General features: G+C 46.3%; 1 protein-coding gene across 3 annotated transcripts; it reads left to right on the top strand.

The window, feature by feature from the left end:
* The first annotated feature begins 43,261 nt into the window (after window positions 1–43,261).
* HNRNPA3 (heterogeneous nuclear ribonucleoprotein A3) lies at window positions 43,262–63,123 on the top strand. Of its 3 annotated transcripts, XR_010786378.1 has the most exons (14): window positions 43,262–43,395; window positions 47,928–47,954; window positions 49,104–49,226; window positions 50,123–50,269; window positions 50,356–50,566; window positions 51,363–51,452; window positions 51,556–51,657; window positions 51,743–51,811; window positions 52,359–52,502; window positions 52,653–52,772; window positions 52,865–52,967; window positions 58,482–58,548; window positions 61,699–61,765; window positions 63,017–63,123. XR_010786378.1 is itself a non-coding variant. In XM_066575788.1 (12 exons), exons 1-11 carry the CDS (start codon window positions 43,375–43,377, stop codon window positions 52,948–52,950), a joined length of 1,140 nt encoding a protein of 379 aa, XP_066431885.1. In that variant the 5' UTR covers window positions 43,262–43,374; the 3' UTR covers window positions 52,951–52,967; window positions 53,063–54,096. The 3 variants fall into 3 exon arrangements, 2 of the variants coding, with proteins under 2 accessions (XP_066431885.1, XP_066431886.1); XM_066575788.1 differs by lacking the exons at window positions 58,482–58,548; window positions 61,699–61,765; window positions 63,017–63,123 and adding an exon at window positions 53,063–54,096; XM_066575789.1 differs by lacking the exons at window positions 51,556–51,657; window positions 58,482–58,548; window positions 61,699–61,765; window positions 63,017–63,123 and adding an exon at window positions 53,063–54,096.
* The last annotated feature ends 8,966 nt before the right edge of the window (window positions 63,124–72,089 follow it).

The following is a 72,089-nucleotide window of genomic DNA, read 5'->3' as shown; positions in this document are numbered from 1 at the left end:
ACGAAAAATTGGTTCAAGTTAAAGTTTCAACGCTTTTAAGAGCATTGAAACATATAAAAATTGTTTAGAAAAATTATGAGTGAGCCTTGTGGTCCTAAGAAAAATTGCCCGTTCAGCGTGATTACGTGAGGTTTCAGGAGGAGGAGCAGGAGGAGGAGGAGGAATATTAGACACAGATTGATGAAGCAGAAATGTCCCCGTTTTGGATGGTGAGAGAGAACGTAGCTTCCATCCGCGGGTGCAGCCTACGTATTGCTTACGTATCGCTGCTGTCCGCTGGTGGAGAAGAGAAGTCTGGGGAAATCCAGGCTTTGTTCATCTTGATGAGTGTAAGCCTGTCGGCACTGTCGTTTGACAGGTGGGTACGCTTATCCGTGATGATTCCCCCAGCCACACTAAACACACTCTCTGACAAGACGCTAGCCGCAGGACAAGCAAGCACCTCCAGGGCATACAGCGCGAGTTCAGGCCACGTGTCCAGCTTCGACACCCAGTAGTTGTAGGGGGCAGAGGCGTCACGGAGGACGGTCGTGCGATCGGCTACGTACTCCCTCACCATCCTTTTACAGTGCTCCCGCCGACTCAGCCTTGACTGGGGAGCGGTGACACAGTCTTGCTGGGGAGCCAGAAAGCTGGCAAAGGCCTTGGAGAATGTTCCCCTGCCTGCGCTGTACATGCTGCCTGATCTCAGCGCCTCCCCTGCTACCTGGCCCTCGGAACTGCGCCTTCTGCCACTAGCGCTGTCGGATGGGAAGTTTACCATCAGTTTGTCCACCAGCGCCCTGTGGTATAGCAACACTCTCGAACCCCTTTCCTCTTCGGGAATGAGAGTGGGAAGGTTCTCCTTATAGCGTGGGTCGAGCAGTGTGTACACCCAGTAATCCGTAGTGGCCAGAATGCGTGTAACGCGAGGGTCACGAGAAAGGCATCCTAACATGAAGTCAGCCATGTGTGCCAGGGTACCTGTACGCAACACATGGCTGTCTTCACTAGGAAGATCACTTTCAGGATCCTCCTCCTCCTCCTCAGGCCATACACGCTGAAAGGATGACAGCCCAGCAGCATGTGTACCCTCACCAGTGGGCCAAGCTGTCTCTTCCCCCTCCTCCTCATCCTCCTCATGCTCCTCCTCCTCAACGCGCTGAGATATAGACAGGCGGGTGCTCTGACTATCCAGCGACATACTGTCTTCCCCCGGCTCTGTTTCCGAGCGCAAAGCGTCTGCCTTTATGCTTTGCAGGGAACTTCTCAAGATGCATAGCAGAGGAATGGTGACGCTAATGATTGCAGCATCCCCGCTCACCACCTGGGTAGACTCCTCAAATTTTCCAAGGACCTGGCAGATGGCTGCCAACCAGGGCCACTCTTCTGTAAATAATTGAGGAGGCTGACTCCCACTGCGCCGCGCAAGTTGGAGTTGGTATTCCACTATAGCTCTACGCTGCTCATAGAGTCTGGCCAACATGTGGAGCGTAGAGTTCCACTGTGTGGGCACGTCGCACAGCAGTCGGTGCACTGGCAGATTAAACCTATGTTGCAGTGTCCGCAGGGTGGCAGCGTGCGTGTGGGATTTGCGGAAATGTGCGCAGAGCTGGCGCACCTTTCCGAGCAGATATGACAAGTGGGGGTAGCTTTTCAGAAAGCGCTGAACCACCAAATTAAACACATGGGCCAGGCATGGCACGTGCGTGAGGCTGCCGAGCTGCAGAGCCGCCACCAGCTTACGGCCGTTGTCACACACGACCATGCCCGGTTGGAGGCTCAGTGGCGCAAGCCAGTGGTCGGTCTGCTCTGTCAGACCCTGCAGCAGTTCGTGGGCCGTGTGCCTCTTCTCTCCTAAGCTGAGTAGTTTCAGCACGGCCTGCTGACGCTTGCCCACCGCTGTGCTGCCACGCCGCGTGACACCGACTGCTGGCGACGTGCTGCTGACACATCTTGATTGCGAGACAGAGGTTGCGTTGGAGGAGGAGGAGGAGGAGGAAGGTGCTTTAGTGGAGGAAGCATACACCGCCGCAGATACCACCACCGAGCTGTGGCCCGCAATTCTGGGGGTGGGTAGGACGTGAGCGGTCCCAGGCTCTGACTCTGTCCCAGCCTCCACTAAATTCACCCAATGTGCCGTCAGGGAGATATAGTGGCCCTGCCCGCCTGTGCTTGTCCACGTGTCCGTTGTTAAGTGGACCTTGGCAGTAACCGCGTTGGTGAGGGCGCGTACAATGTTGCGGGAGACGTGGTCGTGCAGGGCTGGGACGGCACATCGGGAAAAGTAGTGGCGACTGGGAACCGAGTAGCGCGGGGCAGCCGCCGCCATCATGCTTTTGAAAGCCTCAGTTTCCACAAGCCTATACGGCAGCATCTCTAGGCTGATCAATTTTGCAATGTGCACGTTTAACGCTTGAGCGTGCGGGTGCGTGGCGTCGTAGTTGCGCTTGCGCTCAAACTGTGGCACTAGCGACGTCTGGACGCTGCGCTGAGAGACATTGCTGGATGGGGCCGAGGACAGCGGAGGTGAGGGTGTGGGTGCAGGCCAGGAGACGATAGTGCCTGTGTCCTCAGAGGGGGGTTGGATCTCAGTGGCAGGTTGGGGCACAGGGGGAGAGGCAGTGGTGCAAACCGGAGGCGGTGAACGGGCATCGTCCCACCTTGTGGGGTGCTTGGCCATCATATGCCTGCGCATGCTGTTGGTGGTGCCTCCCCAGCTGATCTTGGCGCGACAAAGGTTGCACACCACTGTTCATCGGTCGTCAGGCGTCTCTGTGAAAAACTGCCACACCGTAGAGCACCTTGACCTCTGCAGGGTGGCATGGCGCGAGGGGGCGCTTTGGGAAACAGTTGGTGGATTATTCGGTCTGGCCCTGCCTCTACCCCTGGCCACCGCACTGGCTCGGCCTGTGCCCACACCCTCACTTGGCCCTCCGCGTCCTCGGCCGCGTCCACATCCTCTAGGCCTACCCCTACCCCTCAGCATGCTGTATTACCAGTGATTTGATTTCCCAGGCAGGAAAGAAATTGGCGCAAGGCTGCACTCAACCGTAGCTGGTTGCGTCTGATTTTTGTACGTTGTCCACGCAGCACACACGTACACGGAGACCTTAGGACTGACACAGGCAGGCCAAATATAATTTTTTGTCATTTTTAGCAAAGGGAAGACCCCACTGCGTATATTCAATGAACAAGAAGTTTAATATCTGTGGTGTGGCCCTGAAAAAGTGACACACAACTTTAGTGTAGCAGAGTTATTAACTCTAGCAGAGCAGGTATTTGCCAGTCAGGAAAGACAAAGGCGCAAGCCTGCAGTAAACCGTAGCTGGTTGCGTCTGATTTTTGTACGTTGTCCACGCAGCACACACGTACACGGAGACCTTAGGACTGACACAGGCTGGCCAAATATAATTTTTTGTCCTTTTTAGCAAAGGGAAGGACCCACTGCGTATATTCAATGAACAATAACTGTGTTGTGGCCCTGCCTACACAATTCTGTCCCTGTAGTATCAATGGAGGGTGCAATGCTCTGCACAGACGATTTTTAGAAAAAAAAAAATATGCAACACTGCTAACAGCAGCCAGCACAGTACTGCACACGGTTAAATTTGGCCCTAGAAAGGACCGTTGAGGTTCTTGAAGGCTACACTCACTCCTAACACTCTCCCTGCCTATACACCACTTCTGTCCCTAATACCGGGTGCAATGCTCTGCACTGCCGATTTTGAGGAAAAAAAAAAACACTGCTAGCAGCAGCCTGCACACAGGTAGATGTGGCCCTGAGAAGGACCGTTGGGGTTCTTGAAGCCTACACTGACTCCTAACGCTCTCCCTACAGCAGCACCAGCACGATAGTACTTTCCCTCAGCTAACTCACAAGGCATGTGTGGCGAGCCGCGGGAGGGGCCGACTTTTATACTCGGGTGACATCAGATCTCCCCAGCCACTCACAGCAGGGGGGTGGTATAGGGCTTGAACGTCACAGGGGGAAGTTGTAATGCCTTCCCTGTCTTTCAATTGGCCAGAAAAGCGCGCTAACGTCTCAGAGAGGAAACTGAAAGTAACCAGAACACCGCGTGGTGCTCGTTAAGAGTAACGAGCATCCCGAACACCCTAATATTCGCACGAATATCAAGCTCGGACGAGTACGTTCGCTCATCTCTAGTAAAGGCCCATTTAGAAACAATAATTATTGCTCAAAATTCGCTCAATAGCCATCTGTTCCCTGAATACAGCTCCCAGCAGCTCACATGCTACTAATCGGTACTAATACAGATTAGTACCAATTAGTAGTTTATGCAAAATAATCGCTCAAAAGACATCTTTTGAGCGATCATCTTTGTGTCTAAATGGGTCTTAAGGCAGATTTGCAAATGACTAGAGCTGTGGCGTGATTAGATGAACGGTCTTGCCACCTGAGAGCCTTAAATTGGTTCTACCCTTGGCCTATAAAAAGGCTCCCAGAGGCTCCTTGTGTGTAGTTGACCTCTTTTTCCACTTGTGTAGAGCTTGTTGACCACTAGACGTCTCTACAACTCAACTGAAGAGATGCCTAAAATGTTATAATGATTACTCTCTTAATACATATCAGTTGTGGATGTGGCTTATCTCTAATCTGTAATGACATATCTGTATAGTACAGCTACTATAACAAAGTAAAAAAACATTCCCCATAACTCATATGAGTGTAGTATCCCTGGTGTCAAAATAGGACCTATTTATTTTGGCAGTTCAGCAAGTGGTTAAAGAAAGTGATACCAGGAAGGTGAAAAGCATCTCTGTAAAATTTATGACAGCTGCAATTTGATATGTTATCTATAACACTGGTTAAATATAGGCATGACTTCATTAATTTTGGCAAAGTATTAAGGTTTGTATACACAGAGTACACTTACTACAGGCTCACTGCATATCAGAGGTAGTAGATGTACAGTTACGGCTAAAAGTTTGGAAATTGGTACAAATTTTAGTTTTCACAAAGTTTCTTGCTTCAATGTTTTTAGATCTTTTAGGCCTTATTCACACGGGAGACACGGCATCGCCGCAAGAAAACCGCAGCGATATTGCATCGCTGGTCCATGCGATATTGCTGTGGTTTAAATCACGGTGATACCGCAATTTTGAAGCGCTACGAAGTCGCGCAGCTTTGTAGCACCACATGCAAGGATGCAAAAAAAATGCACTCCATGGATGTGCAAAATGTGCGTGACCGAAGCTCTGTGCTTTTTTTTTTTTACACATGGCCAAAATAGTGTGTGCAGGCCTTTAATGGGCAAAGTTTCAGATGCCCGTTCACGGGAGCAGCTGTGCTTGTAGAAGCACAGCTGCTCCACGAAGTTCCCCTCATCGCTGAACACTGTGACAGCGCTGTCACAGTGTTCAGTGATGACGGGACTCCCCACGGGGATGAAAGAATCCCCTGTCACAACTGGCAGAGGACTGTGATGCTATCCCATGGCTTTTAATTTTTAAAAGCAATGGAATGAAGGCAACCCCTGCAGTGATGGTTTTCAGGGGGAAGGGGGGGGGGGTTCAAAAATCCCCACATTCAGAAAGCGCTGCCTCTGATGACAGCTGAGCGCTGTCTCTGATTGGTCACAGCGCTCAGCCAATCAGAGGCAGCGCTTTCTGGAGACAGAGATTTTTCAATCCCCGAACACTAGAATACAGATGAAGACTGACAGGGACAGGGAGAAGAGCCGGACAACGCTTCTAGGAGAGTTAATTTTTTTTTTTCAACAGCTAAGGATGATTTTCAGGGTAGGGCTTATATTTCAACATGCAGATATGTAGCATGCCACCACATAAAAACATGTTGAAACTACGATATATCACATTGTACTATACGGGCACAATCTGACTGCACTAAGTGTCCATTATACAGTATATGTCTACTCTATTGATATGTTATATATGGCTGTTTTCCACAATGCTGGTTACACTTTCAGTGGATAATTTAAAATAAGGCTAAAAACTGCTTCCTGTGACGACTTTGGTGTTAGAAATAAGCAGATGAAAGAAGATAGTCAGACAAGATCCTGTCACTCATTTAACGTTTATCACGGATATTAAGAATGAAGATGATTCATTCTAACAAGCAGACATTATATAATTTCTGCTCAAAATGTTTGTAGTGAAAATGTACCTCCTTATACAGTGCATACATATAATATATACCACTTCAAAATGTCTGGAAATATTTTTTTTCTGGCCTTTGTGGTAGAATACAACACTTTTTCCTAGCTTGTTGGGTCATTCACTGCAGGTTAAAGAAAAACTTTTGAGGAGCAAAGGCCCCTATATACAGTACATTAATGTTTTGTAATCTAAACTGGACAATAATGGGAGCCGCTCAATTTTCCCCTAACAGATCATGTTGAAGAAAAGAAGGATTGGGAATGCTAAATGTCAACGCCTGATCCTTTTTGTTTCTTGGGAGATAAGCTGCCACCAGAGCTGTCTCATTGCAGCTTACCTCCTTAAATACACGAATGCTTGGCCAAGCTGAACGTTCAGGTTTATGGGGGGAACTGTTGAAGGTGTATGAGCACCTTTTTGGGCTCATTCACATGGGCGTACGCTGGCAAAGCGCATGCCAACGCTGCTGAAATCGCAGTAAACGCAGTATTAAAAAAGAATTTTTTTGCAAACGCCTGTGTGAGGGAGGCCTTACAGTAACAGAACCCAAACCCTTCCTTCCCACACCAAGTCTTGAGGCACTTGTTTACCTCCCTAATTTCACCCTCTGCCTTTCTGGTGTGGCACGTAGTACAGGTAGCATTTCAGAAAATATTTATTTGGAGGTCCTTGTGGTAAGCTTACATGCTAGTTGTCTAAAATCATTTTTAAGAACTTTCCACCTACCTCTAACTTTGTCATTGGTGCCAATGTGCACTGTGACTGCTGGATCCTTTCCAACCGCTCTCAGTAATCTGTCGACCCGATCTGCGATGCGTCAAACTTAAGCAACACACCATGAAACTTGGCCCGATATCGCGCTCGGGAACATGTAATGTATCCATGGATGCATTGTGTTTTTGTGTCAAAAATGCCTTCCATCACTTCTGTACAGTTGCGATCTTCCGACGCAGATGAAACATTGCACTCGCATGCACATACGCTGTGCAATGTGTTTTCTGGTCCCATTCCGTTTTGTGTTCTTGACTTGAGAGTATAGTAATTGCTTTGGAAGATGGTAATCGGGCTTTCGCACAATGTGGCCAGTCCAGCGAAGTTGATGGCGAAGGATCATCGCTTCAGTGCTGGTGGTCTTTGCTTCTTCCAGAACGCTGACATTTGTCCGCCTGTCTTTTCAAAAGATTTGCAGGATTTTTCGAAGGCAAAACTTATGGAATCGTTCCAGCAGTTGAGATTGAAGTTTGTAGATGGTCAACGTTTCACAGGCATATAACAGGGTTAGTAGAATAATAGCTTTATAAACAAGCATCTTGGTATCCCTACGAATGTCCCGCTCCTCAAACACTCTTTGCTTCATTTGAAAAAATGCTGCACTCCATTGTTTTTAAATGGTGAGAAATAAAGTTGAAATATGTTTTTTATTATGTTGTGATCGTTCACTCCTTTCTTCTGTTTGGCTTTATAAGCAATTTGTACTGTACTGTATATAGCAATATTGCCGTTCAGTACCTTACAGTGGTCAAATAGCGAAACAATATACGTTGGGTGGGCAAATTACACATTTGGTGTTATACACGAGAGGCAGAGAGGATTATTTTGTGTTACAAATTTATTTTTTGCACTAATCAATAAAAATTACATTACATTACAAAATAGAATAAATTTGTATTTTGTCTATGTCTTTAGGATTTACATTAAAGATACACCATCAAATAATATCAAACTATATGATGTCCACCTGGACAGCCCCTCCCTATCCACTGCTAGCCTCACAAAAGACAACATACCTGTAGTAGATCACTCGGGTCTGTTAGAGGATATACTTATACTCCTTTCTGTTAATAGTGCCTTGAAGAATAGAAGCGGGAATGTTTTTCTTGCTCTTAATCTCCTCTATTACAACTAGGACTACACAGCAATTTAAGATTTTATGCTACCCACACGAAAACCACTGCTGCATCCAATTTGTGTTATTCCATACGAGGGGGAAAAATTGCATGCGACTTGCTATCACAGAAAATCCATATATGCTGGAAATTTCTGCAATATTTCCAAGTGTGTCCCGAGGGGTTTTGTAAAGTCTCACTATTATTGGGTGTATTTCAATGGCACAGTCTGATTGTATTAGTAGTTTAAATGATGCACCATCTCTGTTCTTTAAAGTCGTGTGCTAAGAATCCTTTACTTCTTGATCAGAGCACTGTGGATGACAAGAGGGGTTAGAAGACTTCCAATCTTGACATCTTCCTGTGTGCTCCTCTGTACAACTTGGCACCGATCAAATTAGCATCTGTGTAAATGAGAAGATACCTACATACTGCGCAGGTCCTTCTGGTGTAAAATAATTTATCTTTATTTATCCTACTGAGGGTATACCACAAACGGTGGTAATTGCTGCGTAGGGTCCGCAGTGCACATTCCACAGCAGATCTGCAGCGCAAAATCCACACATTTGCTGCAGATTTTAACACAGATTTTGTGCCAAATTCATTTGAAGAGGTGGAATCTGCATGGCAAATCTGCAGCAGGTAATTGGCACGATTTAAATTCTGCACTGTATGTCAATTTCCGCACTGATTTTGTCCAGATTTTCTCCACACCATAAGATTTTGAACATCTCATTTATAGAGATGAGCGAGCGTACTCGGTCGGGTGTTTTTGAACTCGAGCACCACTTTTTCCGAGTAACTCACTACTCGGACGAAAAGATTCAGGGAGCACCCGGGGGCGGCGTGGTGGAGCGGGGGCTAGCAGTGGGGAACAGGGGGGAGCTCTCTCCCCCCCCCCCCCCCCCCCACTCCCCTCTGCAACCCCCCGCTCACCCCCGGCGCCCACCGAATCTTTTCGTCCGAGTAGTGAGTTACTCGGAAAAAACGGTGCTCAAGTTCAAAAACACCCGAACCGAGTAGATTCACTCATCTCTACTTATTTACATTGCCCCTATTGTAAATGCTGTGGATTTTCCGTGTGGACAGTCTGCATGGAAAATATGTGTCAAATCTGCCCCATGTGAACATAGCCGTACAATTTAAAAGCCCCAAATAAGAGTATGAGGCACCGGATCTAAACATTTTTTTCAATCCCTTAAAAAAAGCCGCAAGGACGAAATCAGAGGCATAATTAGAAACTCTTGGGACCTCATGCAAAATCTGTAACAGGCCCCCCATCTACCATGTGCCATTTAGAAAATTGGTTTCTTCTTTTCTGATAGAGAGGCCTTCAGGCCCCCTAAGGCTCCAGGGACAGGTAATGACTGCTACCTCTGCACCCTCTATAGCTACACCCCTGAGTGAAATTGATCGGGAAGCTGCAGACAATTAGATCAATTTACTGTTTAAACCTGATGCCTGTTATACCTCTTCTTACACTAGAAGGTCCTGCGCAGTATGTGTATTTCTTTTCATTTACAAAGGTACTTGTGTGATAGGTGCCAGGCTGTACAGATAAGCTCACAGGAGGAGATCGAGATTGGAATCCTTGTGATCCATTTTTGCATTTGTAGTGGTCTGGTGGAGAAGTAAAGGATTCCGAGCACATCAGTATAACTTTGACTACTAATACTACGAAAATGTGCCATTGAACTACCACCAAAGTTAATGAGGCTTTAATCAAAGTGCTAACAACCATTTGTCGCTGAGTGTGTGTGTGTGAGTGCTTCTCATGCTCTGCCCCTGATCACATGATGATGACATCATCACAGTCCTAAAGCATAAAACATGCAGAGCCTGACAGCAGCCACATGCTCACAGGACCTGTGGTGACTAGAGATGATCGAACGTGTCCGTTACGGACACTTACGCACCCGGACACCGGCTTTCCCGAACACTTCAGTGTTCGGGTGTAAATGTTCGGGGGCCGCCGGGGGGCGGGGGTCGCCGTGGCAGTGCGGGCGGCAGCAGCGGGGAACAGGGGGGAGCCCTCTCTCTCTCCCTCTCCCCCCCACTCCCCGCCGCACCCCCCCGCGCTGCCACGGCGACCGCCGAACATTTTTCGCCCGAACACGGAAGTACTCGCAAAGTTCGGTGTTCGGGCGAAAAGGGGCGGGGCCGAACATGTTCGATCATCTCTAGTGGTGACGTCACCATCATGTGATCAGTCACCTAGGCTCTGACCTTCGCCCTGAAACTGGAGGGTCACTTTAACACACATCCACACTGTGTAATATGTGAAAGCTGCATAATTTTTTTTCTTCATGGGGAATAACAAAAATCATGACTGTCATTTTCACTGAAAAGATTCAGCTTATAAAGGGTAATTGCCCTATATGCTGCATGTTGAAGGTATAAAAATTAAAAACGACCAAGCAAAAAAAAAACGTATCTGTACTTCATCTTTTAAGCAGATTAGCTTTTCCTCTCACGGATTCTGAGAGAACGTGTGGTACTTGCAGGTCCCTAGTGCAATCCCCAGTTGGCCTGACAGCTTCTAAGACCATTGTCACACAGTGTAGATTTAGTCAGTACTTCACAACTCTATTCTTAAAGGGCCACTCTGGCGAAGACACATTTTTCCATTCCTGATCTCCTCACCTAATTGCCTGTCACATTTTTGAGATCTGCTCTGGTATTGCACTCACTTCCATGCAGTGCAGCTTCCTGTTTGATACTTACCAGGCATAATCTTGATGCTGAGATTTGCACAAATTTGGAACAACAGTGACATTACCAAGAACTGGACATCCCTCAAAAATTGATGAAAAGATCAGAAGAAAATTGGTCCGGGAGACTGCCAAGAGGCATACAGCAACATTAAGGGGCTGCAGGAAATTCTGGCAAGTACTGGTTGTGTAGTGCATGTGACAACCATCTCCTGCATTCTCTATATTTCTGGGCATTGGGGTAGGGTGGCAAGATGGAAGCCTTTTGTAACAAAAAAAATCAGCCAAGCTCGGCTATGTTTTGCCACAACCTATATCAAGTATGTCAAAAGTATGTGGGAGAACGTGTTATGGTGTGATATGACCAAGCTTAAAGGGGTTGTCCCGCGCCGAAACGGGGTTTTTTTTTTTTCAACCCCCCCCCCCCGGTCGGCGCGAGACAACCCCGATGCAGGGAGGTAAAGGAAGTTTACCGGAGCGCTTACCTTAATCCCCGCGCTCCGGTGACTTCAATACTTACCGCTGAAGATGGCCGCCGGGATCCTCTGTCTTCGTGGACCGCAGCTCTTCTGTGCGGTCCATTGCCGATTCCAGCCTCCTGATTGGCTGGAATCGGCACGTGACGGGGCGGAGCTACACGGAGCCTGCATTCTGCACGAGCGGCTCCATAGAAGATTGCAGAAGACCCGGACTGCGCAAGCGCGGCTAATTTGGCCATCGGAGGGCGAAAATTAGTCGGCACCATGGAGACGAGGACGCCAGCAACGGAGCAGGTAAGTATAAAACTTTTTATAACTTCTGTATGGCTCATAATTAATGCACAATGTATATTACAAAGTGCATTATTATGGCCATACAGAAGTGTATAGACCCACTTGCTGCCGCGGGACAACCCCTTTAAACTTCTTGGCCATAGTTCCAAAACACTGTGCATCATCAAAAGAACACCATGCCCACAGTGAAGCATAGGGGAGGCAGCATTATGCTTTGGGGCTCTTTTTCTGCTGCTGGGACTGGGGCTTTAATCAAGCTGGAGAGAATTATGAATAGTTCCAAATATCAGTCCCTTTTGGCACAAAACCTTCAGGCCTCTGCTATAAAAATCGTAAGATGAAGAGGAATTTCACCTTCCAGCATGACAACGACGCAAAACACACCTCCAAATCAACAAGAGAATGGCTTCGCACAAGAAGATCAAAGTTTTGGAAGAGCCCTTGTGACATAGAGATATTGATAAAGTGTCCCCCAACTATCCAAAGCAACATGCCGCTCAGGATACTGGGAGAGTTGAATTTAATGTTTTAATCTCTCCTTCTTCCCTCACATCCCTGATATGCATTCTTCCTCAGGAAGTCTTTTGATCAAGATGACAATAAAGTTAAGACAGTGACAGGTAGATGTTAGTTGATCCCCTGCCAGTGAGGCTTAATACCTCAGGTAGTTCCCGCAGACTCCATCTCACCAAAAGCCAGATTAATGGAGAATCTTTTAATAAGGGTTATTATTAGTTGTGCGAAGGTTCTATCCCGATAGGAGTTATATTTTTGGAATTGAGTGGGACAGTTGAATGAAATGCATCTAGACAAATTGAGGTTTGAAGCCCAGAACACCCCGAAATGGCGTATCTGCGTAGCTGGTTATAATTTAGGTGTCATGCTTGATGTCGCTAAATAGATAAAATCATGACCAGAAATATGCCGGGCCTATATTCCCGATCGGAGGGCCTCCTGCAGAGATATATGGTGGAAATGGGGAATTATGATTTTTCCACAAGGGATGCATGGCCCCACCCTAACCTTCCTGAATGACATCATAGGGACGTGGGAGAAGGTGTGTTCTGAGGGATCCTTTTTTAATTCGGGGCTCCACAGACCCCTGTTGCCAGACCACGGATGTATGCTGTGGCATATGGACTGTCCCGTTTTGTTTCCAGGAACTCCGGAAATTGGAACCAAATCTGGTATCTTTTGTTTTTTTTTCTACCATCTGTGACAGGACCAGCCAGAACCCAGACCTGAATCCCATTGAAAATCTGTAGGTTGACCTGAAGAGGGCAGTAAACACAACATACTCTCACAATCTGACAGATTTGGAGCACCTTTGCAAGGAAGAGTGGGCAAAGATCGTCAAGATGTGTCATACTGATAGACACCTACCTAAAAGGACTGAATGTTGTCATAAAGTCAAAGAGTGCATCAACAAAGTATGGCCGCCTGCAGACGAGCGGGTCGGATCCGGCGGCGAGAATTCTCGCCGCGGGACCCGACCCGAGCGCCTGCAGAGGCAAGCGTGTACTCACCCGTGTCCGGCGGCCCCGGCTCTTTCATGTCCCGGCGCATGCGCAGACCGGAGCCGGCAGCCGGTTGAGTGACGTTTCTGTGCGAGGCTCTGCGAGCCCCGTACAAAAATAGGGCATGCCACGGTTTGTTTGCCGCGCGAGATTGCGTGCGGCCAAACCGCGGCCGTCTGCATAGGAGTGCGTATTGTAATGCACTCCTATGCAGGCTTTCAGTGGCGGAAATCCCGCGGGAAATCCCGCCGCGGGATTTCTGCCCGTGTGCAGGCGGCCTATTAGTTTTAAGGTGTGCATATTTATGAAATCACATTATTTTTTTTTACATTTTTCCATGCTAAAAGATTTCAGTTTGTTTTTCAGATAACAGGTCACACTGCCCAACCGAATTGTTCAGCAAAAAAATGTGCATGCGAACGAACCAATTGAAATCAATGGTTTCTATTCTGTTTATATTGTGCATACAAAAACACCTGTGTGATGCCAGCCTTAGGTACACATCTGACACAACTTAACAGTTTATTTAGACGAGCGTATATCGGTCACGTTTTTCCTGCCAGACTGATATACATTTCCATTTAAGCAGTCCCCCCTTTCCACCCCCTCACAGGCTCTCTGCCTCTCTCCTCCAGTCCAGCGTTTGCAATGGGAGGGGGGGGGGAAAGCTCCGCTCTGTCCCTCCCGTTTCCATTGCTGTCTATGGACAAGTGGAGGGGGCGGGAGCTTAGTTTTGCCCCGTCCCGCCCACTCCCATTGCAAATCACTCGGAGGGGAGGAGAGAGGCAGAGAGTCGGTGAGTGGGAGGTAAGAGGGAAACTGCTTAGATGGAAACCTATATCGGCCGTGAAAACGCCATCCAATATACGCTGGTGTAAATTAGCCCTAAGAGCAAGACATGGACCGATAGTTGCATACAAAAACATTAACTCTTGATGAACCAAATATCAGTATTCAATATCGAATTACCACAGAAATATATATAAAAAAGTCTAATAGACAAGCATCAAATTAGTTTTGGAATTCAACCTTAGAGAATAACAGGAATTAAATTTGAAAATCCAGATAGCTTCACGTTCAAATCGGATCGGATCCATGAGGGGAGGTGAAAATACTCACTTCGGGTCCTCTGCGATGTCCCGGGACCCGAAGTGCCCGTCTGCGCATGCGCGCCTGATGATTGACATCGGGCGCGTGCACAGAGGGGCTCGAGCCCTGGGAAATTCAAAATCCCTTTGCTCCTGGCTGCCATGTGTAGCCTGGAGCAAAGGGATGTCAATGGATGACAGTGATCATGTAAAGTTTAAAAAAGTGTAAAAAAGTAAAAAAAAATTTTAAAAAAGTTTAAAAAGCGTACGTTTCATCTTCCCTCACGGATCATATCCATAAGGGAGGATGAAAGTACGTACATAAGGCCCCCAGATTTATTCGCGGACCTTACCCCAGCTTCTGCGCACACGCCCGTCGCCAAAATGGCGGACGCATGCGCAAAAGCTCTGGATTGCCAGGATAATTGAAATTTTCCCTGCTCCTGGCTACAAAACGTAGCCAAAAGCCTGGAGATTTCACAGGGGGCCGCGGTGAGCGGTTACTGATCATGGGTTCGCCGTTATACAATGGATAATGGCGATCACGTAAAAAAGTTTTTTTTTTAAATTGAAGTTTCATCTTCCCTCACCGATGCGATCGGTGAGAGGAGATGAAACTTTTTACCGGAGGCCTCCGTATTTGCACCCCGACGCGATCCTCATCCTTCAACTTACCCGGATTCTGCATATGTGACCGCCGGCAAAATACCGGACACATGCGCAGGAGTCGGGAAGCCCAGGAAACATAAAATCGCCTTGGAGCAGTGACGGGTGGCCTCGTTGAGCGGTCCCCGGTCACGTGATAAAAAGGTAGCGATCTACCTTAGGCCGGTCTCACATGACTGGATAGGAATTACGGATTCCGCATGCGTCTGATCCGCGGTAATACGCAGATGAAGCGCATTGGATTACACAATTCCGCTCACATTAGCGGGTTGGAATTGCGTAATCCACTTGCAGAAAAGAGAACGCAGCAGGTTCTATTTTACCGCGGATATCCGCAGCATAGAGCCCATTGTACTCCATTGTCGTGGATATATCCGCTGCCCATACGCAACTACGTTGTATATGGGCTGCGGGAACCCGCGTCATCGCTAAGCGACGGTGCGGGAAATACAAACAAAAAAAGGTGTACTGCGCATGACCGCCCGTGTAAGTACGCAGTTATGCGCAGTACATTACGCGGCCGTACGCAGGGTCACAGCCTGGAACTGCAGGAAGGCGAACGTTCCCGGGGCTTCTTGTAAAATACGTATTACAGGTAGCGGCGTTATTCAGACCGCTACCTGTAATACGTAATTTACAAGAAGCCCTGGGAACGTTCGCCTTTCTGCAGTTCCAGAAGCAGCTTGTTGAGCGCCTTCTGTGCGAGACCGCCGCACCTCATCAAGCTTACGGAGACTCACGGAACGCCACTTTTTACACAATGTCGCGGCAAAAATATATGGCCGTCTAGGGAAAGCGGAGTGTACCTCGTGAATGACGTCATATGACCCATGCTACGGCGATAGCCTGATGAGGGACAGCAGACTGTACCCTGCGACTGAAGTCTAGGTGACCCGTGCAGTAGGGCTGCCACACCTAGAGTTCAGTACGTCATATGACGGAGGAATTAAATGACAGAGCCCACACAGTTATGGATTCATCAAAGAATTCCCAACAAATCGATGTCGGGCATCTTTATTTATAGTCCCCTTACAATGGGGTGTCGCAACATCATTGGACAATTAACTATGCAGTTTATTGGTTAGTTTCCAATCCAACATTTGTCATAGGTCAACTTAACCCTTCATTTGCATACCTTCCAGAATCTTCCAAGTCAGCAGTGAATAACCTCTTGATGGAGTGCTGAGGGGCCCAAGTAGCTCGAAGTCCTTATCTTATCTCACCATATGTGTTCCTTGTACTTTAGCTAAGCATGTGGTCGGCCATTTTGTGTAGACTCTGTGGCGTAATATTAAATATTACTTATATACCCACATTTACATACATATAGGCACACATACATACATGTGCACCTTCATATATACATACACATACATATGCACATATATATATATATATATATATACATACATGTATATCCATATATATACACATCCACATATTTCTAGTTTATGAACATTATTCTCTAGTCTTAGTGTGAGGCGTCAACCCCTCCCTTAGTATCTTGATATTCCTAGGGCCCCTTCAGCTAACATGTGGAAGCTTCTTGATATTCTTATCTCATCTAGACATATGTCCCTAGTTTGTGAAGTAACTTCTCCTGGTATATTTCAATGGCGTCTCTCATTGCACATTTTAAATTCATATAATTATTATAATACCTTACAATCAAATAATTTCCATTACAACCCCATACCCGCCACTAAGGTCACGAAATACCCCAAAAAAGCATGAGAGGAGGGGGGGATACCGGTTTTATTGCTCCATGGGCCCATTCCAACCAGCCTCCGTAATTACCCCTGTCTTCAGAAATACCACACAGTTCACATTATTACTTTTATCTAAGATTTGCGAACACCAAAAAGGGCGCGGAGTGTGTGTAGGGCAGGGGGGGGGGGGAATTTTTAGGGAGTCAATTTTTATTCCGTACAAATAAGCAATGGGGCCTGGGATTTATTCAGTTGTGCCCTGAAATCCAACGGTTGTTCCCTGCTTTATAGGCCTTGCCATGGGTCCTGTAAGTAAATTAGGGCCACAATGGGTATGTTTCTGAACTCGGGACAAACGGGGGTATCGATTTCGGGGTGAACGTCTTCATTCCTATGTACACTATACAAAAAAACTGTTTTTAAATTTTAAAAAATTGCCCAAAAAATTGAAAATCGTAACTTTTTCCTTCTGCTTTGCTTAGATTCATTCAAATACTGTGGGGTCAAAATACGCAGTACACCCCTAGATGAATTTGTTAAGGGGTCTAGTTTTCAAAATGGGGTCATTTGAGGGGGTTCTTTATAGTTTTGGCCACTCAATGGCTTTATAAGTGGGCAATTGGGCCTGGAATTTATTCAGTTGTACCCTGAAATCCAACCGGTATTCCTTTCATTGTAGGCCTAGCCATATGTCCTGTAAGTCTATTAGGGCCACAATAGTTATGTTTCTGAACACGGGACAAACAGGGGTATCTATTTTGGGGTGAAAGTCTTCATTTATATGTGTGCTGTACAAAAAAAACTGTTTTTAAATTGACGCAATAGCCCAAAAAATGAAAATCGTTATTTTTTCTTACTGCTTCGCTTAGATCTGTTCAAAAATTGTAGGGTTAAAATACACAGTACACCCCTAGATAAATTTGTTAAGGGGTCTAGTTTTCAAAATGGGGTAATTTGTGGGGGTTCTCTATGGTTTTGGGCGCTCAAGAACTCTACAAGTGGGCAATGGGGCCTAAAAGGACTTCAAGCAAAATCCATGTTCTGAAAGCCACCGACTACTCCTTTCATTTTGGGCCCCGTTGTGCATGCGGACATAAGATTAGGGCCATAATGGGTATATTTCTGAAAACAGCACAAATAGGGGTATCCATTTTGGGGTGCAAGTCTTCCTTCATATGTGTGCTGTACAAAAAAAGTTGTTTTTAAAATGACAGAATTGCCAAAAAAACAAAAATCCTAATTTATTCCTTTTGCTTTGCTTGAATTTATTCAAAAACTGTGGGGTCATAATACACAGTACACCCCTAGATAAATTCGTTAAGGAGTCTAGTTTTCAAAATGGGGTCATTTGTGGGGGTTCTATATGGTTTTGGGCGCTCAAGAACTCTACAAGTGGGCAATGGGGCCTAAAAGGACTTCAAGCAAAATCTATGTTCTGAAAGCCACTGACTACTCCTTTCATTTTGGGCCCTATTGTGCATCCAGATATAAGATTAGGGCCACAATGGGTATGTCTCTGAACACGGGACAAACAGGGGTATCCATCTTTGGGTGCAAGTCTTCATTCATATGTGTGCTGTACAAAAAAAGCTGTTTTTAAAATGACAGAATTGCCAAAAAAACGAAAATCACAATTTTTTTCCTTCTGATTGGCTTGAATTCATTCAAAAACTGTGGGGTCAAAATATGCAGTACACCCCTAGATAAATTCCTTAAGGGGTCTAGTTTTCAAAATGGGGTCATTTGTGGGGGTTTTCTATGGTTTTGGGCGCTCAAGAACTCTACATGTGTGCTATGCGGTCTAAAAGGACTTCAAGCAAAATTTCTGTTTTGAAAGACACTGACTACTCCTTTCATTTTGGGCCCCGTTGTGGACTCAGATATAACATTAGGGCCACAACGGGTATATTTCTGAACACGAGAGAAACGGGAGTATCCATTTTGGGGTGTAAATCCCCATTTTCATGTAAACTATAGGAAAAAAATATGTCTTTAAAATGATAGATTTGCAAAAATATGAAATTTTACTTTTTCTCCTCTAAATTGAATTAATTCCTGAAAAAAACTGTGGGGTTAAAATACTCATGACACCCCTCAGTGAATACGTTAGAGGGTGTAGTTTTTAAAATGGGGTCACTTGTGGGGGTATCTATTATTCTGACACTCATGAGCCTTTCCAATCTTGGCTTGGTATAGCAAAACAAAGTGTTCCTCAAAATGTTAAAAACTAATGTTAAATTTGTACGTCTCCTAAATGGTTAAAAAAAACAAAAACGAAAGTTTTTCCAATGAGCGCCCAAAATAAAGTAAACGGGTGGAAATATAAATCTTAGCAAAAATTTCTATATTATGTTTGCACATATTTGAGATATTGCAGTTGAAAATGTAAAAAAATTATGATTTTTTCAAAATTTTCCCAATTTTGGCGCTTTTAATAAATAAACACAAATTCTATCGGTCTAATTTTTCCGCCTAAATGAAGTACAACATGTGGCGAAAAAACAATGTCAGAATCGCTTTGATATGCAAAACCTTTCTGGTGTTTTTCCATGTTAAAGTGACACATGTCAGATTTGCAAAATTTGGCCTGGTCATTAGGGCGCAAACAGCCTTGGTCACTAAGGGGTTAAAACAATAGGTTCCCACCCCGAATGATCGGGATTGGTCCAGGACCATGCAGCACAGCCGTTCATGATAACGGGCAACATCAACACCTGTAAAGTAATAGACATATATATGTATATGTATACAAATGCATGTGAGGCTTATCGCACTACCACGCATATTGGGCATCGTGGCGTCCCACTGATGTCAATGCGCATGTGAGAGGCTTAAGCCAATGGCAGCCATGCCCTTACCCATACTTGGCACTAGGCGATCATTGTGCATGCGCTATTCACCCTTCGTCATGCGTCATTAGCTAGATCTCAATGTAACCAATCACCAGCTAGTCTTTGCCAGTACTAGACACTAGGCGATCACTGCGCATGCACTATCCAGTCTCCATCATGCGTCATTAGATAGATCTCAATTAGAGATGAGCGAGCACCAAAATGCTCGGGTGCTCGTTACTCGGGACGAATTTATCGCGATGCTCGAGGGTTCGTTTCGAGTAACGAACCCCATTGAAGTCAATGGGCGACCCGAGCATTTTTGTATTTCGCCGATGCTCGCTAAGGTTTTAATGTGTGAAAATCGGGGCAATTCAAGAAAGTAATGGGAACGACACAGAAACAGATAGGGCAGGCGAGGGGCTACATGTTGGGCTGTATCTCAAGTTCACAGGTCCCACTATTAAGCCACAAAAGCAGCAAGAGTGGGCCCCCCCCCCCTCCCAACAACTTTTACTTCTGAAAAGCCCTCATTAGCATGGCATACCTTAGCTAAGCACCACACTACCTCCAACAAAGCACAATAACTGCCTGCATGACACTCCGCTGCCAATTCTCCTGGGTTACATGCTGCCCACCCCCCCCCACCCCCCAAGACCCAGTGTCCACAGCGCACACCAAACTGTCCCTGCCCAGCCTTCAGCTGCCCTCATGCCACGCCACACATGTCTATTTATAAGTGCGTCTGCCACAGGAAAAGCAGGCACACACTGCAGAGGGTTGGCACGGCTAGGCAGCGACCCTCTTTAAAAGGGGTGGGGCGATAGCCCACAATGCTGTACAGAAGCAATGAGAAATCCAATCCTGTGCCACCTCCATCTGGAGCTGCAGACGTGGGCATAGCAATGGGGAACCTATGTGCCACACACTATTCATTCTGTCAAGGTGTCTGCACGCCCCAGTCAGACCGCGGTTTTTTATAAATAGTCACAGGCAGGTACAACTCCGCAATGGGAATTCCGTGTGCACCCACAGCATGGGTGGCTCCCTGGAACCCACCCGCTGTACATAAATGTATCCCATTGCATTGCCCATCACAGCTGAGGTAGTAATGTCGTGCTTAATGCAGGTGGGCTTCGGCCCACACTGCATGCCCCAGTCAGACTGGGGTTCTTTACAAGTGGACAGATGTAGGTTAAACTCCGTGTGCACCTACAGCATGGGTGGCTCCCTGGAACCCACCGGCGGTACATAAATATATCCCATTGCAGTGCCCAACACAGCTGAGGTAGTAATGTCGTGCTTAATGCAGGTGGGCTTCGGCCCACACTGCATGCCCCAGTCTGACTGGGGTTCTTTACAAGTGGACAGATGTAGGTTAAACTCCGTGTGCACCTACAGCATGGGTGGGTGCCAGGAAGCCACCGGCGGTACATAAATATATCCCATTGCATTGCCCAACACAGCTGAGGTAGTAATGTCGTGCTTAATGCAGGTGGGCTTCGGCCCACACTGCATGCCCCAGTCAGACTGGGGTTCTTTACAAGTGAACAGATGTAGGTTAAACTCCGTGTGCACCTACAGCATGGGTGGCTCCCTGGAACCCACCGGCGGTACATAAATATATCCCATTGCAGTGCCCAACACAGCTGAGGTAGTAATGTCGTGCTTAATGCAGGTGGGCTTCGGCCCACACTGCATGCCCCAGTCAGACTGGGGTTCTTTAGAAGTGGACAGATGTAGGTTAAACTCCGTGTGCACCTACAGCATGGGTGGGTGCCAGGAAGCCACCGGCGGTACATAAATATATCCCATTGCATTGCCCAACACAGCTGAGGTAGTAATGTCGTGCTTAATGCAGGTGGGCTTCGGCCCACACTGCATGCCCCAGTCAGACTGGGGTTCTTTACAAGTGGACAGATGTAGGTTAAACTCCGTGTGCACCTACAGCATGGGTGGCTCCCTGGAACCCACCGGCGGTACATAAATATATCCCATTGCAGTGCCCTACTCAGCAGAGCTAACGTCAGATACAATACAGGTGGGCTTCGGCCCACACTGCATGCCCCAGTCTGACTGGGGTTCTTTACAAGTGGACAGATGTAGGTTAAACTCCGTGTGCACCTACAGCATGGGTGGGTGCCAGGAAGCCACCGGCGGTACATAAATATATCCCATTGCAGTGCCCTACTCAGCAGAGCTAACGTCAGATACAATACAGGTGGGCTTTGGCCCACACTGCATGCCCCAGGCAGACTGGTAATATGTACCTTAACAGGTACCTCGTTGGTGGTAATGTGGTGGTGACTGCGGACCTAGTAGCGCGGTTTTATGTAGTTGGTTTTCGGAATGTGGCCATGATTAAGTGGTCCGTGGCGGGGGGATGGTGGTGGTGCTCTCTTGTTGTGTCGTTAAAGGTGAAATTCTTGGACTGCCACCAGACGGACCAATGCAAAGGTATTTGCCAAGAATGTTTTCATTGTTGGAGGAGGAGGGGGATGTTTTGGAGGCACTATGTGTCCTCTCCACGTGTCCATGGTTATATGCACCTTAACAGTAACAGCGTTGGTGGGAAATGGCCTCGCCGCCATCATGTCTTCGTGAAGCCTCTGTTTCCACACCCCAGTGACATACCATTAGCTGCGGTATAGGCAGAGCCCAGAATTATTAACCTTTGCAGCGGTAGTATTAGGGACAGGCCCCATTAACATATCACTAGCAGCAGTATAGGGGGAGCGCAGTCTTAGTTCCATTTCAGTAATAGTAGCACTCAAGACAGGCCCCAGTAACAATTCCGAAGCAGCAGTATAGGAGGAGCGCAGTCTTAGTTCCATTTCAGTAATAGTAGCACTCAAGACAAGCCCCAGTAACAATTCCCATTGCAGCAGTTTAGGGAGATAACAGTCTCTTTCACATTTCAGTAGCTGCAGTATAGACAAGGCCCCAGTTACATTTATGTAGCAAAAGTGTAGGCCAACCCCACACACCTTTCTGTACCATGAGTGCAGGCGAAGAACATAGAAATTACAATGATTACACTGTAGGTGAGGGCCCAAAAAAATTGGTGTAGCAACACTACTAATGTACCTCAGAAAAAATTGGCCATGCCCAACCAAGATGGCAGGGGAAACCCATTAATCGCTTTGGTTAATGTGGCTTAAGTGGTAACTAGCCTGGAGGCAGCCCAGTTTAACGAAAAATTGGTTCAAGTTAAAGTTTCATCGCTTGTAAGAGCATTGAAACGTATAAAAATTGTTTGGAAAAATTATATGAGTGAGCCTTGTGGCCCTAAGAAAAATTGCCCGTTCTGCGTAATTACGTGAGGTTTCAGGAGGAGGAGCAGGAGGAGGAGGAGGAATATTATACACAGATTGATGAAGCAGAAATGTCACCGTTTTGGATGGTGATACAGAACGATGCTTCCATCCGCGGGTGCAGCCTACGTATTGCTTAGGTATCGCTGCTGTCCGCTGGTGGAGAAGAGAAGTGTGGGGAAATCCAGGCTTTGTTCATCTTGATGAGTGTAAGCCTGTCGGCACTGTCTGTTGACAGGCGTGTACGCTTATCTGTGATGATTCCCCCAGCCGCACTAAACACCCTCTCTGACAAGACGCTAGCCGCAGGACAAGCAAGCACCTCCAGGGCATACAGCGCGAGTTCAGGCCACGTGTCCAGCTTCGACACCCAGTAGTTGTAGGGGGCAGAGGCGTCACGGAGGACGGTCGTGCGATCGGCTACGTACTCCCTCACCATCCTTTTACAGTGCTCCCGCCGACTCAGCCTTGACTGGGGAGCGGTGACACAGTCTTGGTGGGGAGCCATAAAGCTGTCCAGGGCCTTAAAGAGTGTTGCACTGCCTGTGCTGAACATGCTGCTCGATCTCCGCACCTCCCCTGCTACCTGGCCCTCGGAACTGCGCCTTCTGCCACTAGCGCTGTCGGATGGGAATTTGACCATCAGCTTGTCCGCCAGGGTCCTGTGGTATAGCAACACTCTCGAACCCCTTTCCTCTTCGGGAATGAGAGTGGAAAGGTTCTCCTTATACCGTGGGTCGAGCAGTGTGTACACCCAGTAATCCGTAGTGGCCAGAATGCGTGCAACGCGAGGGTCACGAGAAAGGCATCCTAACATGAAGTCAGCCATGTGTGCCAGGGTACCTGTACGCAACACATGGCTGTCTTCACTAGGAAGATCACTTTCAGGATCCTCCTCCTCCTCCTCCTCCGCCTCCTCCTCCTCAGGCCATACACGCTGAAAGGATGACAGGCAAGCAGCATGGGTACCGTCAGCGGTGGGCCAAGCTGTCTCTTCCCCCTCCTCCTCATCCTCCTCATGCTCCTCCTCCTCCTCAACGCGCTGAGATATAGACAGGAGGGTGCTCTGACTATCCAGCGACATACTGTCTTCCCCCGCCTCCGTTTCCGAGCGCAAAGCATTTGCCTTTATGCTTTTCAAGGAACTTCTCAAGAGGCATAGCAGAGGAATGGTGACGCTAATGATTGCAGCATCGCCGCTCACCACCTGGGTAGACTCCTCAAACTTTGCAAGTACCTGGCAGATGTCTGCCAACCAGGCCCACTCTTCTGTAAATAATTGAGGAGGCTGACTCCCACTGCGCCGCCCATGTTGGAGTTGGTATTCCACTATAGCTCTACGCTGCTCATAGAGCCTGGCCAACATGTGGAGCGTAGAGTTCCACCGTGTGGGCACGTCGCACAGCAGTCGGTGCACTGGCAGATTAAACCGATGTTGCAGGGTGCGCAGGGTGGCAGCGTCCGTGTGGGACTTGCGGAAATGTGCGCAGAGCCGGCGCACCTTTACGAGCAGGTCTGACAAGCGTGGGTAGCTTTTCAGAAAGCGCTGAACCACCAAATTAAAGACGTGGGCCAGGCATGGCACGTGCGTGAGGCTGCCGAGCTGCAGAGCCGCCACCAGGTTACGGCCGTTGTCACACACGACCATGCCCGGTTGGAGGCTCAGCGGCGCAAGCCAACGGTCGGTCTGCTCTGTTACACCCCGCAGCAGTTCGTGGGCCGTGTGCCTCTTATCTCCTAAGCTGAGTAGTTTCAGCACGGCCTGCTGACGCTTGCCCACCGCTGTGCTGCCACGCCGCGCGACACCGACTGCTGGCGACGTCCTGCTGCTGCTGACACATCTAGATTGCGAGGCAGAGGTTGAGGAGGAGGAGGAGGAGGAGGGGGGTGCTTTAGTGGAGGAAGTATACACCGCCGAACATACCACCACCGAGCTGGGGCCCGCAATTCTGGGGGTGAGTAAGACGTGAGCGGTCCCAGGCTCTGACTCTGTCCCAGCCTCCACTAAATTCACCCAATGTGCCATCAGGGAGATGTAGTGGCCCTGTCCGCCTGTGCTTGTCCACGTGTCCGTTGTTAAGTGGACCTTGGCACTAACCGCATTGGTGAGGGCGCGTACAATGTTGCGGGAGACGTGGTCGTGCAGGGCTGGGATGGCACATCGGGAAAAGTAGTGGCGACTGGGAACTGAGTAGCGCGGGGCCGCCGCCGCCATCATACTTTTGAAGGACTCCGTTTCCACAACCCTATACGGCAGCATCTCCAGGCTGATAAATTTAGCTATGTGGACAGTTAACACTTGAGCGTGCGGGTGCGTGGCGGCGTACTTGCGCTTGCACTCAAACACTTGCGCTAGCGACGGCTGGATGGTGCGGTGCGAGACATTGCTGGATGGGGCCGAGGACAGCGGAGGTGAGAGTGTGGGTGCAGGCCAGGAGACGATAGTGCCTGTGTCCTGAGAGGGGGGTTGGATCTCAGTGGCAGGTTGGGGCACAGGGGGAGAGGCAGCGGTGCAAACCGGAGGCGGTGAACGGCCTTCGTCCCACCTTGTGGGGTGCTTGGCCATCATATGTCTGCGCATGCTGGTGGTGGTGAGGCTGTTGGTGGTGGCTCCCCGGCTGATCTTGGAGCGACAAAGGTTGCACACCACTGTTCGTTGGTCGTCAGGCGTCTCTGTGAAAAACTGCCAGACCTTAGAGCACCTCGGCCTCTGCAGGGTGGCATGGCGCGAGGGGGCGCTTTGGGAAACAGTTGGTGGATTATTCGGTCTGGCCCTGCCTCTACCTCTGGACACCGCACTGCCTCTTGCAACCTGCCCTGCTGCTGCCCTTGCCTCCCCCTCTGAAGACCTGTCCTGAGTAGGCGTTGCACACCAGGTGGGGTCAGTCACCTCATCGTCCTGCTGCTCTTCCTCCGAATCCTCTGTGCGCTCCTCCCTCGCACTTACTGCCCTTACTACTACCTCACTGCAAGACAACTGTGTCTCATCGTCATCGTCCTCCTCACCCACTGAAAGGTCTTGAGACAGTTGCCGGAAGTCCCCAGCCTCATCCCCCGGACCCCGGGAACTTTCCAATGGTTGGGCATCAGTGACGATAAACTCCTCTGGTGGGAGAGGAACCACTGCTGCCCAATCTGAGCAGGGGCCCGAGAACAGTTCCTGGGAGTCTTCCCGCTCCTGAGCATGTGTCATTGTAGTGGAGTGAGGAGGCTGGGAGGAAGGAGGAGCAGCAGCCAGAGGATTCGGATTTGCAACACTGGACGGCGCAGAACTGTGGGTGGATGATAGCTTGCTCGAAGCACTTTCTGCCATCCACGACAGGACCTGCTCACACTGCTCATTTTCTAATAAAGGTCTCCCGCGTGGACCCATTAATTGGGCGATGAATGTGGGGACGCCAGAAACGTGCCTCTCTCCTAATCGCGCAGCAGTCGGCTGCGATACACCTTGATCAGGAGCTCGGCCTGTGCCCACACCCTCACTTGGGCCTACGCGTCCTCGGCCACGTCCACGTCCTCTAGGCCTACCCCTACCCCTCAGCATGCTGTATTACCAGTGATTTCCCAGCCAGGAAATAAATTGGCGCAAGCCTGCAGGCCAAATAGAATGTTTCCCTTTTTTTTTTAAAGGGAAGGCCCACTGACTATATTCAATCAGATAAGAAATGTATTCCACAGAACTGCAGTGTTATATGAAGTGCAGCAGAACGGTGATTTTTCCCAGGCAAGAAAAAAATTGGCGCAAGCCTGCAGGCCAAATAGAATGTTTCCCTTTTTTTTTTTTAAAAGGAAGGCCCACTGACTATATTCAATCAGATAAGAAATGTGTTCCACAGAACTGCAGTGTTATATGAAGTGCAGCAGAGCGGTGATTTTTCCCAGGCAGGAAATAAATTGGCGCAAGCCTGCTGTTAAACGTAGCTGGCTGCGTATGATTTCTTTACGTTCTCCACCCACCACACACGTACCCAGAACGCTGAGGACTGTCAGAGGCAGGCCAAATAGAATGTTTCCCTTTTTTTTTTAAAGGGAAGGCCCACTGACTATATTCAATCAGATAAGAAATGTGTTCCACAGAACTGCAGTGTTATATGAAGTGCAGCAGAGCGCTGATTTTTTCCAGGCAGGAAATAAATTGGCGCAAGCCTGCAGGCCAAATAGAATGTTTCCCTTTTTTTTTTAAAGGGAAGGCCCACTGACTATATTCAATCAGATAAGAAATGTGTTCCACAGAACTGCAGTGTTATATGAAGTGCAGCAGAGCGCTGATTTTTTCCAGGCAGGAAATAAATTGGCGCAAGCCTGCAGGCCAAATAGAATGTTTCCCTTTTTTTTTTAAAGGGAAGGCCCACTGACTATATTCAATCAGATAAGAAATGTGTTCCACAGAACTGCAGTGTTATATGAAGTGCAGCAGAGTGGTGATTTTTCCCAGGCAGGAAATAAATTGGCGCAAGCCTGCTGTTAAACGTAGCTGGCTGCGTATGATTTCTTTACGTTCTCCACCCACCACACACGTACCCAGAACGCTGAGGACTGTCAGAGGCAGGCCAAATAGAATGTTTCCCTTTTTTTTTTAAAGGGAAGGCCCACTGACTATATTCAATCAGATAAGAAATGTGTTCCACAGAACTGCAGTGTTATATGATGTGCAGCAGAGCGGTGATTTTTCCCAGGCAGGAAATAAATTGGCGCAAGCCTGCAGGCCAAATAGAATGTTTCCCTTTTTTTTTTAAAGGGAAGGCCCACTGACTATATTCAATCAGATAAGAAATGTGTTCCACAGAACTGCAGTGTTATATGAAGTGCAGCAGAGCGGTGATTTTTCCCAGGCAGGAAATAAATTGGCACAAGCCTGCTGTTAAACGTAGCCGGCTGCGTATGATTTCTTTACGTTCTCCACCCACCACACACGTACCCAGAACGCTGAGGACTGTCAGAGGCAGGCCAAATAGAATGTTTCCCTTTTTTTTTTTAAAGGGAAGGCCCACTGACTATATTCAATCAGATAATAAATGTGTTCCACAGAACTGCAGTGTTATATGAAGTGCAGCAGAGCGGTGTTTTTTCCCAGGCAGGAAATAAATTGGCGCAAGCCTGCTGTTAAACGTAGCTGGCTGCGTATGATTTCTTTACGTTCTCCACCCTCCACACACGTACCCAGAACGCTGAGGACTGTCAGAGGCAGGCCAAATAGAATGTTTCCCTTTTTTTTTTAAAGAAAAGGCCCACTGACTATATTTAATCAATAATATATGTCTTCTCGCCCTGCCTACACAATTCTGTCCCTGTAGTATTACTGCAGGGCGCAATGCTCTGCACAGCCGATTTTGAAAAAAAAAAAAATGCAACACTGCTAACAGCAGCCTGCACAGTACTGCACACGGTTAAATGTGGCCCTAAGAAGGACCGTTGGGGTTCTTGAAGCCTACACTCACTCTTAACACTCTCCCTGCCTTACCACCACTTCTGTCCCTGTAGTATTACTGCAGGGCGCAATGCTCTGCACAGCCGATTTTGAAAAAAAAAAAATTGTGCAACACTCCTAACAGCAGCCTCCACAGTACTGCACACGGATAGATGTGGCCCTAAGAAGGACCGTTGGGGTTCTTGAAGCCTACACTCACTTCTAACACTCTCCCTACAGCAGCTCCAACACAACAGCACTTTCCCTCAGCTAACTCACAACGCATCTGAGGCGAGCCGCGGGAGGGGCCGATTTTTATACTCGGGTGACATCTGATCTCGCCAGCCACTCACAGCAGGGGGGTGGTATAGGGCTTGAACGTCACAGGGGGAAGTTGTAATGCCTTCCCTGTCTTTCAATTGGCCAGAAAAGCGCGCTAACGTCTCAGAGATGAAAGTGAAAGTAACCCAAACACCGCGTGGTGCTCGTTAAGAGTAACGAGCATCCCGAACACCCTAATATTCGCCCGAGCATCAAGCTCGGACGAGTACGTTCGCTCATCTCTAATCTCAATGTAACCAATCACCAACTGGTCATTGCCAATACTAGACATCGCGTATATACTGCGCATGTCACCTAAGATCTATCGGGCCGTACACTATCCCACACATATCAGTTATTGTTTGGGACATTATAATAGTGTTTGCAATATATAGACCTGCTAAGTGCAAATCTAGCACCGGGTCCCAGACCCGCTGGTAGCGTCTAGCAGAGGGTGTTAGAGGATCAAATATTACCTAAATGCCTAGTCAAAAAAGCACACCACCTATATATTAATCACATCACGGCCAAAAGTTATATAAACTATTAAAGATATTTTCCTTTAACGATATCTCACACATCAAGCAGCACAAAATATCTCATATGCTCAATAACTTTTATTTAGTAATGCCAAAACAGCAGATAGGTCATCATATATATTAGGCAAATGATTCATCCGTTGCTACAAATTCTTCTGATATGGACGAATTCACTATTTGGAATGGATTTAAGGGTATGCAAGGAATGGCAACTAGAAGCATTAGGCCTCCTTCCCACATACGGATTTCCGCCGCGTAATACGCGGCGAAAATCCGCCACATTGCCCGCAGCTATTAGGTTCTATTGAACCTAGTAGCTCAATTCTCACGGTGCGGAATTCCATAGTGGAATTCCGCACCGTGAAATCTCCCGTCCTCACCCGCGGCATGCTCTATTTTCCGCGGGTGTACACGCGGCCGGCTTCCATTGCAGTTCACGCTATCTTCCGCTGTAGCACAGCGGAAGATAGCGTGAAATCGCCTCTCCGCCTACTGACGCCGCGTCATATGGCCGGCGTGTCACATGACGCTGCGGCGCGTCACGCCGAAGCGTCATGCGGGACCCAGGACGCCGGATCCGCTGGTAAGTATGGGGTCTCTGGGGGGCGCCGTGACGGGCTTCCGCGGCGGAGCCCGTCACGGCCGTGTGCAGCCGGCCTTAAGCATAGTATTCTTTGCATGGGAGAGGTAGTAAGGCCGCCTGCAGTCAAACAGGTCGGATCCGGCGGCGAGGATTCTTGCTGCGGGACCTGACCCGAGCGCCTGCAGGGACGAGCACGAACTCACCCACGCGCGGCGGCCCCGACTCTTTCATGTGCCGGCTGCCGGGCAGCCGGCGCATGCGCAGACGGGAGCCGGTGGCCGGGTGAGTGACGTTTCGAAATAGGACATGCCGCGGTTTGTTTGCCGCGCGAGATTTCGCGCGGCCAAACCGCGGCCGTCTGCATAGGATTGCGTTTGTTAACGCAATCCTATGCAGGCTTTGAGCGGCGGAAATCCCGCCGCGGGATTTCCGCCCGTGTGCAGGCGGCCTATCTCTGTTGGTGTTCCCATGCACTTGCAGAAAGATATCAAGAAAATGTATAGAGACCTGATGACTGGTGTAAGTGAACTTTAACCCTTTCCAATCCATTTTCCCTGTCACCCACACACTCCCCAGCTCTAATTTAGTTTGAGTTGGAAAGCGTATTGTGGTTTCCTTGGAATTACTCAACAGGAGCACAGAAAAATTAACTGACATGATGATTTTATTAGCAGTTATTCAAACATTAAAATTTTCCCATCCAGTATTGCCCTCGCCCAACATTAAGATTTCCCTGCATAGCTCCAATGTCAAATGAGGGCCAACAAATGTTTCTCTCTGATGTCAGAGGCTGTTCTGCATATGTATGTTACAGTATGCAGGACAGCGCTCCAATGGAGCAGATGGCAGGGAAATGGAATACTATTCCGATGGAGCACTGTCCTGTATACTGTAACATACATATGCAGAACGGCCTCCGACATTGGAGAGCTGTCCTGCATACTGTTAAAAACATATTTCTGCCCTCATCCAACATTTGAGCTATTGGAGTATAAATATACTCCTCCCATCATGCCATGTATAACATGGCAAGAGTGAGGGAGAAACTTCAATTCAAGCTGTTAACCAACAGCTTTATGTGCACCTGTGGGAGGCTTTTCCACAGTGGCTACTTGTTACACACTCTTGAGTGGAGATCAGCACTCCTTTGGAGTGTTCTGACCAAGGTAATACTAGCTGATATACTGGGGTCTTAGTTAAATAATGAATGAAAAAGATTCACCAGTGCCCCTTTAAAGAGTCTGTTCACATTTTCTTTCCTGCCATTGGAGCTAAACTTCAGGAGTATTCCCTGACATATACCTCCATAGGGAGGTGGCTAGGTGTCCCACTGCATAAGGGATGCATTAACAGCCATTGTCTATTGTGCAAAAAGTTTTTATTGTATTCTTCAACAAAGAAAAACACAGCAGACTACGCTTTCCAACATTGTAAAACGTAAAGGTTCGTTTAAAGCATACTAGGCCATGACTCCGGACGTCTTGTGCTACATGTGATAATGGTAAGCAGCGGTGGTATTCAATTTGTTTTATGCCATTATCTCCCAACATCCAACACTGTCATTAAGCCCAGGCCTAATGGCTGGTTTAGACACAACGATTATCGCTCAAGGAATCTTTTCAGCAATTTTTGAGCTATAATCGTTGTGTTCTAAGCGCAAGGTGATCGCTCAAACATTGAGCGATCACCTTGCGCTGCGAGCGGAGGATGCAGAAGACAAGTGGGATGTCCCCACTTGTCTTCTGCATCCAGCTGTTCCCAGCTGTTATACAGCCGAGCACTGCGAGCGGAGGATGCAGAAGACAAGCGAGGTGTCCTGTTCTTCATACCCAGCCTGTCATCAGGGAGTGGGATACAGCTGAAACAATACTATCAGCTGTATCCCACTGTGAATTCCTGATAACCGATGTTTCAACACGCTGAAAGATAAGCGACGGCTTAACAAAAACTGCACGATGTCAGTGCAGTTAGACACAATGATTATCGCTCAAAAGATGGCTTTGAGCGATTGTTGAGTGAAAATCGTTGCATCTAAAAGGGCCTTAAGAGAGATGTAAAACAGCGTACATGGATCAGAGAGAAAAAAAATCCATGTATGCCTCCATATTAACTCCTTAAAGACATGGCCTATTTTTAGTCAAATCTGACATCTGTCACCTTATGTGATAATAACTTTTAAGTACTTTTACTTATCAATGTGAATCTGAGACTGTTTCTTCGTGACATATTGCATTTTATGTTAGTGGTCAATTTTCATCAGCAAATTTTGTCTTAATTAAGAAAAAAATCAATATTTCCAGAAAATTTCAAAAAATTCACAATTTTCAAACTTTTTCTCCTTGTAATACAGATAATCAAACACCATAAAATAGTTAATAATTAACATTTACTACAGCCTTGCTTTATATCGCAATCATTTTTTAAAGGGGTTTGTCAATAGAAAAAAAAATTCTATACTTAAATATTCCTCCCCAGGCAGACTTCTTACCACACCCTCTCCTCACCAATCATCTCTAGTCCCCCGGTTCACGTCACCTCCAGCCAGACGATTCTTCTTCTTCCTGTTATGTAGCATACGTTCTCGGCATTCTGCTTCCTGCAGGTCAGTGCATGCTACGTCACTATTGATGTAGCATTCACTGCCTAGCAGAAAATGACAAATCCTTGGCAGTCTGCTTTAGCATGCAAGCGCAGGGTCTCGACGCTAAAATTCATATAGTATATGTAATGTCTTACCAACACTGGATGAGGAACAAGGTTGAGGAATGCAGGAGAACTTGATAGCTAACTGGGGAGACTTACTGACAGGAGTACAGGAGGTCAGGGGCTCGAGCCCTGACAGTAATCCCCCCCTTCCTTCGAGGATGGCCTCCGGACATCCCAGGTGCTGGTTTCCTGGATATCTTTTGTGGAACTCTCTTGTGAGTTTCAGGGCATGCACATTTTGTTCTGGTTCCCAGGAGTTTTCCTCTGGCCCATATCCCTGCCACTGTATGCGGTATTGTAATCTTCCTCGATGTTGTCTGGTGTCAAGGATCCCCTCTACCACAAATTCATCTCGCCCATGAACCTTCACAGGAGGGGTAGGCGGTTGATGTCTTCCGATGAAGGTGTTTTCCTGCAATGGTTTTAGCAGGGAGACATGGAAAACAGGGTGAATCCTTAGGCTGCCCGGGAGCTTCAACCAAAAAGCCACTTGGCTGACCCTCACCAAGACTGGGAAGGGTCCAACGAAGTTTTGCCCAAGTTTGAGAGAGGGTACGTGGGTCTTCAAGTTTTTAGTGGACAACTACACCTTTTCTCCAACTTGAAAGGTAGAAGCTGCTTGGCAGTATCGGTCGGACGCTTTTTTATAACACTTTTGTATAGGCATTTTGGGCTTCTTTTAATTCCTTCTGGGTTTCTGCTAACATCCTCAAGTCTCTTATTGACAGTTGGGACAGGGGTGTTGATAGGAAGGCCAGGATTGAAAACAGGGTGCTTCCCATAGATGAAAGGCAGAGGAGAGATTCACGGTAGTTCCCAGGGCTGTGCAGAAGTTTTTCCAGAACTTTGACATGAACTGTAGTCCTCTGTCAGAGACCACATCATCAGGAATGCTATGTAAGCAGAAAACTTCTCAGATCATCAACTCTGTGGTGTACTCCAGGCTGGGAAGTCCTTTGATGGGGATGAAGTGAGCCATCTTCATAAGTTGGTCCACGACAACAAGAATGGTGGTCATCCCTTTCAAGAGGTAGCTCTACAATGAATTCTATAGATGTAGACCCCATGGCCTGGATGGACCTGGAAGAGGTTGAAGGAAACTCAGAGGGCAAGCTTGTGGTGTCTTATTCCGAGCACATACCCCTTCACATCCTTCCTGCAGTCAGGCCACCAAAAGGAATGAAGCAGGAGTTCCAGTGTCTTTGTGACCCCCAAGGTGACCAGTCAGCTTGGAATCGTGGACCCATTTGAGGACTTTGAGTCGACCAGCCTCGGGAACGTATAGTTGATGTTCTCACCACCAAAGTCCATTCTTGAAGGTGAGCTTCACATCCTTAGAAGGATGACTCAGGAAAGGGTCAATATTGTAGCCTCACTTGAGCTTTGCTAGGAGATCCTCATCATGCAGGATATCGCAAAACTTTTGGGGGGACAAAATTGTGTGGTTTGTATTTAACTTCTCTTCAGGCCTCAAAAATATCCTGTACAAGGCATCTGTAGTGCCATTTCAAGAGCCCTGGCGGTGACACAACAAAATTAAACCTGGCGAAGAACAAGGCCCATCGTGCTTGTCTAGCAGATAAGCTTTTGGCAGTATGGAGAAATTCTAGGTTTTTATGGTCCATAAGAACCGTTACTGGATAATGGGCTCCTTCCAACAGGTGCCTCCATTCGGTGAAAGCCACCTTGATGGCCAAAAGTTCCTTGTTCCCGATATCATAGTTTTTCTCTGTGGGTGATAGGGTGTAGGACAGAAATGCACAAGCATTTTATCTCCGACTCACTGAGCGGAGTTGGAGGCATCCACCTCCACAACGAAATTCTTGTCTTGGGTGAATCAGTACTGGTGCTGAAGTAAACAGAGCCTTTAGTTTCTCCAAAGCTGAGAATACTCACCCCCGTCCTCTGCGATGTCTGGCGGCTTTCACGTCCTCCCCGGACCTGACGCCGACGTCTGTGCATGTGCGCCAAACGGCATTACGTCATGCGCATGTGCAGAGGACCGGAAAATTTGAAAAACTCCCTGCTCCCAGCTAGTTTAACCCCTTAACGACTGCCCCATCGGGAAACTACGTCCTCAGTAAGTGGGCTTTAATCCTAGAGGACGTAGTTTTATGCATCCTCTTTGGATTGATGCCCACTGGCCTGAGGACGTGACAGCTCCATGCTGTCGGTGCCTGCAGGTAGCCGACAGCATGAAGCTGTCATCACAGGATGCGGGCAGTCCCCCCCGACATTGCGATCGGCGATATCCAATGAATAGCGCCGATCGCAAAAAAGTAAAGAAAAGTGCCTAAAAAGTTACATATTCATCTGCCCTGATGGATCGGATCCATCAGAGCAGCTGAAAATTCTTACCTGGCTTGTCGGCGGTGTCCCCCAGAGATAGGGTCCTCCCGGACCCGCCAGCGGTCTTCTGCGCATGCGCGCCAGGCGATGACGTCAGGCGCATGCGCAGAAGCCCAGGAGCTCCCGGCAAATTTGAAATCTCCTGGCTCCCGGCTTCTGAAGGTAGCCGGGAACCAGGAGGTGTTACCGGGGACCGCGGTGAGTGGTCCCCGGGCCCGCGATCACCGCTAACCATTGGATAGCGGCGATCGCGAAAAAGTTAAAAAAAAAGTCAGATGCGATCGGTAAGAGGAGATGAAACTTTTTACCGGAGGCCTCTGTATTTGCACCCCGACGCGATCTTCCTCCGTGAACTTACCCGGATTCTGCACATGCGACCGCCGGCAAAACAGCGAACACATGCGCAGGAGTCGGGGAGCACAGGAAATTTAAAATCTCCTTGCTCCCAGCAACCAATGGTCGCCGAGAGCCTGGAGCATTGACGGGTGGCCTCGTTGAGCGGTCCCCAGTCACGTGATAAAAAGGTAGCGATCTACCTTAGGCCGGTCACACATGACCGGATAGGAATTACGGATTTCGCATGCGTCTGATCCGCGGTAATACGCAGATGAAGCGCATTGGATTACACAATTCCGCTCACATTAGCAGGTCGGAATTGCGTAATCTACTCGCAGAAAAGAGAACGCAACAGGTTCTATTTTACTGCGGATATCCGCAACATAGAGCCCATTGTGCTCCATAGTCATGGATATACCCGCAGCCCATACGCAACTACGTTGTATACGGGCTGCGGGTATCCGGGTCATCGCTAAGTGACGGTGCGGGAAATACAAATTTTAAAAAAGTACTGCAAATGACCGCCCGTGTGAGTAGGCAGTTATGCGCAGTACAATAGGCGGCCGTACGCAGGGACACAGCCGGGCTCACAGCTGGGATCCGCTGCGGGCCTCCGCAAGCGGATTCCACCTACGGCCGTGTGAGCCCGGCGTTATTCAGACCGCTACCTGTAATACGCAATTTACAAGAAGCCCCGGGAACGCTCGCCTTCCTGCAGTTCCAGGAGCAGCTTGTTGAGCGTCTTCTGTGCAAGACCGCCGCACCTCATCAAGCTTACGGAGACTCACAGAGCGCCACTTTTTACACCCTATACCCACCACTGAGGTCAAGAAATGACCCCCAAAAAGCATGAGAGGAGGGGGGATACACGGTTTTATTGCCCCATGTACCCATCCCAACCAGCCTCCATAATTACCCCTGTCTTCGGAAATACCACACAGTTCACATTATTACTTTTATCTAAGATTTGGGGAACGCCGAAAATGGCGCGGAGTGTGTGGGGGAGGGGCGGGGGATTTTTAGGGAGTCAATTTTTATTCCGTACAAATGAACAATGGGGCCTGGGATTTATTCAGTTCTGCCCTGAAATCCAACGGGTGTTCCCTGCATTACAGGCCTAACCATGTGTCCTATAAGTAGATTAGGGCCACAATGGGTATGTTTTTGAACACGGGACAAAAGGGGGTATCCATTTTGGAGTGAAGGTCTTCATTCCTATGTAAACTGTACAAAAAAAACAGTTTTTAAATTGACAAAATTGCCAAAAAAATAAAATACGTAATTTTTTCCTTCTGCTTTGCTTAGATTTATTCAAAAACTGTGGGGTCAAAATACGCAGTACACCCCTAGATGAATTCATTAAGGGGTCTAGTCTTTAAAATGGGGTCATTTGAGGGGGTTCTTTATCGTTTTAGACGCTCAATGGCTCTATAAGTGGGCAATGGGGCCTGGAATTTATTCCGTTGTACCCTGAAATCCAACGGGTGCTCCTTCCATTATAGGCCTAGCCATGTGCCCTTTAAGTAGATTAGGGCCACAAGGGGTATGGTTCTGAACACGGGACAAACAGGGGTATCCATTTTGGGGTGAAAGTCTTCATTCCTATGTGTGCTGTACAAAAAAAACTGTTTTTAAATTGATACAAATGCCAAAAAAATGAAAATTGTAATTTTTTTCCTACTGCTTTGCTTAGATTTATTCAAAAATTGTAGGGTAAAAATACACAGTACACTCCTAGATTAATTCATTAAGGGGTCTAGTTTTCAAAATGGGGTCATTTGTTGGGGTTCTCTGTCGTTTTAGCCGCTCAAGGGCTCTACAAGTGGTCAATGGGGCCTAAATCACCTTCATGCTAAATTTCTGTTCTGAAAGCCACTGACTACTTCTTTCATTTTAGGCCCCGTTGTGCATCCAGACAAAAGATTAGGGCCACAATGGGTATATCTCTGAACACGGGACAAACAGGGGTATCCATTTTGGGGTGCAAGTCTTCATTTATGTGTGTGCTGTACCAAAAAAGCAGTTTTTAAAACGACAGAATTGCCAAAAAAACGAAAATCACATTTTTTCCCTTTTGCTTTGCTTGAATTCATTCAAAAACTGTGGGGTCAAAATGGGCAGTACACCCCTAGATAAATTCGTTAAGGGGTCTAGTTTTCAAAATGGGGTCACTTCTGGGGGTTCTCTTTGGTTTTGGCCGCTCAAGAGCTCTACAAAAGTGCTATGGAGCCTAAAACGCCTTCAAGGAAAATTTATGTTCTGAAAGCCACCGACTACTCCTTTCATTTTGGGCCCCGTTGTGCATCCACACATAAGATTAGGGCCACAATGGGTATGTCTCTGAACACGGGACTAACAGGGGTATCCATTTTGGGGTGCAAGGCTTCATTCATGTGTGTGCTGTACCAAAAAAGCAGTTTTTAAAACGACAGAATTGCCAAAAAAACGAAAATCACATTTTTTTCCTTTTGCTTTGCTTGAATGCATTCAAAAACTGTGGGGTCAAAATGGGCAGCACACCCCTAGATAAATTCGTTAAGGGGTCTAGTTTTCAAAATGGGGTCACTTCTGGGGGTTCTCTTTGGTTTTGGCCGCTCAAGAGCTCTACAAAAGTGCTATGGGTCTAAAACGCCTTCAAGCAAAATTTATGTTCTGAAAGACACCGACTATTCCTTTCATTTTGGGTCCCGTTGTGCATCCAGACATAAGATTAGGGCCACAATGGGTATGTTTCTGAACACGGGAGAAACGGGGGTATCCATTTTGGGGTGTAAATCCTCATTTTCAGGGGCAATATAGGAAAAAAATATGTCTTTAAAATGACATATTTGCAAAACTATGAAATTTTATTTTTTCTCCTCTAAATTGAATTAATTCCTGAAAAAAACTGGTAGGGTCAAAATACTCATGACTCCCCTCAGTGAATACATTAAGGGGTGTAGTTTTTTAAATGGGGTCATTTGGGGGGGGGTATTTATTATTCTGACACTCATGAGCCTTTGCAAACTTGGCTTGGTGCAGGAAAACAAAGTGTTCCTCAAAATGCTGAAAAGTAATGTTAAATTTGTACGTCCTATAAATGGTTTTAAAAAAACTCAAAAGTTTTTCAAGTGTGCATTCAGAATAAAGTAAACAGATGGAAATACATATCTTATCAAAAATTTGTACAGTATGTTTGGACATATTTGAGATATTACAGTTGAAAATTTGAAAAAATGACAATTTTTTCAAAATTTTTCCAATATTGGTACTTTTAATAAATATACACAAATTATATCGGTCTCTTTTTACAACCAAAATGAAGTACAACATGTGGCGAAAAAGCAATGTCAGAATCACTGAGATATGTAAAGCCTTTACGGAGTTATGCCACGTTGAACGACGCATGTCAGATTTCCAAAATTTGGCTCCGTCACTAAGGCGCAAACAGGCTTTGTCACTAAGGGGTTAACAGCAATCATGTAAAAGTTTTAAAAAGTGTAAAAAAAAGAAAAAAAGTGTACTTCATCTCCTTTCATGGATATCTGTGAGGGGACATGAAATTAGCTACCTAAGGCCCCCGGATTTATCCACGGACCTTACCCCTGCTTTTGCAAACGTGCCGGTCGCCAAAATGGTAGACACGTGCAAAAGCCGCACATTGCCGAGGTAATTTTAAAATCTCCCCGCACCTGACTACTAAATGTAGCCGAGAGCCTAGAGATCTCACAGTGGAGCTGCACTACATGGTTCTTGGTCACGTGATCGCTGTTATCCAATGGATAACGGCAATCATGAAAAAGTTAAAAAAAAGCTTAAGTTTCACCTCCCGTCATACATCCGAACCGTGAGGGAAGGTGAAATTACTTACCTAAGGCCTGCAGCGATGTCCCCTGACAAGATCCTTATTTGCGGACCTTTCCCCAGCTTGGACGCATGCGCCCGTCACCAAAATGGCGGATGCAAGCACAAAAGCTGAGGAGGGAAATTTTAAATCTCCTTGCTCCTGGCTACTAAAGGTAGCCAACAGCTTGGAGCAGTAACCAAGGGCCATAGTGAGCGGTCCCTGATCACGTGATCACCGTTATCCAATGGATAATGGCGATCACGTAAAAGTTAAAAGACAGTTAAAGTTTGATGCTCTGTTCAGTTGACAGAAGATTAGGGCCACTATAGGTATGTTTCTGAACACAGGACAAACAGGGGTATCTATTTTGGGGTGGAAATCTTCATTCATATGTGTGCTGTACAAAAAAAACACCACTAGATGAATTTTTTAAGGGGTCTAGTTTCCAAAATGGGGTCATTTGTGAGTGTTCTCAATCGTTTTGGCCGCACAAGGGCTTTACAAGTAGGCAATGGGGCCTGAAACACCTTTAAGCAAAATGTCTGTTCTGAAAACCACCTGCTACTGCTTTCGGTTAGAGCCTCGTCGTGAATAACGACCATAATATTAGGGACACAAAGGGTATGTTTCTGAATATGGCACAAACGGGGGTATCCATTTTGAAGTGAAAGTCTTCATTCTTATGAGTGCTGTACAAGAAAAACTGTTTTTAAAATTACAAATTAAAATTGTAATGTTTTCCTTCTGTTTTGTTTATATTCATTCAAAACTGTGAGGTCAAAGTAAGCAATATAACCCTAGATGAATTTGTTAAGGCATCTAGTTTCCAAAATGGGGTAATTTGTGGGGGTATCTATCATTCTGACACCTATGAGCCTTTGCAATCTTGGCTTGGTGTAGGAAAATGAAGTCTTCATCAAAATGTTAATAATGTTACATTTTTTATTGTCTCCTAAATCGTTAAAAAAACACTGAACATTTTTCCAACGTGCGTCCAGAATAAAGTAAGCAGATGGAAATATATATCTTATCAAAAAATTTCTTTATTATATTTGCATACAGAATTAGAATTGTGCCTTGTGCATGAAAACAAAAAAGGTGTGGAAAGTGAATATCAACTCACTTGGTGCTCTGTGGGTTAACCCTGTCAGAGGTTCCCACCGGCACCCTATAGAATGATCTTTTTCGGCTTTAGTCCAATGAAACTGGAGAGATGTCCTGGGTCACTGACAGCAACCTGGATAACCAGGAGTTGTAATTTTTGCACAAGTGTCAAAAAGAAAAAAGCTTGAGAAAGGCAAGTTTTGTACGCCGAAACGCGTAGCTATTAAACAAGTTTACATGGACTGAAGGTCTCCATTGGATCAATAAGTCACATTCCTTTGGCATGTTTAAGAGCGCGGGCACTACTTTTTTATTTTTTTATTTTTGACACTTGTATATTATGGTTGCACATATTTTAGATATTGCAGTTGAAAATGTGAAAAAATTATGATTTTTTTTCAAAATTTTCCCAATTTTGGTGCTTTTAATAAATATACACAAATTATATCGGTCTATTTTTACTACCCAAATGAAGTACAATATGTGGTGAAAAAACAATTTCAGACTCACTTGGATATGCAAAAACTTTACAGTGTTATTCCATGTTGAGGCTCAGTTACACGGGCGCACTTGGGCGCCGATGCGCCTCTGTTACTGTATGAAGAAGACGGCCACACTGCAGGTGCGGACGACTCTCTGCAGCGCCGGAAGACAGAACACATGACCGGCAATAGAGCCGGTCATGTGCTCTTTCTCCGCACCTGCAGGAAGACAGGCGCATCTGCGCCCGAATGCGCCAGTGTGACTGAGCCCTTAAAGTGATGCATGTCAGATTTCCAAAATTTGGCCTGGTCATTTAGGTGCAAACAGGCTTGGTCACTAAGGGGTTAAACACACACTGGACTCTGCAATCAACTCTTGGAGGGCCTTTTACATGCAAATGAAGATTATAAAGTGTTAATCATCATTAACCCTTTAAAGCCACAAGGCATAACTATATGCTGCTGCATCACAAGATCTATTAGTATACCCATATCTTTTTCACATGTGCTGCTGCTTAGCCCAATTCCTCCCATTCTGTATGTGCTTTTTTTTTCATTTTCTTTTTTGCCCAGATGTAGGACTTTGCATTTCTCCTTGTGAAAAATCGTTTTGTTACTTCTTTACTAGCCTCATGCATAATACAATAGTCCAAAATTGTGCGATTACTGATACATCCACAGAGGCTCATTTGTGGGGTTTTGCAAAACTGGAGTTGGGGTTTTCTCAGATGAAATTCTGGGTATATAGTTTGGGCAACAATGTGGGTAATCAAATTATCCGGAAAAAGCCCTGGTGTATTAAATTGTATCCCTGAGTTTTCTGGGGTAATCCACTGAGCATCAGATGAATCAGGGTATTTTCAACCTTGTTGGCTCGCTGGCTTCTTGTCCTGTGTAAATGCTCCCTGCTCAGCGTTTCCCATAGGAGGTGAAGCACTGAGAAGCCCGTGAGCTGGTGGCAAGTCTTTCAGTTTAAGTGCATGAGCTCTAAGGACCCTAGCGGTGACGTCAGCACTCGTGCAGTTGTTCGGACCCATGTAAAAGGACCTTAAAGGGGTTGTCCCGCGATAGCAAGTGGGGTCAAGCACTTCTGTATGGCCATATAAATGCACTTTGTAATATACATCAGGCATTAAATATTGGCCATACAGAAGTTATACACTCCCCCCCCCCCCCCCCCCCTCCGGTGTTGGCGTCCCCGTCTCCATGGCGCCGACCGAAGCCTTCTTCTGCCTGGATTAGACACGCTTGCGCTGAAGGGGCCGCTCCGGCGTGCTCGCGCCGCACAGGTCTTCTGCGCATGCGCAGAAGACCACTGCGGCGTGAGCACGCCGGAGCCAGACAGAAGAGGGCAGACTGTGCAAGCGCGTCTAATCCAGGCAGAAGAAGGCTTTGGTCGGCGCCATGGAGACGGGGACGCCAACACCGGAGGGGGTAAGTGTATAACTTCTGTATGGCCAATATTTAATGCACGATGTATATTACAAAGTGCATTAATATGGCCATACAGAAGTGCTTAACCCCACTTGCTTTCGCGGGACAACCCCTTTAACACTATATCGGCTCTCGACGGTAAGGGTGACTACAGAATGGCAACATGGGAATACAGCAGGAACGTTTACACTGACCACACTTTACGAACTCCATTAATATACTGACAGATCACGGGACACTAAGGCCTGTCTCATACTGGTGTTTTTTGCAGCGTTTTGAACACAGCATTAATCGCAGTATAATGCTCCTATTAAAATCAATAGGGCCTTGCAGATATGCGTTCGACCACGGCGCTGGACGGCGCTTTCCAGTGCCGCAATTTTCGAGTTCTGTCTGCTCTATATTTCTCTGTTTATCAGACCTCATCGGCCATCACAATGATGGGGAGGGCTAAAACACGCTGTTGGACGCTTCCTGCGGCGGAAAGTAAAAAACGTGGCAAAGCGCCAAGTTTTGAAATTGTGCCGGTTGCCGCGTTCATATGTGAGAGCTGCCTTATGCCCCTTTTACACAAGCTGAGTCTCGTTTGAACGAGGGCATGAGTGAGTGACGGCACCGCTAACTCGTTTGCCCTCTCACTCACTAATGGAGAATCATTTACATCCCGCTGCACTAAGTACCCGGTGCTCAGGACATTTTTCTTGAATTTTTTGACCCATTTTGCGGAATCTGCGGTCGGCGTCCGCACGGAAGATCCGTAGCAAATCGCAAGCATTGAAAGGCATGTACTATCGCTTTTTCCTTCACGTTCGTGGATATGAATTGCATATTTCGTGAGGTCAAGGGAGGTTGTCTAACCCGCTGCCCATTAGCATTAACATTACGAATGGGCCGCGGGTACCGTATCATCGCCTAGCGACGGCGCGGGAAATACAAATATATTATTTTTAAATCTGTACAGATTTTTCAGGTACGCGGGGTCGCCGGCCACGGTCACAGCTGGATTCCGCATGCGGGAGCCCGCAGCGACCCAGTTGTGTGCAGCCGGCTGTAACCTGGCTTTCGTTAACAGAGCAACTCCGTGCATGTGCAGCCATATCTCCAATCATGTCTCCTCCAAGCTGCTGGTGACGCAGCGAGCGCATATTGAGGAAAACGGAACCGCCCGTCCTCAGGGTCCGGCACCTGCACCCATCAGACTTTTATCACCTATCCTATGGATAAGTGATTAAAAAAAGCCTATTTTGGCATGACCCCTTTATTCCAACACATATACTACAGAGCAGTAGGAGTCTATGGGGGCCATATTGTGGCTTCATACTGTACACTTCAGGACTTCAGCCTGTGTTCTGTGTCTGGCCATATTTCAGTGATATAAGATGCGTTTCTATAGCTGTAACTAGATGATCAACTTTAATAAGATGTTTTGGTCTTTAGGTTAGACGCTATTTTAACAAAGACTCGTCTTTCCCGCCCATATCAAATACACAAAATGGCGGCGGTCGCCTCAGTCAGTCAGTCACGAAGCGTCGCACACTCGGTGGGCGGGGCTAGCGCGAGAGCGAGGCCTTGGGGGCGGGATTGGCGCCGAGAACGTCACGTAGCGGAGTGTCCTTCGCCCTCCTCTTCTTTCTCTTATCTGCCGTGGTAGGAGAGCTGCGCGCTTGGCAGAATGCCGCGACCAGGAATGGAGGTAAGAAGGGTCTATGGGGTTTTATATAGTTCGTCCCTTCCCCTCTGTGCACTACGGCGGCCGCAGGTTCTACCTCCGCTGCGTCACACACACGACTAGCGGTTATTGAGGCCTAGCACGGCTGAGGTAATCGTCGCTGCTTTCCCAGCGACGAGGCTGCTGTATGATGGCGCCTTTTTTTATTCGCGCTGGTCATTCTCCCGTAGCGAGCTCTCACTACCAGGCGGAAAGGCTTGGTGGGATTTGTAGTTTTTATAAACTGGTGAAGCATAACATGATTTCAACGTCGGGACTACAAGTCCCATCATGCCTTGCGCACCACATTTTAGCAGGGTGTTTTATCGGCCGTGTGAGGTAACGGTGGTCCGCGGTGTTGGTAGCACCGTGCATTGTCGTTCCTCCTCCTGCTGCGGCGGCCTGCAAATGGCGGCTATCATGAGGTGAGGAGGCGGTAAAATGGGAGCCGGGCTACGTCATCCTGTAGAACGGCGGCCATGTGCCGCGCGCGAGACAAAGCGGATGTGTGTGTGTGCAGGCTTTGCGCGCGCGCTCCTCCTGGTCACGTGTGCGGAGGAGCCGTCCCCGTGCGCCCTGGACCAGCAGATCCTCCCGCGGGGCTACAGAATGACCTGCTCCGGTATATAGGAGGCAAATACTTTTTTTTTTTCCTTTTACAGTTGCCAGAATTTTAAATGCAGCTTGTTTTTTCTCTTGTGTGTTACATGGGTCTGCAGCATGCTATGTAATGCAGATCAACGGCATCTGGTGTGGCTTTTGTCGCGGATCCTTCGCAGATTTCTTGCCGTACAGGCATGGGACTACTTTACATGTAAAGTGTATCTTTACAGGCTTTCGGCGCACCACATGCACAAAGCCGATTACAAGTGGCCACAAAATAGTGTTTCACAGCTAACAAAATTGTGATAACATTGGTGACCTTTAAGGCGCGATGTTCACGTGCGGATTTAATTTGCGGATTGCCGCCTGTAGAAATGGAGCTTCTGCCAATGATTTTACGTCTGCTGCCTTGATTTTATTCCGTGCGGATCTGACTTCATTCATCTCTATTGGAGTTTAGGATCCACAGCGATTCACAAATACACTGCAATGCATTCGCGGATTTGAAGTTTAGAAGCAGTTATGGCGGTGGGGAAAAGGCTTGGAGGAGGAGTTGTGGATTTTTTCCGTGCGGATGATCTGTAGTACATCCACGTGGGAAAACCCCACAATCTGCCATCACCAGCAAGCATTCAATTATTTTTTAAGCATTTTATAGATCAGCAGATGCGCTGCGTGCCGTGGATATAAGGCCCAATGTCCACGTGTGGATTTTGCTCCTCAGGAGGTTGTTTGGGTATACGGTATGGTGGCTTATTTTTCACCATTCTGCACCAAATCCTCAACATGTGACTGCATTTGACAAGTTTTTTTTTTTTGTATCCTGGAAAATCTTCCAGGATACAAAAGGGGGTTTTCCATGGAAAAATCGATCAGCATAGGTCCATTGCTTGGGACCCCAGCCGAACGGACGCATGCTATCATCACCGCAAATAAAGAGAGCGAAGCGGAAGTAGTAGAATTCTCCACACCGACCTCTGTGTTATGGCCGGTCCTTGTAACTGCAGGAACGGCTCTCATTGAAATCTACACAAGTCATGCCTGTAGTTACAAGCACCGGCCACTACACAGAAGGTGGCGCCAAATTTGGAAAAACAAACTTAAATTTATCCGTGTATCTATTTGTAAGACGACCTGGGGTGCGGTCACACATAGCTGATTTGCTGCAGATTTTCCACAGCTGAAAAATTCACTGCAAATATGCACTGAAGGGGGACTAAAGCTCCATAAACTGACTAATGGATGCCAGGGTGCTGGCGGCGTACTGTTCATACTCGCCTGGTGCCGGCCTGTAAAGTCCATGCATCGTCTGAAAATCTGACTTGAGTCCTGTGTCTACACGCCTCCATAGACTTGTATAGGTGTGCACACGCATGGGACTCTAGAGTCAGCTCTTTGGCCGGTGCATGGACTTTGCAGAGAGGAACCAGGTGAGTATGAAAATGTCTCACCTGGTTCTCTATTACCTGCACTAAGGCTAATTTCACACAGGCGAGCGTGATATCAAACCAATATTTCCCTCGAACATACAAATTTCTCACTCAGATGTTAGTACGGACCTGCCAGAGGTTCTGGGTGGCGCTGTGTGCAGAGAAAACTTGGACTCTTCCCCCATCTGCATGTACTATAGGGTAGAACAGGAAGGGGAGGAGTCAAAATTTCCTCTGGGATGCTGGCTGCAAGTGATCAATTGGTAAGTGGATGATTGGGTGATGCAATGCTGCAGCTGGACTAGTTGTAATTGGCAACAAGACTAGTCTTGCCGCCAACTGCAAATTATCTTGGTGACTGTTTTGGTCTCCATGTGGAGCCTGTAGTAACCCTCATGAAACAGGAAGCTATCAGCTGTTGCTACCATGTTGCAATTTGTCGCTGGTATGCAGTTTTCATCTAGGTGCTGCCCTCTAAGGCCGCCTGCACATGAGCGGGTCGGATGCGGCAGCGAGAATTCTCGCCGCGGGACCCGACCCGAGAGCCTGCAGGGACGAGTGCGTACTCTCCCGTGCCTGGCGGCCCCAGCTCTTTCATGTGCCGGCTGCGGCGCAGACCGGAGCCGGCGGCCGGGAGAGTGCGTGCCCCGCACAAAAATAGGACATGCCGCGGTTTGTTTGCCGCGCGAGCAAACCGCGGCTGTCTGCATAGGAGTGCGTATTGTAATGCACTCCTATGCAAACTTTCAGTGGCGGAAATCCCGCGGCGGGATTTCCGCCCGTGTGCAGGCGGCCTTACTGGTGATAAATTACAAGCATTAGAGCTAACGCCCATGGATGGATTATCGCTGCCGAATTCACGGCCAGACGCTCGCCACAAATTCTTTAGCAATAACCGTCCATAGACATGCTGTAGTAATCGATTCTCCCCTGCCCACGAGCGGAAATCAACTGCAATTTTCTGCTCACGGGAGAGAAGCGCAGCACCTTCTAATTTGTGCGGGAACTTTGCAGTCAATGGAAGCCGTCTGTTCCGCTGTGAGCACAGCTGAAGTATCGCAGAGAATCACCCGGCGCGTCATGCATGCCGCCTGAGACTCTCGCTGCGGATCCGGAGAGCTGAGTATAGGGTGTCTGGGGGGGGCACCGGATCTGATTCTGCTGCAATATTTCGCACGCAGAATCCGACCTGGCCGTGGGCATGAGCCCTTACTGGCGGCAGCTAATGTTCACGTAATGGAATACTTTGTTGCGTAACAGTCGCCTGGGACATGTAGTGCAGCGGGGGAACTCAGCTCTGCATATAAAGACTGGTGGGTTTTACGCTGGTCTTTAACAGTGTGCTGTGGTAAGAGGTGCCTAATTTCATAAATGCTCCAGACTAAAAAAAATTACCTAAAAGCCAAATTAAAAAAAAAAAAATCTGAACGCTTGGGGTGCATGCACACAGGCGTATGCATATTTCAGTCCTTGAATATGCAGCATATTCATGCGCTGTTATCTGCTGCTGATTTAGCTCGGAAGTACGCAGGTTTCTTTTGTATTTACACATGCCCATTGATTTTAGTGGGCTATTATGGTGCATAAAGTGCCACGGATATGTCTCACCTAGTAGGTAAACCTGAAAGCGGAGTGAATGTTTCCCCTTCATCTCCTGGTGGGTGGAGGTCGTGTTGATGCCATCTATAGCTACACAAGAAACCTCTTGCATTACAGCTGTGAATAGCGCTGTGGCTGGGCTAGTCACTAGTGGCAGCAAGATTTAAAAATTTTTTTTACCATGTGCAAAATCTTAGGCGCATTGGCAAGTATTTAAATCGTACTATGGAGCCCTGGTCTTTGGCCGCTCGTGCCCGCCAGACAGAAATCTATGGCAGCTATCAACTCTCTAGATTTCCAGTTTACCCAGATTGCTGCTGTAAATTACAAAGAGTCTGATAAGCTGTGGAGGCCGCCATGTCCCTTCCTGTTACGTCACACATTCTTGTGTAAATGTGGAGGGCACGAAAACTTACTAGTTGTGTATCAGAGAACTGCTCCCTTCCCTCTGTTGATCAGTAAAAAAGTGGTGGTCCGTCAGGAAAACTTACTAGGTGTTACAATACAGACAGAAGACAAGCAGTTACTTATTGAAGGTATAGAACATCTGCACCAATTTTGTGGAATTTTTTTGCACCACTTGAGCTGCCCTTACAACTTCCATAGCTGTCAGACTAAAGCTTGTTTGGCCAACGGCCATCTTTTACTGACTTCCCAATAATGTTTCGATGGAGAGTACTCTTGGGAACAAAAGATCAGGCATGTTAAAAAATCAAATATGGCTAATCTCTCTGCTATTGAGTCGTTTCACTCCTGCGATTTAGGTAGGGTAATTTGTTATACTGTGTGTGGCTCCTGGTATGCCTGTATTTGGGGTATACTCAGCACTTCAGATGTTAATTATTTTTGTCATAGTAAAATGTTTCTTTTTTTGTATTTTATTAGGACCACTGGAGTTCATCAGATGATGCTGTAAGTATACAATGTTTCTTATCATACTTGCTGTGTATCCTATGGGGATACTTTTTTAATGAGTAGGGAGACAGATACACACTTTTTAACTGAACTCCAGATTTCATGTTCCAGTCAGCCAGAAGAAAATTTGCATCCATTTTTACACAGTTGTCGTGATCTCTATAAAGGAAGGTATTTTTTTTTCAGCATGCAATATGCCCTCACTTACCATGTGGCAAAAACTTTACAAGGATATACTTGCTATAACTTACCAACTGGTGGGAGTTTCATTGGTGGAACTTCTGCCATTAAAAAAAAAAAAAAAAAAACTGACAGTGCTGGTTAAGCATTAAAGGGGTTGTCCCGCGCCGAAACGTTTTTTTTTTTTTTTTAACCCCCCCCCCCCCCCCCCCCGTTCGGCGCGAGACAACCCCGCTGCAGGGGTTAAAAAAACAACCCGCACAGCGCTTACCTGAATCCCGGCGGTCCGGCGTCTTCATACTCACCTGCTGAAGATGGCCGCCGGGATCCTCTGTCTCCATGGACCGCAGGGCTTCTGTGCGGTCCATTGCCGATTCCAGCCTCCTGATTGGCTGGAATCGGCACGTGACGGGGCGGAGCTACACGGAGCCCCATTCAGAAAAGAAGAAGACCTGGACTGCGCAAGCGCGGCTAATTTGGCCATCGGAGGGCGAAAATTAGTCGGCACCATGGAGACGAGGACGCCAGCAACGGAGCAGGTAAGTATAAAACTTTTTATAACTTCTGTATGGCTCATAATTAATGCACAATGTACATTACAAAGTGCATTATTATGGCCATGCAGAAGTGTATAGACCCACTTGCTGCCTCGGGACAACCCCTTTAAGTTCTCCTTATTCTACTATGAACATACCTGTTTGTTCCCACATGTGTGCTGCTGCTATCCAGACTTGATTGCAGTCATAATGTCTGCACTGCAAACATTCACCATTGGTCATTACATCTGTTATGGGTCGTGTTTTCTCCTAGTGACAAATTTTGATAGATTGTATATGGAGTATAGGCATCAGACGGCACACTTTCTCCACCTGTAGGAGTCCACGTGACACTTTTTGATCTGTTATGTGTAGCTTTAAACCTGTGTTTATGAAAAGACTGACATTTTGTCTAATTTTCTCCAAACAGGGACATGAGCCCAAAGAACCTGAACAGCTAAGGAAGCTGTTTATTGGAGGCTTAAGTTTTGAGACCACTGATGACAGCCTAAGAGAACACTTTGAACAATGGGGGAAGCTAACAGACTGTGTGGTAAGTTATCTTGTATGTTTAAGTATGCACCCATCATTGCAAAGCTGCTTTGTAAAATGAGACTTTCACTATAGGCAGTCTCCAATTTAATATTGGTCTTTATGCAAGCACGAGTGACCTGACTGGAACAAAAGCAGACATGTAAGCTCACAGAATGATGTATAAAGCCCCATTTTGGCAGGACGAATGTTGGGCAAGCGATGCCCAACACTCGTCCTCGCACATACTAGCTCTCGTGCTGCTGCAAGGGAGCTAGTATCGTTGCCTCTCAGCGAGGAGGCTGCAGGAGATTTCGCTCCTCGTGCTCCCCTGCCCCTCTCCATTGACATAACATAGCAGCCGTTTAGTACTGAACGACAGCTATGTTAAGTCAATGGAGAGGGACGGGGGAGTGCAAAGAGAGAAATCTCCTGCAGCTGCAATGCCCCCTGCTAGCTGCTCTGAGCAAGCCAATGCTTCTAGCTCCCGTGTGACAGCACAGGAGCTAGGACATGCAGGGATGAGTGTCGGGCATAGTTTTCCCTGATACTCGTCCAGTCTAAAAGGAACCTTTATTCTGTACCTCTGTATGGCCTTCATGCTTTATGCAGACTATAGATTCTGATTAATGGCAGCCTGATTTACATTGCTGCTGTCCTGGTCTAGGTATTACTAATGCATAATACAATTGTTAATGAGTTTTATACACTTGGAAGTCTTGGAACTTACATGCTCTTTACCATAGTGCTTTTCAGAGGGTATTGGAGATCATCAGTATTTAATCTTATGGCAAATAACTTTCTATCAACATTTAGGTCTGTTATAATGGATGAAATGACAATTGTGACTTTGGTAATCTAGTTCTTAGAATCTAGATGGCAATATCAATTTTTCTGATGCACTATCCTATTATTTAGGTTATGAGAGACCCACAGACAAAGCGTTCCAGAGGCTTTGGTTTTGTCACCTACTCGTGTGTGGAAGAAGTTGATGCTGCCATGGCTGCCCGCCCACACAAAGTTGATGGTCGTGTTGTTGAACCCAAAAGAGCAGTTTCCAGAGAAGTATGTTGTTTGTTTGGGTTTTTTGTTAGTTTTTTTAAATTTGAGTTTTGCAACTTGTGTTAACAAAACTTCCTCCCTGCCCTTAGGATTCTGTCAGACCTGGTGCACACCTCACTGTAAAGAAGATATTTGTTGGTGGAATAAAAGAAGACACTGAAGAGTATCATCTACGTGACTATTTTGAGACCTATGGCAAGATCGAAACAATTGAAGTCATGGAAGATCGCCAGAGTGGAAAGAAACGTGGCTTTGCTTTTGTCACATTTGATGACCATGACACGGTTGATAAGATTGTTGGTAAGTAGTGATGTAGTAGTCTCTTTTAAAGCTCAAAAACCAGAAAGTGTTAATGTCTTTTTGTATTCCTTCCCAACTTTGTCAACAAAACCATGCAAAATGGTGATCAAATGTGAGTGTGAATGAGATCTAGCGATGGAAAACTCACAACTCATTTTGATCACTTGCAGAAAAACATTTAGTAGAATGAGTGTTTATGGTCATTACGTTAACCACCTGAATGCTTTACATCTGACATTGTTTGTACTCTAGTTACCATTGCACAGAACTACGATCTGAATAATCGTTCGAAAGACCAACTGATGGTTATTTCATGTAAAAACCTCCACCACAGGGTTATGAGTGATCATGCGCTTGCTAGTTTAATTTCAGTTAAAATAAAAAGCTGGTTAATCAAGTGTCATCTGGTGCAAAGTTGCAGTTTTGGGACAACTTGTGAACAAATTTGCATGGAAATCCCAGCTATGATCTGTATGTTGTCAAACAGCTAAAGAACAAGAAATGCTCTGGCTAAAAACAGGCAAATGTCATTTGAACGCGTCGGTGACTTTCTGAATGATGGTTGCTCCTTGTAAAGGACTTTTTTGACGTCTGAGGATAACTGCAGTGTTATCTCCTGGTACCCTGTTGTATATTGTAGTCATCCGCAGATCAGCAAGAACTGTATGGTGTCTTAAAACTGAGCCCGAAATGTTACTAGCACTTATTTGGGAAATGGAGTGAATGGATTTTAGATTCCGGGTGTATTTCAAACATGACTTGGTGTGACGTTTCCTTTTTTTTTTTTGTTCTTTAGTGCAGAAATACCACACTATAAATGGCCACAACTGTGAAGTTAAAAAAGCCCTTTCGAAGCAGGAGATGCAAACAGCCAGTTCCCAGAGAGGTTTGTTCTTGGATAATTTTTTAATATATATTTTTGCATTGTGAAAAATATGCAAAAATATTTTAAAAAAAAGTAGTTTAAGATTGTTTTCATTTCGTATTAGGCAGAGGAGGTGGTGGAAGTAATTTCATGGGTAGAGGTGGAAATTATGGAAGCGGTGGAGGAAACTTTGGAAGAGGTGGCGGTGGTGGTTTTGGAAACAGAGGTAAAGGTTGCCTCCAAGATAACTATACACAAAATTATAGATAGATTTCCTTTTATTTATTTTCAATTTCTTTCTTTGTTCACAGGTGGTTATGGTGGTGGCAGAGGTGGTTATGGCAGCGGTGGAGATGGATACAATGGATTTGGTGGAGATGGTAAATATACATTTTTCCATACATTGAAATCCATATTTAAAGGTTTTGGGCTTTTTCCCAAACCTCAGGAACCAGTAATTACATTCCTTAATGATATTGGAATATCTGTTCCTGATGATGCAAAAATCTGGTATTGATCTTTTTTCCATATGTGCTGATCACTCATTTGATAGAAATGCTTTTTCATGCCAGTAAAGACTTCTAAACTCTGGCTATTTTTTGAGCCCTAACTGTTGACTGGGTTTTCTGCAGACATTGAAGTTCATTCTAGACTAACTAAAATGAGTTGCTGAGACCTGAGGGGTTGGGCTTCAATGCCAACCTTAACCCCACTTGGGTCTCGGCAATCCTTCTTAGTTGCAATCTATTCTACTGGCTGTGTGCACAATAGCCTTTTTTGGTGTAACATTCTTTGCCATTACCATTATAGGCTATGAAATACTGTACATTTGCATAACTTAACACTGGCAAATAAACCCTTCATGTAGTACATGCCCATCTCCTGGATAACTCCTTCATATTAGCGATTTTCTGCCTTGTAAACCAGGTGGCAGCAGTTATGGTGGTGGACCTGGCTATGGCGGCAGAGGTTATGGCGGTAGCCCAAGTTATGGAAACCAAGGTGGTGGCTATGGTGGTGGAAGTGGCGGTGGATATGATGGCTACAATGAGGGAGGAAACTTTGGTGGCGGTAAGTAGTGTGTCCCCCACCCCCACCCCCCCATGATGCATTCACTGTATGGGATAATCGCTGGTTGCCATTAAAATAACAACTGAAGTGTATTGCAATATACGTTATTTTTGATATCCTAATTGTTTGGTGTTTTTTTGTCTAATCTAGGTAACTACAATGACTTTGGCAACTATGGTGGCCAGCAACAGTCTAACTATGGTCCCATGAAGGGAGGTGGTGGCAGCTTCAGTGGAAGAAGCTCTGGAAGTAGCAGTGGCCCCTATGGTGGTTTGTAGTCCCAATCCTTTTATACCTTCTTCTGTATTTTGTGTGTTGTGTACAAGAGTAAACTTTTTTTTTTTTTTTTCTTATTCCTGTAGGTGGCTATGGATCTGGTGGTGGTGGAGGTGGAGGAGGAGGAGGTGGTGGAAGTGGCGGTGGAAGCTACGGAAGCAGAAGGTTTTGAGTCTACAACAGAAAAAGGTAACTTAAATTAGCTGTGTTGTCTTGTGCTAATGAATCGCATTGGCTGAAGAAGCATTTGAATAATAATCTTCTTGTCCTATATCATTCAACAGGCTACAGTTCTTAGCAAGAGAGCGAGGAGTTGTCAGGAAAGCTGCAGGTTACTTTGAGACAGTCGTCCATGTGCATTAGAGGAACTATAAAATCTACTACAGGAGCAGCGATGATCCATAGTCAGAAAAGTTACCGCAGCTTATACAGGAGGCATTTCTTGTTCAGGACTGTAATAGCCTCAGTTTGTAAGCAGTGCAGCTGATGATTAATGCAATGTAGTGTTGATTAGATGTACATTCCTGAGGTCTTTTTATCTGTTGTAGTTTGTCTCCCGTTACCCCATTACATCAGGTATACTGCCCTGTAAATTGTGCTAGTGATAGCAGGAATAAAGAATTAAGAAGATTTTAACTTTAAAAAAAAAAAAAAAATCATGTAGTTCAGTGTTTCCTCGCTTAACAGGGCAAAAAAGTGTTGCTCGACCTAAATATTTTTTTTTTTATTCACGAGTTAATGTCCGATCATTGAAGAAAAAAATCAGAGCTGTTAGTAAAATCAGCCTGATAGTATTCAATAATGCAAGCTTAACACTAGAAACAATGAATGAATGGCAGTGGTATTTGAAATGTTTAGTTGGTCAATTTGTAATTTGTTGCATTGTCTTGGCTTTATATGGCTTACGTTTTATTTAAGGTTGGATAATTATTTTCTTAACATCCCAAATACCACTTGTCAGGCTCCTAGGTTTCCCCTCTTGGCAGCGATCTACACTTTTTAAACCAGTCTGTTGTAGGGTGACTTTATGCTTCGTTACCAGCTGTAGTTCTCTTGGTGCTGTACATAAAGTGGCACTACAGTAGCCTTGCTGACAAAAGTAATGTGAACTGGGCTCAGAATTTGCTTTTTGTTAACTTGGATCAGTCTCGAAGTCTTTTTTTTATTTCTAACATTACTTGCCAAGACTATATGAACTTTATAGTAAGGGGCAAGTACTTTTATTTGTATAAGTGAGCTCATTTGTATGTTAACCTTCGATACCAGCTTGAGACTTCTCCCGTGTATGTTTTCTAATAAAACTGGCTTGTATCTGTAAGCTTGCCTCAATTATTTGGCACAGCATTTTTCCATGGAGGGCCAGCAAGTTCTCTGGACAACTGAAAAGCAGCTGTGCTTTTTGGAATACTTTAAAGGGAACGTGTCATCACCTTTTGAGCCCCATAAATTACATTATGGGGCTGAAAGGTGATGAAACAGGGTGTCCAGGGAGCAGTTTCATACTCGCTGAATGCTATGTTCCTGCGCCATGCCCATGAAGCTGGCGCACACATAGTGGGACCTCTCAGCTGCCAGCATATGCTTGTGTCTGTGCCAACCTTCTGTGGCCAAAGTGCTGAAATGGGACATCTGGTAGGTATGAAATGCAGCTTCCTAGATCACCGTTCCATAGCCTTTTGAGCCCATAACGTAGCATTTGGGGGCTCAAAGGTGATGACGGGTTCCCCTTAACCATTTTTGGTAGCTTGACTAAATGGGATTGATGTAAGCTAATGTGCCACCACAAATAACCGCTATTGAGGGACGAAACAATAGATAAAATAACTGGTCTCTTCCCAATATTATGAGTTTTTCTTTGGCAGCCCATATATGCCATCTTCAGACACTGATGATTGTAATGAAATCTAGTGAAGACAGTTTAGTCGTTTATAAAACGAGCCTTATTTGTCTTCACATCTTGCACTGGAAATGTTTTAATTTCAATTAACATTTAAAATGGCTTCATGTTTTATGGCCATCTAAATTTTGCAACTATCTCCATTTATAAGCGATTATATGCTGCTTTGTCACATGCAAGACTGGTTTAAAACGTGACGTGTATTATCTTTGTCAGCACACCTGTCTGCATCTTTTGAACTGGATTCTTAATGCTGGGTAGCTGCCGGCTCATTTGCTCTTATTTTTGGTGGTGCTGCTTTCAAGACCCCAAGATAGAGGCATTTAATCAACATGTTGTGGAAAGCTTATAGATGAGTGTCCTGGACAGGTAGCCATATTGGCTATTTTTCTTCCAAGGTGACCCGTCACTAGGTTCATGCTCCACTAAGCCAGGGGAGACACCCACATTACAAAGGTGTCTGTTTCTGAAATGCAGTAAAAAGCGAAAAATTGCAAAAGCCGTTAAGCGGCACGGCCCATCTGAAGTTTCCCTTAGACTGATGAATCTAGGCACAGATAAACCCTTTACTATAGCTCAAGCAGATCAGGCCTCATGCCCAGTAGCTTTTTATAGTATGGGGTATCTTTTTCTTTTACCATTGCAGTGTGGGTGCCTGTCTTCATTTCATGCTGCCTGTTTGGGCAGTATGCACCTAGTGCTAGGCTCACTTTAAAGAGCCCCTGTCGGTTCTCCTGACATCTGTCTTGGTGAATACTCCGATTCCCCATCTGAAAAAAAAATACAATTCAGAAGCAACTTTTCTTGGATCTTTGTGTCGAATTATTCATAAACTTCCTGGAAGAACAGGATTAATTTGACAAGCTCTTTCCCTTTGCCAATGGGATATGTGCCTGTAGTGCCATACTTGGCACTGAGTGAGCTATGTAGAGACTGGAATGGTAACCCTGCTCCTGAAACATACAAATGAATCACAACCGAAGTCTTAATTATGAGTGCGATCACTGAAACACTTTAAAGATAATGAATATTATAAAAAATTGCTACTCGGGGCAGTAAAATGTTTGCCGGATAAAGGAGGAGCTGCTAACTTGTCCTTGCAATTGGTGCATGGATGCTTCAGTAGAAGCTGATCGAAACTTGTTCACTAGCATATCCTGACAATCTAGCTTATCACTTCGACTGGTGTGGGTTTAATCTCCAACCCATCCTGTAAATGAAGGGCATACAGTACCGGTACAGCGGACCCCTGCTCAGTAGGTGGCTGTGACACCCTATAGGGAGGGTTTGTGAAGGGGAGGCAACGTTGCGTCCTCATTAGGATATCCATGCCATCACTTTATAAGATTGACGGACTACTACATGGGCAGGAGGATAGCACCCCCCCCAGCTGCCATGGCAGACTAACAAGTCTCTGCCTTGTTTGCCATTCAAAATCCCCTTATGATACTTTAATGGCAAAATTAAATATACATATTTTAATATACCCAAATTTGAACCTCGTATAATAGCTACATTGTGTTACTGTGCAGTGAATGTCACTTAAAAGTCCAGAAAGCAGTGGTGTTTGTTTTTGTTTTTCTTCTCATCTTAAAGAAAAGCAAAGTGAAAAGTCGTATAACTTAAAATATATATATTTCTTCAAGTTCCTTTCCAATACCCTACTAGAGCATTCTGACCTAATAGATTGGATTTTTGATATTAGAACTTCCATTAATTGTGCAAAATCTCTCCGAAGAGCTGTGACGATTGAGCAGGAAATCTGTTCTGCTCGCTAACATAATATGAAGGGAATGCTTATTGCAGCAATCTTATTACAGCCTAGTTTATTGATCTACAATTTAACTGAATCCATGCCACATCTCAATAGATGGGTTAATTAAAACGAGAAGTGGATTTCTGGGTAAAGTATTGCATAAGATACCAGTGAATCAAAACGTCGGGTGGGTGGGGTATAAGCTATATGCTAATATTTATTTTTCAGGTTTGGATGTCTATTTCAGTTCTGTGTTAAGCCCGCATATTCAGCTCCAAAAAGACTAGCCACCTGAGAAGTGTCACCCCTGAAAGGGTTAATACTAGTTGTGCAGCCAACTATTCAGGTTGGTGTATTATGCGGTCTTCATGCAGCAGTGGTGTGCTGTTTGGTGACGTTGCACGTACCTTCACGCTGTTTTGTGATGTGGTTTGTACAGGTGAAACATGGTAAACCACATCTCTCCTGTAAAACATTCAACCCACAACTGCTGAAAGGGGTGTGTGGTAGCTGCCCACATGGCACACTACTGCTACATGGGACCTAAGGCTGCCTGCACATGGCAGAGACGTGGAATCTGGCCCTGACTGCAGATGGTGAACCCACGTACCTGGCAGACTTTTTCTGTGGATGGTCTGGACTGCTTGCCATCAAACATGCACTGTACAGACTTTCCTGCTCTGTCACTAGGCGATGACTCAGGTACTGCGACCTTTTCGCAATGTTAATTGCGGGAGGAGCCGCGGGTCGGACGACTTAAATGGAGGCTGTGTGCAGATACCGCACAAAAATAAAGCATGCTCGTTTTGTTTTTTCTCGCCAGTGGAAACCACAGTTGATTTCCGCTCGTGTAGGAAGAATCACGTTTTCATAGCATGCTATGGACTGTATTTGCTGCAGAACCTAGAGGCGGCCCCTGATTCTGCAATGCAAATCCGCCGGTGTGCAGGCAGCCTAAGGGTTTTGTTTGAGACCTTCAAGAACTTGACTATCTCAAAATTAAAGTCCAATGTCTTGCCTTCACAGGAAATGTATCGCTGCTACTTTGTAAATTCTAGCTTAATATGTAGAGCCTCGATTTACAAAAGTGCAGGGTTTTATATACATTAACCTTCTGATTACTACTTTGCGAAACATTTTGAGATTTCAGTTCCTCTGACTTAGTTTTCAACCACTCAGTTCTAAACTGTTACAAATGCGATAAAACAAATTGCACTTTAGTAAATCCAGCTTGAATGGTCAAAAATCTGTGGTCAAAATGAACACTTGAAAGGGTCTTCTACTTAAATAGTGATGACCTATTGGGTTAGACCATCACTGTTCCACCATCCACCTAAACTGGAGTACCGGAAGGACTCTTGTGAGTGCTCTGTCCCCAATACAAGTACAACTGGCATCTGTGAGTTACTGCAGCTTCGTTCCAGTCAAGTGAATGCAATAGAGCTGCAGTAACTGGCATAGCCACTAGTCCTTCCACTACCAGTCAGCCATTGATGGTCTAGCATAAGTATAGGCTATCAATATTTAATTCTTGGAGTACCCTTTATAGTATCTATGGATACGATGGTCCTAGTTTACTAGCTCAATAAAGGGGCCACGATTAGTTCACTGTTTGGAGTTAAGCATTATCTTCTGTACTAGAATATTCTAAGCTGTCCTGCCTTATAGACCAGTGGATTACTTGAGACCCTTCTAGCACAGCACCTCTCGCCATTACGGTATGGATTCAGTCAGCATTATTAAAGGAGTTACAGCAGGAACAAGAGCTTCAAGTTCCCACGAAGTGAATGCAGGAGTTACTATGCTGATAGTGAGGAGCTTCCCCAAGACTAGTTACAGCTGAAATAACGAAGACAGTCTAGCAAGAACATCATTTGGAGCCTACTAGAATGATAGCTACTGTACTACAGGTGTGACAAAAAAGCCAATAGGTCTAGCAGTGAGACCTGAAAGCAAGGGCCATAAGAATAGGTAAGGTGTGCTTTCATTCTCTACCCTATAGACCGCAGCTCATAGTATAAAGTCGTAATATATCTCTCTTGTTCCACAGGAAGCGTGGAATGGCTTGATGAGAAGACATGGGTTCTCTGGACTCCAGCTCATTATGGATGAGTAAGGTTTGTAGTGGTTTTGGTTTTTTTTCCTTAAATTTTCAACATGAGCAGTTCCACTGATAACACTAACATACTGATGGTGCATTGTCAAATGTATTAAACACCTCAGTGCATCTTTGGCTTAAAGGGATGTCCTACGAAAAGTTATGACAAGACATGGGGATAACTAGCTGATTGTGGTGTCAGATCCCTGGAGGACCATCATTTACAAGAATGTGGTTTCCAAAGGTCCCTGAATGAATGTAGCGGCTTTGAAGCATTTGCGCAGCACATTTGTTTCCGTGGAACTGACAGCCAAGCAGTTGTACTCTTATCTCTGGCAGCCACATTAAAATGACTGGAGCTGGGTTTGCATACGTGAGCAATGTTCCTGTTCAAGGAACCCTGTCATTTGTGATGGTCTGATCACTGGGACCTCACATGAATCGGCTAGTTACTCCCCCACCCCTATTCTGTGCATAGGAGAACATTTTTAGGTGGGACACCCAGGGCAAAACTAATCAGGGATGATTCTGACTGCCAAATGGAGTAAATTGGTTTCTGCCTTATTGGGGCATTTTTTGCCTTCCTTCAGATTAGCAAGAAGGGGGGGGGGGTGAAGGGTGGATACGGGCTGAACTGGATGGAGGATACTGGATGGACATTTCTTCTTTAGCCTTGCATACTATGTTACTATGCATGTTAACGCTAAATGGGTTGGGTAAGGGTGTGACACAAGGTATCATAGAATGGTAGAGTTGGAAGGGACCTCCAGGGTCATCTGGTGCAACCCCCCTTCACACTGCAGGATCACTAAACCATCCCAGACGGTGTTTATCACAGGCCCTGAAGGCAGCGTAACGTTATCAGTTTTGTCCAATGTTCCATCAAAGTTCTGCTACCGTAAATGGTTATACCCAATAGAAACCAGGGTTGTCAAATCCCATGTAGCCAATGTGGCTAGAAGATGGTGGTTACTTGGCTTGTTTAGGGTTTTCTATTGATGACAAAGTATTTAATTGCAACTTTAGGGCTCCTGCACACTGGCAAGAGCAATATATGGCTGTGATTCACGGCTGGATATTGCCCCCACAATCCTGAATATGAGACTTTTTCACGTGGAAACAGCCTTGCTTCCCTCATCCCCACCCTGGCTATCACAACCGTGGCAGGAGATTGCGATGTTCTCCCATTGTTTTCAATGGGACCAGCGCTACTGCTGCCAACTCCATTGAAAACACATGGAAACTCCTGGATGCGACGGCCTCACATCCCTGTGGAGCTGAAAGAATCCCCTGCTGCAGCTGTCACAGCCGCCGCATGGAATCGCAATGTTCACTTATTGATTTCAATAGGTGATTTTGCAAAAAGAAAAATGCTGTTTATTTTTATCCATCACAGGAGTGAAAACATCGCAAATGAGAGTGAAACCATTGAAAATGATGGGTTTCATAATCGTGCGTTTTCACTCACTCTATTTTCTCGCCAGTGTGAAGGAGCCTTTATAGCAGGGGTGTCAAACTCATTTTCACCGGGGGCCACATCAGGTTTTTGGTGAACTTCAAAGGGCCGATTGTAAGACAGTACAGTAAGGGCTCGTTCACACCAGCGTATTTGCGTACATAATATGCAGAGAACAGAAGCCATTCATGTCAATGATTTCATTCACATGATGTATATTCTCACACAGCATGACCTATTTTGTTTCAAACTACGCACCCTGATAGGCCATTGAAGTGAATGGGCCGCGCCAATACGTGGTGAATGCGCAGGAAGCCTATGTATTCAATGCATATTTGCGCACCATCTCAGGGGCCCATCTGCGTTCTTTTCTGCATGCCCAAATACGCAGGCATAAGCGATTTTCGATTGCGCAAATACGTAGCGTATTTGTGCGACCGAAATGCAATTACGCCCGTGTGAACGAGCCCTAATAGTGACCCCCATAGTGGTCGCAGTAGTAATAGTGACTCTGATAGTGGCCTCAGTAAAAATAGTGACCCCTATAGTGGTCGCAGTAATAATAGTGACTCTCATAGTTGCTCTAGTAAAAATATTGACCCCCACAGTAGACCAGTTAGTAATAGCGATCCCCACAGTGGCCCCAGTAGTAATAGCGACCCCTACAGTAATATTACCCCCTCCCAGCAGCAATATTACCCACTCCCAGCAACAATATTAACCCCCCCACACAGCAACATTAACCCCCACCAGCAATATTAACCCCTCCCCCCTGCACCAATATTAACCCCCTCCCAGCAACAGTATTAACCCCCACCCACCCAGCAGCAATATTAACACCCCCCTCCTCCCCTTCCCAACCCGGCAGCAATATTAACCCCCTCCCAGCAGCAATATTAACCCCCCCCCCCCCCCCCCCCCAGCAATATTACCACCTCACCCGACCCCCGCAGCAATATTAACCCCCTGCCAGCAACAATTTAAACCCCCCCCCCCCCAACACACCAGCAATATTAACTCCCTCAGCCCCGGCAGCAATCAGCATTATTAACCTTCTCCCAGCAATAACAATATTAACCCTCACCCCCCAGCAGCAATATTAACTTCCCCCTTCCCCAGCCATATGCTTACCTCCTCCTTGCTGTCAGCACCGTTCCTCCTCGGATCGTGCTGAGCCCGGGTGGCATATGAACTTTTCCCACAAGACTTCTGCACTATTGAGCAATTCCAGCAACCTGATTGGTTGTTTGGTTCTCTGGGTTGGCTGATTCCCCAATCAGATTGCTGGAATTGCTGACAAGTGCAGAAGTCTTGTGGAAAAAGTTCATATGCGTCCGGGTGTGCACTGACATCAGTGAGCAGCACGGCACGCTTCCTCCCTGAGTCCTCTCCTGCGGAACTGAAGAGCAGGGGACTCAGGGGAGAAGGGATCAGCGCTGTCAGTGTGATTACCAGCGGGGAGCTGCGGCACCCCAGCTGGTAATCACTACAGTGGTGAGCGGCCGTCGGCACGCCGCGGGCCACATAACACAAGGCAGCGGGCCGGATTCGGCCCGCGGGCCTTGTGTTTGACACATGTGCTTTATAGGTTAAAAAGGAAAAGTGTGTAGAACTGTAACTGGAAACTTAGATGTGTATGAATCTAGGCTCTGTGCTAAAATACCAATTTGCACATCTTTCAGCAATTTTTGTTTTTTATTCCCCCTGTTGTAGGAACCTTAAGAGTACCGTATCCTGAGAGGATCTAAGAGCATGTGGCTTTCTTCAGCTGAATACTGGGGTGAGTACAGAAACAGTTTGCCCCGTTACAAAAATCCCATAATATCCCGTCTAGTAAAAATCTTACATTGGCTGCTCATGTAAAGTCATTAAAATGCGCAGATGGAATTCCAAAAAGCACAACTGTTATAAGCTCAGGCAGTCGCATCTTTTATGGTGCACAGAAGACAGAACATGGTGTTATTTATGGTGAATGGATGAGGATGACTCTGCACATGTGCTGTCATCTGTGTGATGCAGGAGTAGAAGATGTGAAATGCAGTGTCTCAGGCTGCCTAAGCTGGAAACCTCAAGGGAGAAGAGGACAGACAAATAGAGGTGAACAGCCCAGCAGACTGTTCACCCATAAGGGTGTATTTACACAGGCAATGTGAGTTGTGCCTGAGATTTTTGCGTGCAACTCATACTACACAACACATGGGGACACTCTGCACACTACATAATCTATTTTCCAGTAAGACCTTTTTCTTTTCTTTTTTTTTCCCCCCTGAACTTGGACCATTGAACCCATTCAAACTAGTGTCATTTTCCCGTTCGGTCCATATCGCCATTGGACGGGACTCATGTGTGACTATCACCTGTGTAAATACGCCTTAACTTAAATATGGAAAAGAGATCTGTGCATTGGAGCATCTGATCGACCAAATGTACTGGTTTACCACTGTCCCACATATGGTAAACGTTTAGAAGCCCGATTCTAGGAGTATAAAGGGAACCGGTGAGGTACTTTTATGTTGTGCTCACATAGGGCAGCACGTTATAGGGACAGACATGCTGATTCCAACAGTTCACTTATGGGGTACTGTACAGGGATTTTGGAAGCCTAATGGTTTTATTCTGTAGATTACTGCAGCTCCCAGAAAGAGTTGAGTCCAGATTATTCATGAGACCCTAGTAAACCCACCTACTAGCCCTGACTGACAGTGTTCTAGCTATTATGCTGCATACTAAGAGTTTGGGTCGGACTAGTAGGTCCTCATGAATAAACTGAACTCGACTCTTGCTGGGAGCTGCAGAAGCGAGCTGTAAGTTCTCCAGAATCCCTGTACATTACTGCTGGAATTGTCACTAAATATGCCTCCCTCAGTGAGCGCAGCATAAAGTACCTGGCGGGTTCCCTTTATCAAAACTGTACATCTGCCCTAAAATGGTCAAAGATGAGCTTAGCTGTGTAACTCGCTCACTAGATCAGAGTAAAATTGTTCTCATCTTTAAATTGATGACTTTCCTGTGTTTTTGTTTACATCCATAGGTCTAAAACTGGATTTTATGCAAGAGTCTAAAAGGGAGAAAGTCCTAAATGGTTGTAGATTTGTAACTTGGAGAGAACCAGAGGAATAAATCCTAGTTTGATATAAAGTCTTTTTCTTTTTACTTTTTTGGGAATGCGGGTGCGCCTTCATAAATTTGACTTGATGGTTAGTACATAACATCTTATGGCAGTACGGCAGGGATGTGAGTGGCATTTTTACAAAAACCTACAATAGCGGCCAGTTGCACACTTCTACAAAATACGATAGCTACAAATCTAACTTTGACACATCTACTCACCTGAGCTAACGGCATCAGCCGTGCCAGTGCTGTTCTGGGGATCAGACTTTGGGTCAGGTCATGATCTGCGACTGCAGGAACCTTTGTATTCATCTAGTGTCAAAATTAACCGAAGACAAATTTACTCCTCCATTATTTAGTCAGCGTTCTGCCAAGTTGGAGTGCACAGTAGTTCTTCCTAGATAATTGTACACTACATTGATTTAAGCACAGAAAGATGACAGGCGCTATAGACGGCAAGTCTGAGAATTTCTTGCACTGTATAAATGTATGGGCAGTACATACAGGACATTCCCCTTTATAACTGGCTCTGCAAGAGGGTCTGGAATACAGCCAGTTCTGAGACTGCGGATTATAAAACACTGACTGTAGTGTCTTCATTATATGCGGTCTACCCTGACGTTCACCAGCCATAGGACATGCTGACATAGATTGAGCAAGTTGCAAGTAAGATATTAATGAACCATCTGCTTATTAAGATATAAATAATATATTCCCCCCCCCCCCCCCCAATGTATTAAAGGGACTGATTACCTGATGCACATTGTGCATACGTGCTCCTGACTGGACAGCGCTGCTCATGTGGACAGCACTGGTGGAAATGTTGCAGAATGTCCACAGCGGGAAATTCCACATTTAAAACGGGGTCCAATTCTGTACTATTGGTGTGGATTTTTTACTTGAAATTTCAGCAGATGCAGCGCTCAACTCCAAAGTCTGTCATGTTGGTGTGCAGCAGCCCCTGGTGGCTTCAGTTAGTGCAGTGCTTTTGGTCAAGTAATGTGACTTCTCTATCTCCTGACCAGAGGCTTGGCAATCACTAGAGGCTGCCAGATGAAGGGTTGCAACAAAAACTCAAGACTTCGAAAGTGAAGGGAGCGCTGCATCTGCTGAAATCAGCTGTGAATACAGGAACCACATTAATGGTTCAGATTTTGACTTTCTGGATGTGAAAATTCCACAGAATTTCTGCACCATGTGAATGTAATCATGTGCAGTTAAAATCAAAATTATTGAACACTTTTATTGCAAATTGGGTTAATTTGCCCAAATTACAGATTTTTGTCAGTTCTGTTTTTTTTTTTTTGCAATCTTAAATGGTGTGACACTACAGTAGTCATTTAAGTATCTTCTAGCTGTCTTGGCATTATTTAATCCCCTGAATAGAATTTCTCTTAGGCCTTGTTCACATGGGCGACAAAGTCACACGATTTTGTCATGTTGCTACAATGCTACAAATCGCATGTAGGTGAAGCCCATGCTTTCCTATGGGTTACTTAACATGTGCAATGTTTTTGTAGCATGCAACAACCTGACACCAAAACATCATGGGTCCTACGATATGCGTGCAATTTGTGAGGTTTTGTAGCCCATGTTTACCTATTAAGCCTTCCTCTCTGGTGCATCGCACGAAAACGTGATTTTTGTGGGTTGCAACTTTGACAGTAGGAAATCCTAGTGTCAAAGCTATAATCTAAGCCCTAGCTGCAGGAAAAAATAAAGTATACATCACCTTAAACGCTGTCAGCCTGGCTGCATCTTCTGGCCGGGGATTGAAAAATCCCTGCCTCCTGGAGACGCTAGCTGTAGTTGGCTGATGCTTAGTCAATCACAGCCAACACTCGATGAACCAATCACAGCCATTCATCAAGTGCTGGCTGTGACTGGCTAAAAAAAAAACTTAGCCAATCACAACCAGCGCTTCCAGGAGGCAGGGATATTGCAATCCCTGGACAGAAGACGACAACAGGGACAAGCTGTAGTGGAGCCACTTTTTTTTTTTGTCTTCAGCTGCGGATTATTTTCAGGGTAGGGTATACAGTTCACCTCTGTATTACCTTTGACAAAATGGTCAAAGACAACCTCCTCATTGACTTTGGCAGAGTGCCAGATGAAAGACTCATTAAATACCTCAGTCAAGAGGGGACTCAAAATGACCTTAAAGGTCTTACAATATTGTAAGTTGAGCCATCTGGACCTGGTGACTTTTTGAGCCGAAGTGAGATCTTTTGTCAAAACATTGAGATGTCATTTCCTGGCTCAAGGACAGTTTCAGCCAAGAAAGCCACCATTACATCCTGATCGAGATCCTTCTTTCTCAAAAGGTGCAAGTATAACAATATCCAGAATCCCTGATCTGGACTTGTTCAGGGATCTCATACTGTCAGTCAGTCCAATGACAACCTTACAATTCACTGACCTCTTCCAGTTCCTGTAGGGGTCGGGCAAGTGGTACTTCTTGAAATCCTCAAAAACCAAAGATGCATGCGTATTATACTGGCATATTTCACTGTAAAGGCCTCGGCTCAGCTGGAGGTAGCTACAAGGATGTGCTTCTGTTTCCTCCTCAGGCCCTGATACAGATGGTGCCTGCTCCGGTTCCTAAGGCTAGAGAACTGGTGGAAGAACTTCACTGCCCTGATCTTGAACACCTTGCACCACTCTGACTTACTGCTACAGAGATCCAGTAATGGTACCTGGCTCTTAAGAAAGTCTTCAAAGACAGTTGTTGGAGAATTCCACCTGAACAATGGACACTGGTGCAGTGCCACCGCTTCTGCTGTTCCCTTCCTGTGCAGAGGCAACCTCATGGCTCTCCTCTGCTGAGGCTACAATTGCATTGCCTCCTCCTTAAAAACAACACCTGCCTATACTAGACCCAGATCTACCTTTATAATAGGTGAAACTTGGGAGTACCAGATGTGGACATCCACCAGGCGAGCTTCACTAACTATGCTATTAAAGCGCAATGCTATCATAAGCTAGCATGCCTCTCCTGTCGTGGGTCCTTGTGACTGTTAGTCACCCTTTAAAAAAAAAAAAAAAAATCACCTGATGGCTGGTGAAAAAGTACAGCTTAATCCTCATAAAGAGATCCTTGTGGTCCCACTTGCTTTTGGGACCATAGATGTTAACTAGCCAAAGCTCTTGTTCCTTCAGGAGGACATGCAGAATAAGGTACCTCCCTATTTCTAACTGATCATTAATTAATTGATGCCAGCGTTAACAGAGCGGGTGCCATTAGTGATTAAGTTAAATGTCTTTCTTATTCACCCCACCACCACCACCACAGGGCTGTGGGCCAGCCCACCCCATGAAGGTCACTGAACCATCGCAAGAGGAAAACTCAGTACCCCCTGAAGGCATCACCCTTACCCTCTGCCTCTTCCTTGGAAGAAAAGGTGAGAACTTGGAACCTGTTGGAGAGCTCGGTTTGTCTTCCTGCACATGGCCCAGTCTGGGGATAGATCTCCTGTCCCTCATTTTTCCTTTTTTTGCTTTTTTTTCTCGCCATGCCTTGCCAGCCTCTCCCACACTTTTATAGTGGGAGGAATCTAAAGAGTTGTCGGCCCGCTCCCTATGGATTCTCATGACTTCCTCACCCAACTTCCTGTCCCCTGGAGCCTTAGCCACATGATTTGCATCCAGAACAGGGACCAGCATTGACCCACCTGCAACATGAGCCTCTGCCAGCTTCATTCTCCTTCTGCACTTCTCTAGGCGCCTCAACTTGTCAGCCACAGCATGTTTGTTCTTCCTTAGCTCCCAGGCTCCACCGCTTCTGCTGGTCCCTTTCAGCACAGAGGCAGCCTCACGTCTCTTCTCCGCTAGTGCCACAATTGCCTTGGCAAAAGAGCGTGGACAGTGGCTGAATGGGTGACCGAGGTCATCACACAGGTGACAACTGATCACACAAGATGCCGAATAATGACCTACCTAACCACACAGGGTACACTTGATGACTTTGCAGATGGCACTCAAATGTATGCAGTCGCCGCATTTGTGACAGAGCTTCGGCCGTTCCTAGTAGAAGTCCAAGATACGATCCCCACGGAGAAAGGCTGCAGATATGTGGATCACCGAGTGCCCTGAACATTTTAGTTGGACCATAAACATCCAGGCTTCGGACCAGATGCTGTGTTTATCCCGATTCTTTTTGTCCACCACCTCACTGTATTAACTGAGCTAAGTTATGATGTCATAACAAGAGAGTGACTCATTACGAGTCAAAATGGTCACTCTCTTGACTCCAGTCTGGCAGGTTACCACTTGTGCAGTGAAACCTCACCAGCCAGGATCATCCTTTACCAGCTTACAGTTCCCCAAAAAGAGCTCAAGGTTCTTTGGGCTAATATCGAACTCAGACGTACTGTAGGGATGGATCAGGACATAGATGTTATCCGCCCTGAAACCCAACTTCAGCAGAAGCTCCACCACCTTAAGCCATGAGGGTCATGGATCATTGCTTCTCTATTGAAGACGGGCCATGTTCCTATGGCCAGCGTCCTGCCCAATTGTCAGGCACCAAATTCGTGTCTCTCTACCCCCTACATTCATTGAGCTCTCCTTAAAGCTTACAGGAGGCGCTGTTGCAAACTGCCATCCCTAGAGCCTGAAGACAAGAGGACGCTCCTCCCACCTCTCCCTCCAGCAGTAATACCAGCATAACTGCTGCCAGATATTGTCGCCGCTGGAGGGGCAACTGGATCCTGGTACAACTATCTCCTGAACCCATACCCGACGTTACAGAGATGGTATATCACCTGGAGGATTGGGGAGATCCAGGAGCCCCTGCAGGGGCATCAACTTTCATATCCATCATGTCCTTCACACTTCTACCATCACTCACTAGACCAGGACCTGTTTTGTTTTTAGCCATGTTACCAGTCTCTTTAGAGACCACATTAAGCTGAACAGACCCCAATCCTCAGCAGTCTTTGCAATATTAGCAGTAGTCGATCTGCCCACTTGAGCCGTTTTGGAATCTGTAGTCCCTCAGCCTCCAGTACCAGTGGGACTTCTGGATGCAGTTCTCTGCACATGATATGCGGGAATATCAGCAGAATTAGCCACCACCCACTGACGGCATTTCAGAGACACAAGAGGGACCTGGAACTGGATCCCCCCCCCCCCCCCAATGGGAGGTGGGCAACAGCACCAGCGCCTCTGGATTGGCCACTATCCTTCATTTAGTTTTTTCCACTGACTGCTTCCTTAACGCCTCTGTTTCCACTACTGGCACAAGCGGGTGTGGAATTTTGGGCCCCATTAACCCTTTCCTTCCCAGTCACCTGCACCTGAACTATGACAGAGCCCAGGCCTAGGGCCATACCCGGCCTTGCACCCTGACCTGACTTTGCAGCCAGACTAGAGTGCTCGATAACATAAATATACCTATCCTCTATGGTGGTCCCTTTTTTTTTTCTTTTTGCCAGCTGCTGTTTCTTCAGGTAACTACTCTCCAAAGTGCAGACCCTGCACCCTTTCAAGGGGCTCTTGCTTCCTGATTTGTTGTATATTCAAGACCCCTTCTCCACTGCTGCTGCTGTCATCCCCATCCTCAGCTGACTCTTGCAATGTGGAGGGCAGGCCAACCTGCTCAGCCGGAATGCTGGTATCTGCAGTTCTCTCATGCAACAAGGACTGTTGCTCACATGAGTAAATGACTTGTCCGCCCTGTGCATCCTCAGAACTGCTAGCACTGTGACTGCTCCCATGCACCATTCTGGAGAACCTCTGATCATTCAAAAGATTCTCCTTACGTCTCCTTCACACGAGAAACAAATTCACGTGTTTTTCTCGCGTTGCGGCAATGTTACAAATCGCATGTGTGTGAAGCCCATACTTTCTATGGGTTCCTTTACATTTGTGATGTGTTGTAGCTCGTGATATTGCGAGTCATAAACCTTGCAGGTTTCACCATATGCACGTGACTCATGAGGTTTTGTAGGCTATGTTCTCCTATGGAGGCTTCCTCTCTGTTGCATCGCATCAAAATGCGGGTTTTTTTATGCGGTGCGATGCAACTTTGACCGTAGGAAATCCAACTGTCAAAGTCTTAAACTAAGCCCTAGCTGCAGGGAAAAAAAAACAAAACATCACCTTAGAAGTGCTGTCCGACTCTGCTGCATCTTCTTCCCGATCACCGGCACTGGTCTGCATCATCTTTTCTGGCCGGGGATTAAAAAATCCCCGCATCCTGAAGGCGCTACCTCTGATTGGCTGAGCGCTATGACGCTTAGCCAATCATAGCCAGTGCTCAATAAATCATTGAATAGCTGTGATTGGTTCAGCGGCTGGTTTCTCTGATTGGCTTAGCATCACAGTGCTCAGCCAATCAAAGGCAGTGCTTTTTCAGTCCCCTGCCAGAAGAGATGAGATCGGAAAGAAGATGCAGCAGAGCCGGACAGTACTTCTAGGATGATGGTTTTTTTCCTGCAGCTAGGGCTTATTTTGGGGGCAGGGCTTATATTTCAAGCACCCCCCCCAAATGCTCGCAAGTGGTGCTACAAAAGCGCTGTATTGTCGCGAGAAAACAAATATCCCACGGACAACTGATGCGATTTTCTCACGCTGATATTGTGTTTCCCGTGTGAATGAGGCTTTAAAAGAGCTACTGTCTTGTAGAATTCTCTCCATTTTTTCCTTGTAAGAGTCAATTACCTCCTTACTGGCTTTAATCTACTTCGTGATGGCTATTTTGTTTGTATTATGGGGGGGGGGGGGGGGGGGGGGGGGCTCTGTCCATTTCACAACGGGCAACATGTAGCTCCCAGCCTCCTTATATTCCTGCATGCTTATTACGATGCATGATGCCATATCCACTGCATATTCGTCCTCTGCAAGAACCCCAGCTAACACTTGTATCTGGTTTTGCAGCACTAACCTGTGTTCATTTCCTCCAAGAGGGTCAGGGTGACATTACTGCCATCCTAACCAGATCTTCTCCCCGTCTCAGGTTTATTCCTCCAACCGATGCTGGAGGGAGTGGGTCCGGGAGTCCATTGCAGATGGAAGTCTGTGAATGAGCCACAGCCAGTTCTCAGGAGCGCTCACCCCAGCCATCCACTCCTCTCAGCAACCAGAAGTAGACTGCGATTCTGGACTAGCCATCACATTTGCCTGACTTGAACCCCATAGAAAATATTTTATAAGATTTGAAGGCAGTGGCAGCACACAAACCCAAGAATATTAGTGAAGCGTTGGCCATTGCCCATGAGGATTGGGCTAGGATTCATCGGGAGCGCTGTCAGCAGCTGCTGTCTGGCTAGGCATCACATTTGCAGCAGGTCAGAACAGTAAAAGGTGCTCTAATAAGTACTAAAGGTGCTTGTCATGGAGGAGTTGAATAAGTCTGAGACTAGTGGCCATTAAGGCCTCCTGCACATGGGTGGGTCAGATTTCCGCAGCAGAGTTCAACTTCGTGCAAAGCCTGCTTACCTATCCAGCGTCTTCGCCTGTGCCATCATTGTGCCGGGCAGCATATGCGCAGTACAGGGGACGCCGTGCCATCACTATGGCGATGACATGGCCTCTTGTGCTGTGACTGTGCCGGCCAGCGCATGCGCACTTGAGAGGACGCTGCGCCGTAGCCATAGCGATGACGCGGCTCCTGCGGCCATTCTGCAGTGATGATTGCGGAATAGCCGCGGCACGGATGGCTTCCACTGACTTTAGTGGAAGCCGGCTGTGTGTATCCCACGGCAAATCGCAATCAATTTCCACTCGGCAGGAAAAAAAAAAATATATCACATTTTTCTATAATATCATGCTATGGGCTGGATTTGCTGTGGAATCACTTTGATGGGATAAGCAGCATCTGTCACAAATAAAAAACAAATGGTATCTAATGAAGCCCCCAACACTGGACAAAACTGTCCTATTAACACCAAAAAGTATCTCTGAACGCTTTTGTGCAGAATTTTTCTCCAAGTTATTGACACGATGAAGAGTTTATACAGAATCTTCCACTTTGATTCGCTGCCCCCACACCTTTGTTGTCCTAAAGACCTTTGCACTGTTCTATTGCACATCAGGTTGCTCCAACATGATGCAGCCACATTACAGAGGTTTGAATGGTCCGGTTAATCGTTCGGGCCACTTCAGCATCCAGAAGTACAGAAATACTTCCAAGCCTTCTATTCCAACTTGCACACAGCTGTTCCATGCCCATTAGGCCGGATTCACACAAGTGTAGGAGTATTTGCATCCACATTTGCCAATCCGGCCTCAGCCTTCAGAATAGGAAATGAGTGTTTGTTCATAGATGACTAATGGCATCATTCTAGGGGATGCAGAGGTAATAGTTGTACCTTTTATCTAAAGGTGTTCATTAGCCCTCCCTGCTGCACATTGGAGGTCCAAATACTTTGATTTAGTCCTGTGCACTTCCTGTCATTACCATGGAGGCAATAGCCTATATCACAAGCACAGAACTGTGCAATTGACACATCTAAGGATCAGGCAGCTCAGACATCTTAGTAAATACTTATTCTGCAAGTGCAGATCTAGGCTTAGAACTCAACATTGTGAGAATTGTGTGTTAACATTACTCATGTCAATAGGGGGAGTTCTTACAGTCTCAGTCCACATTCTGGCTGCTGCGATGCATACAAATTGAACAACCCCCTTTTAAAAAAAAAAAAAAAAATGGATTCTTCAGCATAGAAAAATTAAGAGGCCAGCTTATACTCCCCTGCCTGCACTACCAACCGGGGCTGCTACAATGTGGACAGAACCATTTGCTCCTCCTGGTTTTGACTTAGAAATACTGCTGTGTGAGAGTGGTTATATGGAGAATTTATCAATCCACCTATGCCAGGTTAATGCCATTGGCAGAGGAGTGTGGCGACACCTGGTGCACTCCTTTTGTAAACAATAAATAAATTGCTACTTTGATTTCATACCACATTTGTCTTTTAAAAAGGGGTTTCTGGGGTTAGAATATCACTACTTCCAAACACAGCACCACCCTTGTCCATAAGGTTGTGTGT

The sequence above is a fragment of the Eleutherodactylus coqui genome, chromosome 8, assembly GCF_035609145.1.
Source record: "Eleutherodactylus coqui strain aEleCoq1 chromosome 8, aEleCoq1.hap1, whole genome shotgun sequence".
Lineage (NCBI taxonomy): Eukaryota > Metazoa > Chordata > Amphibia > Anura > Eleutherodactylidae > Eleutherodactylus > Eleutherodactylus coqui.
The sequence above is the reverse complement of the archived record's forward strand: the minus strand, read 5'-3'. Positions and strand labels throughout refer to the sequence as shown.

Excerpts from the sequence above, each read along its gene's own strand:
- HNRNPA3 (XM_066575788.1), top strand. The coding sequence starts at position 43,375 with ATGCCGCGACCAGGAATGGAG. Across the intron at positions 50,270-50,355 it reads AAAGAGCAGTTTCCAGAGAA|GATTCTGTCAGACCTGGTGC; the intron begins GTATGTTGTTTG and ends CCCTGCCCTTAG. Across the intron at positions 51,812-52,358 it reads CAATGGATTTGGTGGAGATG|GTGGCAGCAGTTATGGTGGT; the intron begins GTAAATATACAT and ends CTTGTAAACCAG.